General features: G+C 36.0%; 1 protein-coding gene across 3 annotated transcripts; it reads right to left on the bottom strand.

Moving 5' to 3' along the window:
- Positions 1-20,242: 20,242 nt before the first annotated feature.
- Positions 20,243-49,884, bottom strand: LOC145680851 (uncharacterized). 3 transcript variants are annotated; one of them, XM_081751975.1, is made up of 3 exons: positions 49,441-49,884; positions 39,211-39,439; positions 20,243-29,673 (listed from the first exon to the last, which is right to left on the bottom strand). In XM_081751975.1, the coding sequence occupies exons 2-3, from the start codon at positions 39,432-39,434 to the stop codon at positions 27,258-27,260; spliced, it is 2,640 nt and encodes an 879-aa protein (XP_081608101.1). In that variant the 5' UTR covers positions 39,435-39,439; positions 49,441-49,884; the 3' UTR covers positions 20,243-27,257. The 3 variants fall into 3 exon arrangements, with proteins under 3 accessions (XP_081608101.1, XP_081608103.1, XP_081608102.1); XM_081751977.1 differs by lacking the exon at positions 49,441-49,884 and adding an exon at positions 48,922-49,416; XM_081751976.1 differs by lacking the exon at positions 49,441-49,884 and adding an exon at positions 48,960-49,416.
- Between the last annotated feature and the right edge of the window lie 17,852 nt (positions 49,885-67,736).

Here is a 67,736-nt window from a genome sequence, read left to right as displayed (position 1 = left end):
TAAAGCAGAAATATCCGATCTGAACAGGGATGGAGGATATTCAAACAACTCATGTTGTAGGAGAAATCAAACATCAATATTTGGATATCGGATATCGGGTGGACTAGTCGCTGATTAATTTGTGTGGCAGACTCCAGGGACCTTATGCAGAGTCGTTCTGGAGCGTAATTAGTGCAATACTAAAGCGTTCGACTAACATATGTTGCCTGCAGTAGTCAGGCCTTTAGTATGACGCTAATCATACGTCAAAACGACTCTGCATAAGGCGTCTTACTTTTGTCCTACCCCGTTGTAACGTTATGTCTTTGAATGTTTTTGGTTTGACTTTGGTATAGTCTCAACCAGATTAACTTGGGATTCAGGAAGTAGATGTGTCGTAATGATAGTGTCAATAATCCCTTTGCCATTTTCAAAAGCATTGAGAATGTCATGTGAAGTATTTTCCGGGATTACATCTCCTGTTGATATCACTCTCATTGTTGATATCACGAAACAGTTGAAAGCTCACAAGTTGTTCTTTTAATACTGCTATATCAGTGATGTCCCTCTACTCGTTTCTTGTGTTGTTCATTGTGGATGAACGGTGTTTCAATGTCAATGTTACTGCTTCAGACAAATGTCTAAGTTAATTGTAACAAGAGTTCCCATCGCTGTCTGGCATATTCATTGCGAGTAATGTTTATTATGCCATTTGCTGTCTTGCAAATTTGTTGATATGTTCAACAAGGCTTGATCAGTTGCTATCTTTACAAACGGCAGCTTGTTTTTCTTGACACCAAAATGACCATCTGTGAACTCTGCATAAGCTTCTGCGGCAAAGTGTGGCACATCTCGCATGCATGTAAGGTACACTGGACCCCATCTGGTGTATATATATGGTTATGAGCAGCAATCAAAGGCAGCATATTTTCGAAAGCTTCTAAGTGCTTGTGCCAGTTTGCCTCACGTTCAGTTCTTATAAAGCTGAGAAATGAATTTACTTCTTCCAAGTAGGGCAACTAAAATCTAAAAGTTAACTGATTTGCATGCTTATAAAAATTCCTGTAGTTTTGGTACAAATGCTGGAGGATTACATGTTAACTCCTTCAATGTGCTTCTGGCTTGTTCATAATCTCCATTGTTGAAAGATGTAGCAATTCTTAACGCATATTCCTCTATAGCATCATATTCTCATCCTTCACCTAAATTGTTCTACCAATTCACAAATTAATTAATCAATATAGCCAACTAGCTTCAAAGATAAGTTTGTGAGCTCTAATTGCACGGTTATACATTTTACCTTTTATTATATTTGACGATGTGACTTCTGAGAAAATTCTACTTTGAATCCAACAGTTTTCCAGTCCTGAACCATCAAACTGATGTCTTAGAGCTGACAAGTACACCAGAATTATGTGAAATCCACCAAGTATAACTATCACGGTACAGGTTTCTTCTTTATTCGACCATACCAACTCATTTGCTTTAAAGTAAAGAGCCTGATCAAATTCTACAACGTGTGATGCTGACCCAAATGTTATGAAATCAACTTACATCTCATTATAGATGTCCAAATCGTATCATAATTTGAAGCTGGTGCTGGCAGAATTGGACAAAATCCAACGATAGTCATTGGAGTGTCATCTTCTATAGAACATGAAATAAATTACAACGCTTTGGCATTGCACTTTCACCTTCATTGGCCTCACATGTTTCTGTATTATATATATGCATTGTGGATATTTCAATCTTTAATTTTCTATCCACACATGCCAATATTTCAATTAAATTTAAGTATTATATGAATTTTGGATCCGCCATTTTTGACCCAATATGGCGACCAACACACCTACTTGTTACGTTGGCAACAACACTTTTCTAAGTCTTAGATGCAAGGGCTTAGAGAAAACAACTATTGCCGCTTTTGGCAATGAATTTCCTACGGATTTATTTTCTGTGCAACTTTATCAATTTTATTCCCCTACTATAAGTAATAATAATATTTTGTCTTTTTTTTTTTTTTAATTTTATGTCGGAATTGTAGGATGTCGAATAAATCTTGTACCTTAATTTTGGGATGCAGAAAGTGACTAATACTTTCGAATTATCTTTCGTAGAATTTGTGCTGATATACAGATGGTGATCAGAAAAATGGAAACACCTGTAGTTGGCAACACGTCAGATGTATGGGTTGGGAGTGGTGTCGTGGCGCCCGCAGCGCCGGACCGCTGGTGGTGGTGTGTTAGGTCGGTCTCCATACTACGTCAGGCGCAGTGGAACAGCAGTGTCCAGTGGCTGCAGCAGACGGAGGTAGTGTAAAATGGGAGACGTCTCAGATTTTCAAAGAGGGCAAATTGTTGATGCGCGGTTATGTGGAGTGAGTGTGACGGCAGTGGCTACTGTGTTAGGTGTGTCGCGTGGGACAGTGTCGAAAGTGATGACGGCCTACACAACACACGGGAAAACCACATCGGGGAAGCGGAACAGTGGGCGGAAGAAATTCATGAGTGACAGGTCACGCCGGGTATTGTCACGCAGAACCGTCGTGCCACTGCAGAGCAAGTGACGGAGGAAGTCAATCAGCACCTCCCCCACCCTATTTCGACAATCACAGTCCGCCGCGAATTACATGACATGAACTTACGGGGTCGTGTTGCACGGGCCAAACCGCTCATCAGGGACCATAACGCTTTCGCACGCCGCAAATGGTGCCGCGACCATGCAACTTGGACCGTTGAAGACTGGAAACGTGTGATATGGTCGGATGAGTCATCCTTCACCCTATTCCCAACCACGGGCCGTGTTTATGTGTGGAGAACGCCCAAAGAAGCTTATGATCTGCAGTGTCTCCGCCCAACTGTGAAACATGGCGGCGGCTCGGTGATGCTGTGGGCCGCCATATCATGGTTTTCATTGGGTCCTGTGATCACACTTAGCGGGCGAATCACTGCCAACTATTATGTCGCAATTTTAGGAGACCACTTGCATCCTATGGTCCGGATGTTGTTCCCGGACAATGACGCCATCTTCCAGGATGATAATGCACCCATTCACCCAGCTGGCGTTGTTGCAACGTGGTTTGAGGAACATCGGGATGAAGTTCAACACCTCCCCTGGCCCTCCCAATCCCCAGATCTCAAATAATTGAATATCTGTGGTCCGTCTTGGAAACACGACTCCGGCGACGATTTCCACCTCCATCCTCTCTCACAGAACTGGCCGATGTCCTGCACGAGGAATGGTGTAAAATTCCACTTGCTACCATTCACGACCTCTATGCGTCCATCCCACGTCGCATCAAGGCTGTTCTGAAGGCGAAAGGTGGCCCGACACCATATTAATCTGGTAAGTTGCAGTTTCGTTCAGGTGTTTCCATTTTCCTGATCACCATCTGTATAAGATATTATCAAATTTCGTGTCGCCTGCTATAAATAAACCGAAAAAAAATATTTAAGTAAAAACTGTACATTAGGGTGGGTTGAATTCGGGTAACATTTTGGTGGGGTAACGAAACATGGTCAAATTGGTGCTCTGTGGCGTCCTTATAGTGGGAAATAAAAGCATTTTGCATTTAAGTATTGTCTATTGGGGCCAACTTTACTTTGAACAAATGGATTTTATGTCAATTACAGCCAGATATGGAGTACATACTGTATACGCATTCTGAATTGCTGGCTGCAGTAGTATAATGGTACAGATTGCAGACAACGTCAGATCCAGTTACAAACTAAAATCTGTTAAAAGTAATTAATTCCAGATTCGTTTGTAGACCACAACATTAGCTTGCTTTTGTTGTGTTTTCAATTACTACCACAGAGCAGAGTGAAGAGTAAATATTCTCAAATTCTTACATGCTAAAGTAACTGGCAGCACAAACTCTCATACAAAATTAGACTTTATACAGAAGGTATTTCTGTTCTAGAATGTTTTGTTTGTAGTATTGCACCGCGTCGAGAAGAATGGCCGAAGACCCTAGTACAAACAGCGGATACATCTTTGATACTGCGTTCAACATCGACCGAATGACACGGATACTTTGGTAGAATAATTTGTTGATTACGCACCAGAATATAATCGCTTATGTCGTCAAGTAAAGGTGGTGGGAAGATGGGAGTACTCTCCCTATCTATTAGTTCCATGTAGGTAGTAGCATTGAGATTGAATTTTAGCTGCTTTTCATCAAAGCAGCGGACCTGCACACTGCTGGGAGTCTTCTTTCTTGCTTGAAGAATGTGCCGACATGAAAATGTTCTTATGCTTTCCTGTTCATCAGCAGCTAAAGCGAGCAATAGGTTTTCAGGATGGCAAAAATAGGAGTTATTTAAGAGGACGGGGAGAATTATGATCTGGTCCTCAGGAGGGAATTTTTGGTACAGTGATACCATGAAGTAATAATTCTTTGCACCATCTTGACAGTATGGATGAAATATAGAACCATATGGGAGCATAGAAGTTTAGTACGAATCGTACCACTTCCTCTGATGGAGATTCGTCTGAAATGTACCAGGGTATTATAAAATAAGTATCGCTATTCAGGGAACTCTGGAGACGTAACTACTCGACAGAATGCAATCAAACTTGATAGGAGCATATTTGGGAACATGCAGAAACGATTGGTGTAGAAAACAAAATTAGTTCCAATTTTCGCAACCAGACAATTGTGGCGCTGTACAACGCCATGTAAGTGCAGCGTGGAAGAAAAACGACACTAGTGATGCTAAATGATAAGAAAGACTGCAATTACCTCTCCAGGCGCTTACTCACGCCTGCATGTGTTTCAGTGATACCAGTTTAAGGTCCACTACGGGTATATGTACCAGAAGTGAATTGACGGTGATCCGATGTTTCCTTTTTTTTCTTCCCACACACTTTGCCTTGTGTTCAGGGGGTCCCGGGTTCGAATTCCGATGAAGACCCGTGAGTCGGATCCCATGTTACCCTGTAGGTCCCGTCCTTAGAATGCCATCATCATGTCATACGGTACTAGTCATCATGCATTTTCCTTGCTCAGAGACCTTTACGTCAAAGCACAGTGGTAAAAGGTCCTGGACCAGTTGTTCTCTCATCAAGCACACAAATTATTCTACCAAAGTATCCGTGTCATTCGGTCGATGTTGAACGCAATGTCAAAGATGTATCCGCTGTTTGTACTAGTCTTTGGTCATTCTCGATATGGTGCAACACTACAAACCAAACATTCTAGAACAGAAATACCTTCTGTACAGACAAAGTCTAACTTTGTGAGTGTGTGTGTTGCCAGTTGCTTTAGCAAGTAAGAATTTGAGAATATTTACTCTTCAATCTACACTGTTGTAGTAATTGAAAACACAACAAAAGCAAGCTAATGTTGTAATTTACAAACGAATCTGCAATGTATTACTTTTAACATATTTTAGTTTGTAACCGGATAGAGCTCCGTTCTGACGTTGTCTGCAATGTGTACTCCATATCTGGCTGTAATTGACGTAAAATCCATCTGTTCAAAGAAAAGTTGGCCCCAATAGACAGTACTTAAATGCAAAATTATTTTGTTTCCTACTATCAAGACGCCATGGAGCACCAATTTCATCCTGTTTCGTTACCCCACCAAAATGTTACCCGAATTCAATCCACCCTACTGTACATATTTCACAACAAAATCCAGTAATTTATTCTTCTCACACGCGATATAATATAGTTCTTATTAAAAAAAATACGCAATCTCGTATTGCTTGTTATGAAAATGTCATTCAGATATAGAAAACTTAATAATGTTGGCAGTGGATGAGCTTTAATAATAGTTTAACACTAAAAGCGCCAAGCCTCAAAATCAGATGTTTCATTCTGAAGCCAGCAGCGTGCACCGTCCCTCCTTTTTTTTTTTTCTGTCAAAGTTGCACGTTCCTCATGATGCAGTCCCCTAATGTCCAAACAAGTTTTTTCTCTTTTTAAATAAATCTAGTTATTTTTTTTTTCTCCCGTACTATTACTAACGCTTCCTAATTCGTTTTCCGTTCGATCCAGTTAATTCTCCATTTTTCTACAGCCACATTTCGATACCCTCCAGTCTGTTTCTGCTCCATAGAATAATACTTCACACGAAACACTTTTGAGTCTTTTTCCTAGCTCTTTATTAAGATTCAGAAAATAAACTTTTCTTCCTCCTTGTACTTCTTCCGCCATTTCTATCCCAGCTTCTATTTCACAACACCTGAAAACAGTGCAACTTAATCTCCCTCGTGCCTAAGTACTCACCTTTGGTATGGGAAATACGGATTCGATTCTCGGTGGGAATTAATGTGCTTCGGATCCCACGTTAAGCTGTAGACCCAGGTCTCATATAGTCTCGCTGACACTAAACTCAAAATCAAAAGTGCAACTCATCAGATTAATATGGCGCTGGACCATCTTTCACCCTGAGAGTAGCTCTGATACGACGTGGAATGCAGTCAGAGGTTGGGAATGATAGCAAGTGGAATTTTACACAGCTTACAATGCATCTATCAGTTACATGAGAGAAGATGAAAGCGGAAATTGCGCCGGATTCGTGTCTCCAAAACTGACCACAGATGTTCAGTTATGTTCAGGTCCGGGGATTGGGCGGGGCAGGAGCTGTTCAATTTCATCCTGATGTTTTCAAACTAAGCCACAACTCCAGCTGTATGAGTGGATCATCCTGGAATATGACGTCCGGAAACATCTGGTCCCCTAAAACGGAACATAATCACAGGCAGTGACGCGACCGATAAGCGTCAGCACATAGGACCCATCGAAAACTAGGATATTGCGCCCCTCAGCATCACAAAGCCGCCGCCATATTTTACGGTTGGGAGGATATACTGCGGATCATATGCTTCTTTGGGCGTCTGCAATAAAATCAGGTTTGAAATACATAAGCTTTCCGATGACTCATCCAACCATATTGCACGTGTACATTCATCAGTGGTCCATGTTGCATATTCGCGGCACCATTGGCGTCGAGCTAAAGGATTATGATTACTTATAAGCAGTTTGCCCGTGCAACCCAGCCCCTTATGTCCATATTATGTCACGAACTCGCAGCGGAGTATGGTTGTCAGCATACACTGTGAGAGGTACTACTTATGTATCATTTGCATCGCAGTCGCTCTAATCCACTAATGAACTCCACTTTAATGCTCGGCAGGACCTGTTATCGAGGGTTCTCTTCCGACTACTGTTCCTCTTCACTTGTTTTGTAGACCATCTTCTTCCTAGGGATGTACTTGAACCTGAACCCACAAAGTGGGGAGGGATATATATATTTCCTGAAAGCTTGGGTCAAGGTAAGATCAAAACCGGTTACCAAAATTGAGGTTGAGTTGATTTTAGTTTAGCGTCCCTTTCAGCAGCAAGGCTATATGAGACGTGGACCTACTGATTGACGTGGAATTCGAACCACAGGAGCTCCCGCTACCAAAATTGAGGAGGTCTCATGCATTCCGCTTGGGGGCAGCACTTTACTCAATTTATTAAAATCTTTGAATGTGTCCATAAAGTCCGTTGCAACCCCGAAAAATCTGAAACTGTGAGACAGATATGAAAACGGAAAAACATGTCTTTTATCATTTCAAAAGTACAACTTATCAAAGTAAAATAAATTGTCCAGAGTCCAACTCAAAATTTTTAAATGGAAAGAGGGGTGAACTTGCATATCGTATGAAAGTTGATGTTAAATGAAAGATGATAAATCATGTCTCGACTCTCTACGATAAGCCTGTGCAAAATAGCGGTGGGTTAAAATATCAACACAATCTTCATTGCAAAGTCTGTGGACACTGGTATGAATATGAAACGGTGGGATAGGTGTAAAAACAAAAACACGGATATGTCATTATTTCAAAAGTATGATGATTCGAAATAATAATAATAATAAAAAAAATGTTCTAAGGTCTCTCGCAGGATCCCACAGAGGGATCAACTCAAAATGTTGAAATGGAAAAGTTGAGTATCGCACATTGGTCCAGAATCAAATTCTAGGTGGCCAAAATTCATTTCAAATAGCTGGTGGCTAAAAATTGCTACAGAGGGGTTTTCAGGGTTGCTGATTTCAAATCTGGTAAAGTTTTGTTAAAAAATCAAGATGGCGGACAGTTGAAACATTTCCTTCTATCGCTCAAGAGTGAGTTTCGGGGTCGCTGATTTCAAATCTGATAACAGTTTTTTGTTTAAAATTCAAAATGGCGGATTATTCCTAAAATTAACTATATGGCTCCCTGAATATGAGTTAAGGTAATTGAAAATAAATAAATGTTAATGGAAACTGCAACAATAAGTTTTAGAAAGTAAACAAACAATTTGAAGTAAGATAATTTATTCTAAAATGAGATAATAAAGATCACTAAAGAATTTTAATATATATATCACATAAATCATTGTCTATTCAGCTGTCCAAAATATTTTCTTCGTCCTCGTTGTTCATAGTTCTTCACCCTCAGTGCTATCTCCTTCTGTTCTCGTGTCTCTTTCGGCAGCAACAGCAGAGCTTTTACCTCCTCCGGTAGAGTTGTACGCTTATTTCTTGTTGCATTCCTAAGGGTGGTTATTACTGGATCCGAATCCACGAGTAACCGATGAACTAAATCTGTCGTGGTATGCATGCATGAGTCTTTTGTAGTATGATGCATACGAAACTGTTTTTATTTTTTATTGCAAGACTCTTGAGCTTCTTCCGATAACATATCTATTGGAAAGATGGCGCTTTTAATAACTTCTGCTCCGTGCATTAAAATCTTGTGAACGCTAACAGGCATTCTGTACCACCCGTATAGACTGACAAATCTCCTTGCCGTTTTCTCTGTGTATTTAGCGAAGGCTTCTCCATTGATAACCTCTCCACTTGAAATTGCAATCATCATGTTTCCAAATCTTCGAATCAAGTCTTCATCAAATCTTGTTATATCTGAAGACTGTTGAGCATTATGGAAAAAACGTCGGGCAACGTTGCCGGTATTAAAAGTCCCGACTTTTTCTGCTAGCACCTTATCTATGTATAGTCTTGTTTCATTCCTGAATCGGGTCTCAGTTTCCTTTTTGGTCATCTTCATTTCCTGTCGCTGAGTTTCAGTGGCTCCTCTTATTGTCGGAGCTTTTTAAGTTTTTTTTTTTTTTTTTTTTTTTTTTTATACGAAACTTTTAACACTAAATCTAAAAATTTAATCGAACTGTGAAGAGGAGATAAACCATACTCTAAGGTTTCAGGATTAATATTAAACTTTTTTAAATTTTGTAAATCATTCATCTCTTTCGGTGTGCATTTACAAATAGAACATATTTGACTCCCAGTGTTTGTCAACGCATTTATAATTTTTCCGTCTATCATAGTGAAAAGGACCTTATATTGAACTAAAATAGGATTATTTTGGAAATCTACTTACACTTGAAAAGGAACCAAATCATTTACTTCTGCCTACATTTGATTCACTTGGTTTTTAATCACTTCGGCAGTTTCTTTAACATATATAAATTTTATATGACGGCACAACTTTGTTGACGATGGCCTATCATTGATCCAGATGACCTGCTTTTCTTCATTACTTAAAGTACCCTCAAGTTTTAAAGGGGCCATAGAAAATAAAAACAGATTTCCACTTTGCAGACTTGAAGTTTTAGAGTCACCTTCTTCATGTTCATCGTCGATATCCAGTCCTTCATCTTGGTCTTGTGCTGCATCCGGAGTTTCTTCTGTAGTCGTTTTCTCCCCCCTTTTCCTTTAGCCTTTTGTCCCATCGTGTCGTCTGTCAGAGATTTGCCTTTATCGTCTGGCGGGAGTTCATTAGAATGTACATTTTTTGGAGGTACATACATGTATTCGCGGTGTCCTGAGCTACCGTCGCAGCCATATTTTACAGTTAAAACCACTTTCTTTAATTCTAAATGTGGGAGCGCTTCCACTGTTGTCCAGTCTGTTATTTTTATAAACCTTACGGCAGTGTGATATAATAACTTTTGAAGAGGAATTCTGGCTCCATCTAGACTCACTCCAATCCCTTCAGGATAGCAGCAATTTTTTGCTTCCACTATTTTGTTGTACGGAGGGTAAAAGTTTTTCAAATTATGTTCTATGGCCCCTTTTCGTAATGTGATGTAGCTATGCTTTGACAACTTACCATCCATCACCAATGCCAGGGCTTGGTCATCTGTGTATTGAGTCACGTCGGTTGACCTATCCATACTTTGTATGCTCTTCTGATTTTTATAGGTCTCGTAGGCGAACCTTGCAATAGAGATGCAAGGGTTCGGAAAAAAACCGGCTTTTTTGGAAAAAAACTCGGTTTTTTCTGCTTTGCTTTTTTGCTTGGGAAATTTTGGGCTTTTTTGAAAATTCAGAATTTGTTTCGCTTCTCTACAACACAAAAAGTAATTTAATTAGTGGTTGATGCCGATAATAATATAAAACCTCGAAAATAAACCATGAATTTCGAAAAGATATTTCAAACAGTTTTACTTCTCAACATATTTACATTATGAATTCCAAAGGATTAACCAATGTATATAATAAGATTTTTTTAACCTCCTACATACAAAAGTAAGCAGGGTTGGCAAGAGCCATGGTTGTTTTTGAAAATGCCAAAAACCCGTTTTTGGGGGGCAGTTTAAACTAGGCTTTTTTGGTTTAAACCAGGTTTTTTTGGGTTTAGATATTTTGCTCTATGTATTTATATTACATATTGACAGAAATAAGTTTGTTTCGCCTTGGTGTTATTATGCAACAACGGGGTTATGCTGGAAGAGGTCACATAAGCTTAAAGAAGTCCGGTCAGTAAATTTCTTAAATTGAGAAACTCCCGCCCTAGCCATCGGGAAAATCCCGTCATTACTCTAAATGTAAAACAATAACGGAAAAAATCCTGTTATTGCTTTGCATGTAAAATTTAAAGATCAACGTATCATAATCAGTACGCTAAAACTGAGTTATTAAATTACAAATTTAGTGCGTACATATCATTGAAAGTACAATCCAAACTAATGTTGGAAGCTACGTAGGCAATCGATAGATTTTGTCAATTTATATCAGTATATTTAAGCAACCTTGGCTTCTTTATAAAACAACAGGCATTCAGGCATGCAGAAATATACAATTTAGTTTCGTTTCGTATGTTCAGGCTTAACATCCTTACGTAATACCGAGGTTATCAAGGAGAAGACTTTCGCTTAAAGTGACACCCGAACCGCTACTTTGTTTACGCATGAAAGAAAGGTTGTGGTTCGACCGAGAATTGAACATGGGACACCTTGATTAAAAGGTGAAAAGGAAAAAAAACTAATGCAGATGGTTTGATGTATGGAAACGTCACCATGAAGTTCACACGATTCGCATTTTTCGTAACTTTTATTTTTTTCGGCTTAAACCAGTTGTTTATTAAAAAAAAAAAAGAAGAAAAACAGCTGGTGTAAACCAACCAACCCTAAAAGTAAATACTTCTTTTTAAAAAAATACTCAAATAAGTAGCAAAATTCTATGTAGTATTTTTACTTCAAAATATTCCATACCCTCTTTTTGGAACAAAATAAATTAAAATAAAACATAAGAAAAATACTTAGATTTATATGATACACTTAAAGGCTGCACACCTAGAGCTTTTGGTTTTGTATATTCTTGAAATTCTACAGTTTTATATAAGCACCATCACGGTTTATTCAGTCCTCAAGTTTTCTGTATTTTTAACAAGAGGGATTGAACATGAAGGGTGTGTGATAAGAACATGGTAACCCATAATTTTACTATTTTAAGAAATTAGAAATTTTCTGCTGCACAATCCATGTTGAAAGTCGGAAAGCTGATTTTTCACATAAGTCTATACATGAGGGATTAAACGAAGCGGTATGCGTTGCTGCCTATCTGATGCTGCGTAACTCAGCAATTGAAAATTTGTTAGTTACCATGTTCTTGGCTCACACCCTTCATATCATTATGGAACTCTCCCCACCCCACCAACACACACACACAAAAAAGGACAACGGAATGGTGTCCCGACAAAACGTACCACTTGAATTTTCGCGACCAAACGTACCACTTTTGGCGACCTGTCATAAATGACAACCTATCATGGGTTAATTAAAGCATTTCTGATATTTACTCCACGACAAAACGTACCACTTATATAAATTACAACCTGTCATGGACTAATTAAAACATTTCGGATATTTAATCCGCGACAAAACGTACTACTTCATGTTAAGAAACTACTTCCTCATGGATCCTGCTCCCGCCAAGTGAACTTTGTGGTGGACAAACACCGTGTGCGTGGGTTTTCTCGGGGTTCTCCCGTTTCCTCCCACTTTCTTCATTCCACCATTTCATTCATTACTCATCATCACCGTCTCCTTTAGCCTAACCGGCATAACCGTGGGACGTAAGACTTAAAGATTTCATTTCATTTCATTTTTTTACTTCCTCATAAACAGGTAAAACACTACTCAAGATATAGTAGTTTCAGGCCAGTGCTCTGTTGTTTTACGAAGTATTGTTGTCATTGTAAAATGCATATCTACCACAGACCAGTGTCTTTGCGGTTTACTGCTGAAAATTCTGCAGAAGTTGAACCTTGATATTAAGAAGTGTATTTGAAATTCAACCGATGGCTCAAGTAACATGCAAGGACAACATTCGGATTTTTTCAATTCACCTATTATCAGTTACACGTGTGGTTCAGTTGATTTTGAGTTTAACGGCCCTTTTAGCAGCGAGGCTATATGTGACGGGAGATACTGATTTACGGGAAATCCGAAGCACATGAGCTCCCGCCAGGAATCGAACCCAAGTCTCCCACGACAAAGGCGCATACGCTAACCGCTTAACTACTAAGAAACTCAGTTACACGTGTGGTGTTACACTCATATACTCAATCATATCATATGTGATCTGACAAAAAAAAAATTCATTGATTCTCTGTCATTGTTCTGCTGAATGACTGCGATATTTATGCGTGAGTCTTATCAGTGAATGGACATTTGGAAGATCAAATGTTAACAAAGGCGTCTTACAGTTATTGCGGAAACAAGATGGTAGAAAACACACTGTTTTTCAGAAAATGTTTGGTCATTTTTCGAACCCAAAAAGTGCTTTGTATATAGAGTTGACCATAACAACTAAGAAAATTGCTTCTACAGAAAATATCAAACCAAAAGCTAGGTGTAAAGCGAATATAAAAGATCTTCTCAAGTTCAAAACAATTCGGACATCAGAAAAGTTCCTTAAGATATTTCAAGTGACGACCTCTCTGTCAAACTATCTCCAAATAGAGGGTGCTGCTAGTGTAGTCCTATCGGATGCTGCAGCTACTCTGTTCCAACTGAAAGAGTAGAGAGATGATTTTGAATCCGTTAACAATGCAGCATTAAGCTTTGCAGAATGGGCCAATAACAAATTTGAAGACTTAGAACGTGATTTCTTTTTTTCTATTGACCTGTGGACAATTCGCCTTTAGAGATGGACAAAGATTTTTTATGTGAATATGAAGATGAAGCTGCTTCTATCCAATGACCAGGTACTGCATCGAAGCATTCAACGCAATATTGGACATGGTAGTTTTGAGTATTTCTTCAAGATTCAAGAAGCAATGTACTTTATGGATTATTTGGACCCTAGCCGCTTCAACCAAGTAACAGAACTTCCAGACGTGCCTTTCGATAAACTTACATATTTTCTGAAAAACTTCAGTTAAGAAGTTTCCAAGGATACTATAAATGTATTCTCTTGGACTTTTAAAGGACGTGGATATCCTTGGAAGTCAGTCTTGATGACGAGCACAACCGAGGAAAAATGACTGTGCTGATGGTGCAAGTGATTCAGAATTAGGAGAAAATGCATTTGTTTACAAGGAAAGCGAATGCAAAACGTGTTGCAAAATTGTCCAATGTACTGCTTTTTAATTTTACAGAATTGTAATTTGTACAGTAATACTTATCCAGGTTTCCAGCATACAAATTTAAATTTACTTTGCCCGTAACTCAGGTAACATGTGAAAGAAATTTTTCAAAATTGAAATAAACTGAAATACATTAAAAATAGGCTAACGAGTACCATGTCTCAGGAACATTTGAAAGCATTTTGTTGATGTCTATTGAAAAAGATTTATTAAAAATATTTCGAATGCAAAAGTGATAGATACAGTAGCATCAAACACTAGTACACTAAAACATCTGCTAATTTTGTAATATAGTATACGTTCTCCTTGAACTTCATATAATATTTTGAACAATTCAGAATAATATACTGAAGAAAGAATATCAGGTTTTAATTGTCAATTGTTAATACTATTGACTTACTGTAGAAAGAAAACTGTGCAATTGATTTGTGACATTGAGATGCTGGTGGCCCTTGTGGGAGAAAGCGCCCGCGCCCCTCTAATAATGCCTATCCGTCTCTGGTCCAAAGCCTGGATCAAGTGTAATGGAAATCAGCAAATATTCAAATATTGTTATATGCAAGATTCTTGCTGGTCTTGGTCTGGCGAGAATCTTGCAGGCATGGTCTTAGTCTTAGCCTTAGTCCTAGTCTTGGTCTTACATCGGTACTTTTCTCACCACCAATCTGTTCAACTTTTAACCTTATTTTGGCCGATATATATATACTTATATACCGTCCTATCAAGTGGTACGTTTTGTCGCCTGACATTATTTGATAGCTGATTGGAAGACTCTTCGCAAGTAGCCCTCCAGGCAAGTGGTACGTTTTGTCGCTTGTCATTATTTAAAGTGTTTTCAGAAAAACCCTTCACAAGCAGCCCTCAGGGTAAGTGGTACGTTTTGTGGGTGGTACGTTTTGTCGCTAGTACGTTTTGTCGCGTATTCCTACGGAATATATTTAAGTTAAGATAAATACAACTGCACAACAAACATGATTGACTGGAGCTTTTGCGCTTCTATCGAGAAGTCCGGAATTCAACTCAGCATTCGATCATTCTGACAAAACTTTTCTTCATTCCATCTATGAAGTAGAAATAGTGCGTGTACTGTGAGTTGGCTGACTTCATTTCTTATTGTTTTTAAATCGTTATTATTACTAATTACCAGCAGTGACGGTTTTGCGAGGGTTAGGGGGGGGGCGGTCTTTCGGACTGAAGCCTGTTCCCCAAAATTACGGAATGTCTAAAACAAACGAAATATCTATTAGTTATGCCTTTACTCATAAACTTTAAGCTGCCGTCAAATAAAAATTACGAATGTTTAGAAAAACTAAACATTAGTAAGAAAAAAACCTCCCAAAATACTTTTCTAAATCCGCCACTGATTCTCAGTATAAAATGATCTTCAAGGTTGTATCCGGAAGATTATCGCTAAATATATAAACGAAACGAAATACAGTATTAGTTATGCCTGTACTCAAACTTCAAGCTCCTCCCAAATAAAATTAGGAGATTTTAGAAAATGAAACAATCAGAGAAACCCGTCCCAAAGTACGTTTCTAAATCCGCTACTGATTATTTGTATAAATTAGTATTCAAGGTTGTATCCGGAAAATTACTGCTAAATCGTTGCACACCTACAGTATAACAGAAATGTGGAAGTACGGTTAGACGGATATATTGAAAAACGTACGCTTTGACGGATATATAGAAAAACGTAAGTTTAACTTCTGCATTAGAAGCTAGAGTACTAAGCTCTTAGAAATGAAACAGACGACAAACTGAAATGATATCGAGAAGAAAAAAATATCGATAACTCAAAAGTTAAAATAAAGTTAAATAGCCTGTAAAATTGCCCTCAAATACTACATTCTTCATGTTAGCTTTAATTCGTAAAACATGTGCTCCATCCATCTTGATGGTGAATTTTAGAGCGAAATATGGCATTTAGGTCATGGAATTCTTATCTAAGTATAGAATATACTATAAGAAAGCTATTTAGATAGAAAAATCATGAAAATGAAAAAAGCCAAAATTTCCAAAATTCTCGTTTTTTTCCCAAAAAAAGCCGGCTTTTTATGTGCAAAAAACCATCGATTCAAAAAAGCCGGCTTTTTTGCATCTCTACCTTGCAACACATCTTTTAACAAATCGGCGGCTGCTCGCTTTCCCTCGTCTCGTAGGTAAGACAATGACAAAGTAGTCGCCTCTTCCACTGACACACCACCTTCCAATTTTTGTATTTTTCGCCTTTTCGAGCGCTCACTACTTTCCTCGAAACTCTTTGAAGGTCTTCCAGGACACGCTGCAACGTTCGGTTTTATCTCGAATTTTGTTTCTAGCCACTCCGAATGTTTCACTAAAAATTTGTTTCTGCTGTGATCTGCTGCTTTCCAATATTTGTGTAGTGTTGCACAAAAGTTAGCTACCTTTGAAGTTAAAAGTTCGTCGATTACACCTGTGTTCAAATTGTGTATATAGACGACAAGATAATCCCTTGTGGCTCTTGTAGCAGGCACCTGTGGGTTAGTTTGTTTCCTCCACTGCTCAAAAAGTCTTAAAAGTAATAACTTCTTCCCTGATCAATTAAAAAAAAAATAATTGTCACACAGTTATAAACAATAATCATACTAAGTCGATTACATATCATTTTCCTCAACGGTTTTCACCTATAGGCTGCATTATGTCCATTTATCTCACACCGGCGGCAACGAAACCGACTTCACTGTTCTTAATATTGACAAAACAATATGAAAAGGTCGAAATCTTTTGGCAGTAATAGGCACTTTTTTTCTGTCTAATAATTACGAAATGTAAACAAAAACACTATATGTTTACATCACTCTGCCACCCTTTAAAGCAACTTGACAAAAAAGCAAACTGATTACACAAATTATAAGCTCTAGGAACTTATTAACTAAAGGAAATCGCAAAAGGCTTACATTCGACTCGTAAACGACAAGCCACAGTCACAACACCTATGAAAATCATGACTAATCGCGTCATCTGTTGCTCTTTCTTTCAGCGACAGTGGCGCCATCCGGGGAAGAGAAGAAAACTTAAAAATGTACAGAATTATTCAGATATATAATAAAGAAACTCTTCTAGCACAAATTGCGCCTAAGAATTGCATTTCTATTTTTTCGTTTTTGGCCATCTAGAATTTGATTCTGGACCAGTGTGTATCGTATGAAAGCTGATGTTAAGTGAAAGAAGATGAAACAAGTCTCGACTGTTGATACGCCTGTGCAAAATGGCGATAAGTCAAAATGTCAACACAAGCGTCATTGAAAAGTATATGGCCACTCCTTTTAATCTGAAACAGGTCTGTCTCTCAAATCTCTCACAGGTGTTAATTAAAAAAAAAGAAAGAAAAAAAACTAGAATGTATCAACACGCTCACGGTTTCAGATTTTTCGGGGTGGCAATGGACTCTATGGACACACTTCAAGATTTTAATAAAAATGAGTAAAGTGCTGCCGCCAAGCGAAATGCATGAGACCTCCCCAATTTTGGTAACCAGTTTTGATTTTACCTTGACCCAAGCTTTCAGGAAATATACATATCACCCCCACTTTGTGGGTTCAGGTCAAGTACATCCTGGTTAGATACTGTGCCTCACGACAAACCCAACGCACTTGCCACTTTCGTTTGGATAGAGAGGTTGCGCATTTTATACTACCACCATCTGTTCAAATCACTGTCGTTCTATTCCTCACGTAGTAGTATGCCCTAACAAAGCACTACCTTCACCCTCACGCTTCGGTCGCTGCCAACCCAGAGTACATAGATATGATATATGAGTAATGTCACTCCATTCTTACTTACGGGAAATAAAATTAACCAATGAAAAAGCCTGAAACAACCTTTCTACTAATCAAAGCACCTGAAACATATTCCCAGTACCCCCAAAATGGCTGCCCTCACAGACTATAGCAAATTCTCAAATATGTAAACAAAACACCTAAAAATCGAAGAAGATGAAGAAATTCAATTCATTGTGTTCCTTCGAAATTACTTTGTATACATACAAAATGATACAAAGTATTGAATATGTCGACATACAATCTATCAGCGATTACAATATATAAAAATGGTTTTATGTACTTTCATTTAAAATGAAATAAGAAATTTAAAAGAAATGTTTACCATTCTTCGGTTGCATCAGTACATTTACACGCAGAAAAATTTGTATGCATTTTCAAATCTCATAACATGAATCCATCTATAGCATGAGATGAACTTGAAAACTATTGATTTTAATCAAGATAGTTGACATGTTTATATTTTCTATAAAATAAAGATTGTAGTCGTTCAACTTTTTTGCAGCCCCTCGCAGTCGCACGGGTCCACCAGTTTCGCCTTGCTATGATTCGGTTAGATAGCATTCGTGATTTTGGGGGGCCACATAGACACTATTTATCGCAATAATAATAATTTTCTATTCCAAATTGTAAAAGTTGACACACTTTTGTTTTGAAGGTGGCTGACTTGTAATTCAACAAAACCTTACCTAATGTAACGTAAAGTAATTTAACAAAATGTAGTACATTTTGGTACTTTTTTCGATTTTCGTGTTGTCCGGCGATACAGTACGAATGCTCACGAACCAACTTAAAACACAAATCATCTTGTGCTACGGTGTCAATAAAAACAATTAATGTCTCAGACAGGAGCGCAACAGAGGGCCTGGGTAGGCACGTCAGTGACGGTAGGTTTACGCATAAAGGAGGCTAGTGAAAAAAAAAAAAACTTCACATGGCAAAGAACATCCCTTGCGTTACTTCTATAATCGCTTTGTACACTATCTTCACATAGTTCTTCATCATGTCTTGCTCATGGATTATAGAGAGCATACTTTGCATTTCATATTTCTATCTTATTATCCATGTGTGAGAGATCACGACATATTTTAATTATGTTTAGAACCCTGTTGTAAAATCAAGTAATATATTTCCCCTTGATGTTACTAATTTATGCCTTCATAAAACGTGATAGCATCTAGGTGGAAGTCCCTGAAAAGTGTTATGCACAGTGGCGGATCTAGAAGGTAAAACCTGGAGGCAATCAGAAAGCAGACTATGATAGTATATCATAAGTTTACTATAATCTTTCAAAAATATATAAATAATAGCTTACATAATTTCTGCCACTCAAAAACTGGAGGCTATCGTTCCCCGGCCCCGGGCTAGAACCGCCAGTGGTTATGCATCTTTACTAGTATGGTGCTCACCAATTGCGTATAGATTTACAATATGCATGCAAACACATATCACAAAACTGTAAGCATTAAAAGGACTGATTAGTTTGACTACAAACAAGATTTAAATGTATTCGGCTTTAAGGAAGGGCAATGCAGGTGGGCTCGGGACGAGTGGGTCCGTATGGTGAAGGAATGGTGGGTGCGCATAACCCAGGCATTCCGCACAAACCATAGTCACTGCAATAAAAGTTTTACTTCTTCCGTAACAAATTTCAGGTACCTCTTAACTTCTGCTTCAGTTTATTTCGGTGTTTGTAGATGATGTGCGTTATTTCACCCATTATTCACAATTCCAGTCTCTGGTACAATCAGTTACGTAGAGTGCTATGTAAATAATCTAAATATGTGGGGATATTACCTGAGAGGTGTGAATACTGGAGAATTCAGGAGGAAAATGAGATGAGTTAAAACGGAATCGTGTATAAGAAAACAATTTTGCATAGTATGTAAATGCATTGTATTTACTCATGACCTGCAACCACAGAAGCATGGGCGGAGTTATGGGGGACACTGCCCCCAACCTTTTTGACAAAAAATAAAAATGCCACCTACCAATACCTCCGAGACCGAACAAAAGGTCTGCCCCCCAACTTTTTTTTTTTAAACTACTTGTTCCACTTCTCTATGAATTAATACGAGAAGAATGATAAATGGTTTTATGAAATTTCAAACGAAGGAAGGAAAAGATTTCTACATCTTGCACATAGACATATAAAAGACCCCTATCCACAAAATGGCTGCCGTGTCATTACTCGTATAATCCATACACACTGCGCCAACCCACCAAGACATCAGACATGTTTTAATAAATTGATTTTTTATATATATATATATATATATATATATATATATACAGGGACTGATCCAGGATATGATCAAGGGAGGGGCTAAACCATATTTTACCGTTTTATCCAATGTAAAGCAGGATTGAAGCCCACTTTATCCAGTGTATACCTGAGCGTCAAGGAGGGGGGAAGCTATAGCCCCCCTTGAATCCGCCACTATATATATATATATATATATATATATATATATATAAGAGTATTTTTCGTCAATAAGTCTCAAAGTCGAATTTGTCCTTAAGTCACAATTAGTTATATTTTTTTACTGGCAGATCAGGAGATCGCTAATAGACGAAAAACAAATGTTTCGTTTTTTAAATCAATTTATATACAAACTCAACAAAGTACAGAATCACTCAGCACAACCAAAATGTTAAATGTGTATTGCACAACAATCCCAATGTCTGCAAGGTATTTTGCAAAAAGCTTACATATACAAAAAACCGACTAGACATGTTATACCAACTCTGTAAAACTTTTCATTAATGTTTCCAAAGTTACATAAAAAAAAGTAAGATTTTACATTTGTACCAACAATGATAAGTTAACCACAAAACTTATATTAAGTATTTTCAGTAGACTGTACATGTTATGAAACAACTTTATAATCAATACAATTATTCTGGATTAGCTGCTTAAAATCATTATTGAATTACAAAATGTACTATGATGTAAAATTCTAATAAAATACATGTAGTGCATTCTGCAACATGATTCAGAGTAAAGTTACTAAATACACTTTAAATAATAATATTTCTTCAGAATATTTGAAACGAACACATTTTAAATAAATTCACACTATTAAATAAATGAATAGTAGTAAATTTTTATTCAAATCCTACAGAAATTTATGATATATTTTATGAAAACAATGTTTCTTGTGTCTTAATATGATAATGGTAATGATGAAATGTCTATATTGTGTTAAGATACGTCACCACATACTTTAATAGCTAGTGAAACTACTTTTAGAAAACGATTATACGATGATTTTCAAAAATTATTGGCCACGTTAATCTTAATAATTCACTGGAATTACGCACATGTAGAATATGTGAGATCCTCTTTTGATAATATTGGACCCAAAATTCTGAGTAAATAATTTTGGTCGCACCAAATAATTGAGATATTAAAGTTTTTATTTTCTGAAATTCGTGATAAGCGATTATTCCGGTTGGCGAAAGGTATACTATAATCACAGACTATCAATCACATTTTACACAAAATGATTATTTTCACAATAGAAACCGCACCGATCGTGTACGGAAACCATAGAGTAAATATGAATACCAAATGATATACCGCCGCTATTTAAAGATTCACATAACAGTGAAATTTACCAATGAGACACTGTAATTTGAAAATATATATTTAAAAAATGATGAAATTTTAATCATTCTTTATGCAACAAGTTCAAAAAGGCGTATGTTAAGTTCTGAAGGCATTTTCATTGTCTCATTTACAAATACTCCTGAAATCTGCCCACGGATCCCGAAAATCGGTAAATGTAATTAGATATTATCCATGACATAATCAATTCAGCTATTTCATAAACTGAAGGGATACGTGAAAACTACAGCCAAGAAATAGTTATGAAATAAAGCAAGTGAAGAACACAGCTGAATGCTTCTATAAACAAAAAAATAAATAAAAATGCAGCAAAACTTTAAACAAAATCAAAAGAAAAAATATGTTAAGTACAGAAAGAACTCAGCATAGGACAGAAAGAGAGAACTTGCTATTTTACTGTTCTGTTTCTCTCGTTTTACTTTTCACTACAGCACCACAAGTTGAATGAAATTATTCAAGCTAACTGCATCATGTTAAAGTCAAAAGAATTAACGCGAAATTTAGGCCATCAATAATTACACCCAAATAACCCACATTAATTACTAATACTGGAATTTATAAAAGTACTTATGTTATCTCTTAACAATTGCTCATCATCATCATCACCACTATCATTAAAGAGGAAAAATACTAAAATTTTATTGTATTTAACTTCATACTGCTCAAAACAACTCGTTACGCAAATAGAATGACAAATTTGAGATTGTAATAACTTTCATGCAAACTATGACACACAATAAAAAGGTATACCTAAGCTATTTTTGCTAAACACTTCATCAGATCGAGACTGAAAGTAAAGAGCATAAAAATAAGTATGAAACGAGAAGTTTAGTATACCTCGTTTAATGTATACGTGATTATTTACTAGTTCCTGTTTGGTAATTAGTTTCGTATATTTTGTATATATAAGCAGTGAGAAATATTTTGCAGTAAGATTATAATAATCCTACTTCTAAGTTCCGATTTCTGAATCATCCTTGCGCTCCCAAGCTTTCGGCTCTCCTCTGGAATCGTGTTCACGGAGGATAAAAGTAGGCGTTTGCTTTTCTCTGATAAGTCTATTCCTTTCTTAGGATCACGCAGGTGGGACTTAGCATACTGTAATGTTAGTCCGTTACTCCATATGATACCTTTTGATGAAAGCGTATTTTCTGTATTCTATTTTTCGCAATAGATAGGTAGAGCGATTATCTGGACGAGTTAGTTAATGGAATCAATCCAATAACATCTGCGCGGGAAGGAGACTTTAACGGTAGCTATCTGTATCCCATTTTCTACTACTGAAGCAAATGTAGTAGTTACATACAGCGCCGTTAGATGGCATCCTCCAGCGATAGACATCTACCCGGACAAAATTGAAACTTTTGGGTGCATAATCCTTTTTAGTGTCTACCAATATTTACACTTCCTTGATAATTTTATTTTTCTTAGTCCAATTGTCATTGCACGAAAGCGTGGAAGTGCAAAACTTATTCAAGAATTAGCACTTGAAGTAAGAAAGACAGTTGTTAAAATTCCTCAGCTTGTTAGCATTCTGTCTGAATATTATACTACATCAATTATCTTTTCGAGTTCTGCGCCATTTCTAATATAAAAACCCAATGAATTGACTATATTCCACACCAAGACTTGTAATTGACATATATGTTTTCCCCCACAATCTCTATTCAGGTTATTTTCTCTCCGACATTTTTATACTTCATTACTTAAAAAGTACACTGTTTCAAAAGAATAATCAATATTATTTCAATGGACGAAGTGAACCAAGGTTATCAGTATTCGCGTATTTGAAATTTAGATTTAACTATTCTACAGGCTTAAACTGAGAACAAATAAGAGAATATTGACAAATAATTGTGAGAACAAAATGTAAAAGATTGCGATATACTATAGACAGCATATAGCTGATTAACTACTTTTAGCCTACTATATTTTAGACGTTTGAGTGCTTGATAGTTTATTTTTGTCAATCTTGCTGCAGTTATTTATTTTTGGTTTAACATTTCTTAAACGCTGCCCGAAATACGCGATTTAAGAAATCTATTGTCAATTGTATTTGTTCTTTACTTCTCCCTTGAATCCACAACGGAACCGCAATTTCGTCTTCGATTCTGAATCAAAACTTTCACAGTTGCTAAACATGCTATGTTACAGTATTATCATTTTAGAAGAAAATATTCAACCACAAAACATGAAAATTTTACGAAAATATGAGTGTAAATGCCGTTCTATTTTCTTCAACATATCATATACCTATAGTTCCCTTAATAAGTTAGCTTCATTCATGTATTATCGTCAGCAGCACACTTGTTTGCAATCGAGTGATTTTATTCATTACATGTACTAGAAAAGGTAAACTCTTGGATTTCTACAAAATAATATGTCGGTATGTTTCACACTATAACAAAACCTGTACAATACCAGACCAAATATTACATACATTAAGTCATGTTAAACACTGCTATCGACCCTAATGTAGATAGCAAACCTATTGTAGTAGTAAACCTAGCAATTTTCAATTTACTTTTTTTTTTTTTTAACGAAAAATATGCGCGTAAGAACAATGTGTATTCCGCAAAATACTTCTCACTGCTTAATTTAAATTTTAAAAAAAAATACAGGTAGATTTGTTTGGTGTTGGTGAAATTAATTCAAGTACCGTAGATACAAACATAATATCAATATGGGAAACTAACATCATATACAAGATATCTGCTATTAAATCAAAACAAACGATGCAACAATCTAAAAAATATAACAATAATAAATAAATATTCAGATTTTTCTTTCTAGACCTTATATACACATATATTATTAAAAAAATTAATACGTCACACACAAAAGAAGCTGAGTGACCACTTTGTAACATTCAACTATAAAATTAGCAGTAAAATATGACTAGTTGTTAGAAGAGAAAACAATAAAAATACCATGAAAAAACCACATGTAAAAAAAGTTCCCTCTTTCATTAAAATATTTGGTTACGTTTAAGACAGATCTTTGGGTGCCGAAATTTAAATTACACATTAAAGCATTGCTATCTTTGCCTGTTAACTTTGGATAAATTCTTATTATTTTTTAAAACAAAAGTCAATGGTAAAGGGGAAATGCTTGTTTTTTTAAAGCCATCTCTTTTTAAACCCCACCTTCCCTTGGTTAAATCTTTGGTTAAACGAAAAAAAAAAATCAAAATCAAAATTCATCATATATATATACAAATATTACAACACACGTTTTCTTATATACAAACAATGTCATGTCACTAAATTGGACTACATAAATACATATAAAAAGTTTTTACATTTCATTTTTGTAGTGTCAGTGTATACGATACTTTGAGAACTTCATCTAAAATAATAGTACTTTCCATTGTGCATTAGACTGACCCAGAGATCAGGGAGATACATCCTCAAATAATCATCGTAAACTATTGCTATTGGCAAGATAAAATCACTTATATTAAACTTGTTGGCACATAATAAAATATCTACTTTGTGTTTTAAGGATCTTTGTATTATCAGGCTTTGGTTTACAAAGGAAGTTTTGTTTATGATCTAAGGCACTTTTTACGATAAGAAAGAAGACACGATACATGAATTCCAATAACAAATCATTTCTATATTAACATTACTATAAAAGATATCGTTGTCAATGGCAAATCAGTGTTATATTAACCTACAGTAATATAAAAATACAAGCTATTTCAGCATTGTTCTTATCTACACTTCTCTAGCGATGATCCACACATACTGATTTCACAATTGATTGTACAACCATTACAAATTCAATAATATTAGATTTACGTGTGCACTGCGTATCAGCAATCAGGTCATCATTCTCCATATCATAGCAATTTCACGCAGAGGTACACTTTCGAATATTTTCTAAATCTTAAAAATAACAACCACATCATATCTAATGAGAAAATCCACAATTATCTTCCTGCATGTGAAAATGTAGAATTATATATATATACCAAAATAAGACCGTTCTAATTCAAAGTAAGTTTTAAATTGTTATCAATATTTAATATTGAATAAATGTAATTTGTATATATATATTACAGAACGGTTTTCTCTACAACAATTAATATTATGCACACTGAAATAACGCTGTAAGTCCTAAAAATAGAAACGATAATGAAACTTCTCTAGATACAACTAGTTTTTTTTGCTTATCCGTAAAACTGAAGGTTTAAAGTTACGAAAGTCTTATTCTGCGGGTATGATATTTATATATATATCGGGTTATCAAACTCGCGTCTATGCTCAGCGGTAGGGCCCGGTAAAAATATGACGATGTAGAAACAGAGAAATTACCACTGTTTGGCGTGCAATAGGGGTAAAGTGTGTCTGTTATGTAACTATTATTCTTAATATGGCAAAATAATCTGTCGCACTATGACCTGCTAAGATTTTAATAAGTCTACACTTTAATTTTAGATATATCCGTCAATCACTAAACCGCGAATATTCATATAAAAGTACGTTATGTTGAACAACTACTGGCGCACATAGCATATAACATCTATCTCAATCTGTGTTGTTCATTACCAATGTATAAAACAAATATTGGTAATCAATAGTCCTACCCTACTGGTAATACAAAATGATACGTTGTATTTTATTGGGCAATATAAAATGACTGTGTTAACGTTAAGAACTTTCGACCATGACATTACATAATTCAACTAAAAATTGCACCATTTGTTTCAAGTTTGTTGAGAAACATAAATATAAATAGGAAAGTTCCTTAAATTTTCAGCATATTAACATTAAATATATTGTCTTAATTTAATAGAATCCAACACTTCACCACATCTTAAGAATGTATTAATACCAATAACTAATTAAATTTCAACTCAAGATCATTTTCAAGTAATTAATATTTCGGGACTTAAAAACACACATGTCTTATGCATTAAAAATTAAATCATACTTTCAGAGCTAATTTACGTCATATAATTATCTTAAAAAAAAAAAAAAAAAAAAAAAAAAAAAAAAAAAAAAAAAACACCGTAATGTAGTAAAATTATTTATACATCGGAATGAATGGTGTTCAACTTCTGTCTATAAATATAGCTAGTCATGAAAAACGAAAATTTCGAACTCCCTATTTCTTGAGTTCGAAATTATTCGAACATTCTTTGTATAATGCTTACCACCTATCGCCGTTTCTGTACAAAAATACACTTTAAAAATAAATTTTCTTTAAAAACATTTAACTACATATTTGGAAAAAATAAATGCATCATGTACATAGATTATATTTGAGAATTTTAGGCACGACATTCAACGAAAATATTCATCTAAAAATATCTTTTTGTTTCTAATTCTAACGGAAAAGGTATGATAATCATTAAGTATAAACTCGTTCCAGTCTGTCTACACATTTTGTAGTAGTCTGCACATGGATTTAAAGCAAAATTTACACTTTTGTTTGTTTTCTTTGAATGTTGTGTTTTGAAATGACTGTTCAGAACTTTAATAGTTGTAAGGTACCTTATCATCCAACACTCAAATTCGTAGTTGCAAAATGCCTTAAATCTTTGTACAGACCTACAGGAAACAGTGAGATTTATTTTCTAAGTTCGAATTGCATTAAAATTAAAATATACTCTAAATTACGTATTTATAACGAAAGTATAACCAAAGCCTGCAATACTCATTTTTTTTTTCTTTCTTTTATAAATGGCACTCCAATTAAAAACTAATGATAATAGTTTCATTGGCAAGATTATCATGAGAGAAATGTTTAAAGCCCTGCTATCACAATCTTCTTGCATGTTCAAATTAAAAACTATAGAAAGTTTCGTCCAATATTAACTGCGAACACAACTGAGCGTAACCTCTATTTTAAAATAATGAGTAGGTTATTAAAATGTAAAATTAATCGATTTTGTCTAATGATATAGGAACACTGTGTTCACTACATTGTATGAAAACAATAAACTTACAATTTGACCATCTCGTGGTTTCACGTTGACGCTTGAGTATTTGAGTCTCCATCAGCATGAGGTGAAGGAGTTAAACTTGTATCAGAACCAGAAATTTCCTGGATATTTCCAGGAAGGTAATCCTTCCAACTGCGAAATAAGTAGCGAGTAAATTTTCGGAGCTGCCGGAACTTGCAATATGTAGCACCTTCTGCAGACTCAAGTTGCTGAGTTTGAATTAAAAAACCTTTTTCCTTAAATGTCTGTTCAAGCTTCTCTCTCATGATAGATTTACGAGTTCTTCTTTTCTTCTTGGGCTTTTTCTCCATGTCGCCTCTTTCACCACTGCTCCCAACACACGCAGGTTTCCAAAGCACACTACTCGCTTGCGAAGAATCACAATCATATTTACTTACACTTTGTTCAGGCGGAATCACGAGCCGAATAGCTTCTTTCTTCTCATGACTTTGAACACAATTCGGATCCTCTTTAATGTCAGTTGATGCACTGGCACCACTGACAGTTATCTTTTCTGAATTCCCACCGCTAGAACTTAATTGTAATGCTTCGCGAGGGAAAAATTCATATCCTCGCATCGACTTATCACCTGTTCCACTATAATACCTGAAATTTCCTCCAGCATCAACCGATAACATTTTTTTCTCTTCCAAAGATGGTTTAGCTCCTCCTGTAAATTTAAATTTACAAATGCTCACTTCCGTTGGGGTCTCTGCTGGAGGAATAAAAATGGCTGAACGTTTACGTTTAATAGGCACAGTACTTTTCTTTTGCGATAGATCTATCTTACCTTCTGCTGGTTTTGGTGCGATATTTGGTAATATTTTAACACCATTTCTCTTATTTGTTTGAGGCTTTGGAAGACTACTCACTGGAAGTACATTTGAGGATGACGTCGCAGGGGCACTACTACTACCACTACTACAAGGTGGTTGTACACCTAAATTGCCAAGCCTCGCAAACTGTTCTGGTACAGGGGATGGCACGGATGTTAATGGCGTTCCTAATTTTTGGTAATAAAGAAAATGAGATTGCAAAGCCATTGGATGTACGAATACACCAGCACTGGGCCAGTATACATAACCTCCTGCAACAGGAGATCCCAAGCCATAAGAAGATCCAGTGCTGCAGTCTGGGGATGATGCTTTACTTTTTGGATTATTTTCACTCTTGTTCACAATTTCCAACTTTGGCACGCTAGGAAACTTTCCCTGAGATTCAGTAACAACCTCTTCCTCTTCTAGATCACTTGACGGTTCGACTTTGATCACAACATTATTTGATTCTACGTTTGTGTCGCTTTTACCTTTTCTCTCTACGTCTCGTATACACAGATTTAACGGTTCTTCCTGTTCTACATTCACGAAATTATTCCAGACACCCTCACTATGAGATGGAGGGCGTTCATGATTTTGTAGATTAGAGAAATACAACAACTGCTTTTCTAGCAAACTACTTTTATCGTCCACTGTGACTTCAGAGAAATTATTAGTATTTGGCATATCCTTTGATTCTTCAACTTTGGTAGCATTTAGTGCCATTTTAATTGAGAGACTAGATGGAAGAGAAGAGATTCGAGTTGTGTCGGAATTGCTGTCTGTGTTGTCTATTCTTTTAGGAAAAACTGTTCCGTAATTCTTGTAAATCAAATGACAGATATCTGCCTTCTTTGGCTTTCTCCCTCGTCTTGGTTTAGAGTCCAATGTGATCTCTCCCATATAGGGCAAATTATTGTACATTTTATCTATGACGCTTGGATCAGGTCCAATATTACAACCATTACTGGAAGACATTATCACAGTAGATCTCTTTTCGTCGGAGCTGCTACTCGTACTACTAGATTGAAAGCTCTTGTTAATAAGCTCTACAGAAGGCACACAAAGTGAACTTTGTAAATACGTTGAACTTAACGGAATACTAAGGGAACTCCCGGTTGTGGAACAAACTGTCCGATCATCACAAACAGAATATTCTGACATCTTACTGACTGGCGGGGAACACGTCTCAGGTGTCTTTTTTGAAGAAACATTTGGTAAGACTGCAGACACGCAGTCGCGTGAACCATCAACGCCTCTTGCATGGAGCATATTTCCAATTGCAAGTTTCCCAATTTCTGTAGTGCAGGTTATGTTTAACGAAGAATCGTTAACAGTGACTTCACTGCCACATTTCTTCTCTTGTAGAAACTGTGCCACTCTCCTAGAACCTTTCCCACCCCTTGGTTTAGGATTTCCAATACTAGAAGAAGCACTCTTTGGATTATCTATACTCGAGTCTTTGTTCCTGAAAATTGATGTAACTGAAGATGTGATGTCTGTGCTTGACGATGATTTCTGAGATGCTGCCTCCTGTGCCATGGCTGCTTCGTAATGATCCAAGTATTCCGGAGGCAAAGCCTGATGATGGAACTTGAGTTTCCACTTTGCCTTCCTTCGCCCTCTAAAATAAAACATGCAGAAAATCACAACTGTTACAAAATCCTTATAACTGTCTAATTAGCGATATATTCCAACAACTTACTCGAAATATACATTTAAAAAAAATGTCTTTAGAAGAGAAAAATTCATTTCAATATTTAATAATAATTACTATTGAACTATGATCGTCAAAAAGTAATCATTTACATCCCGGAAATAAATCTGCATGCTGGAATAACTTGGTATTCTAATCCAATCGAGATTTCACCGTATTTACAAGAAATAACCTTAATACCAATATTTTCAATATATACATAAATAGTTCTGTGATGCTAACATTTTTAAAAATCTGCTTTTGCTACACATGATGCTCCAAAGTAATAATTGCATGTAGGTACTATAAGCACAACGCGTTGATCACTCGTGCAACACCCTATGTGAAATCTTAACATTGAATCGTTTATATCCTGTAATCTCATGGTGTGTAGAAGATACACTTTTGAAAGAAAATTTACTTAAAATGTTATTCTTATGTAATATTTTATCAGGAATTTAGTTAATTAACAGAAACTATGAACCATGCGCAATGATAACTGCTCACGGCACGAATATTTCAGGGAAAAAAATTAAAATTCCGTCTTAATGGTATTCCTAGATTCTTATTGGTCCTTTCCCCCGTTACAGGTGACCCTTGACAACATATTAGTAAGAATAGTGAGAAAACTAAACTAATTATATTCTAATGAAGGAGTATATGGACAACTCCGGAAATGAATTCGCATTCTTTTAATTATAAACCGAACGTACGAACACTCAATGCGAGCACTATTTAAGTGGGAAATATATTTCAGCATAGGAATAATTTAAAGCATATAAACATAAATTGAGATTTATTTATTAAATTACTTCGACGGATAAGTATTAAAAAAATAAAACTGTTACTTTCACCCTTCTGAATTCAGTAATAATAAAGTGCCTCTGAGATCATATGCAATAAAGTAGATCAGGGTTGGCTGGTTTAAACCAAGGTGGTTTAAACCATGGTTTAAACCAAGGTTTAAACCAGCTGGTTTTTTCAAAAAAACCAACTGGTTTAAACCAAAAAACAAAAAATGTTCGTAAAAGTGTAAGTGTTTGTAAAATCTTGATGAACACACATTTGTGGGTTATCACGTTTCACTCCCGTATATTATTCGTATTATATTCAGACCTAAATTCCCTATTCATTACTCAAAAATATTATACTACAAAAGCAACTTTTTTTTAATAAGTTTATAAACGTTTATTTTGTGATTTTTTTGTAGTTATTATTGTTATGTAATTGCAATCGAAGAAAAATTCTAAATATTGTTTCGTTTCAATGTTTACTATTGATAAAATACATCGAAAATGTCGTACTTTTTGTGTGTGGGGGGGGGAGGTCATACAGACCTCACGAGAGGCATTTAGTGAAATAAGTATCTTTGGTATCTATTTATGTATAAATGAGTCTGAGCCAAAGTGGACTCAAATAATTCGTATCTTTATTCACTTTTCTTATTGATATGCAGATTAAGTCGGTGTATTTCTTTAATTTGGACCAATAAAAGTCGTTATTAACTAACTTGAACTAAATTAGTTCTTCTGTACTCCGTAGTACTTTGAAATTGTTCATGTGTAATTCTGTGTAATGGTTTCAGTTGTGCAACTGTTTATCTTTTTGTCCTTCTGAAATGACTCTTGACAGAGATCAGTACAACGTTTTTTTTTATCAGGATTCCTTCGTGTGTGAGTCGGCAGACTTTTCGCACTTGTGGCCAATTAGTCCTGGTTCCGAGTTCAAATGGAGGACAATTTCCCTCGGATGTAACTCGAGAAGCGGTTTTTATTCCGCTTTAAGCTTATGTGACCCCTTCCAGCATAACTCGGTTGTCGCATAATAACATCAAGGCGAAACAAACTTATTTCTGTCCATATATGATATGAATATATAGAGCAAATTATTTAAACCATAAAAACCTGGTTTAAACCAAAAAAACCTGGTTTAAACCAAAAAAACCGGTTTATTTGGTTTTTTTTAATAAAAACCATGGTTTTTGCCAACCCTGAAGTAGATACAGATTGGACTCAATGTTACTTCAGATTGCAAAGCTGTAGAAAACAAAAGTATATTTAAAAGAAGTCTATATCTGGTTATTTATGACAATAAAACCCAAGCCACGTAGCACAAAATACTTAACACTTGGGTAGCATCTGACTTGGACTTTACAATTAGAAGGTTAAAACAACAAAGTACTGCCAAAATAAATAAAAAATGACGCGCATATAATAAATAATTTAGTCATTAGACTTTAGGAATGGTGGATGTTACTTTTAATATGTTTTAGATTTGACAGTTTATAATGAACAAGTTTAACGCAATATGAATAACGAAAATTGGTGTAAATAAATAAATACTATAAAATGCCCATATCTTTAATTTATATCGATAATATTTAAAATTTGTTTGATACTTTCAGCTTAACTTTATATAATGATGTCTAGTGAAAACAAAGTATCTTCAGACACTAATTACTAATAATTCAACAATAGGTTATTCAAAATTTCTATTGGCAAAGTATTAGCGCAGCATTACTTCTACCAGATGAAATCTTTCTAGTTTCACTACCTGTTTTCATTCTTATGTTACCCGCAAGAAAGGCTTCACGAGGGACCGAAAGCTTGGCAAAAAGAATTTCCGTATTCACAATCACTACATGTGAAATGATTAGTACAATCAAATGGTACCAACAGTGCCAAAGAAAATGGAATACCTTTTACTACTTAAATAATGTCAGACTTGACTGGATAATCGTGAAACAGGGTGTCTACTGAGTTTAATTTTCAAAATTCCAGTATATTTCCAGTATCCACGGTGTAGCAATTAAATAACGAGACTGCCCACCTCCTGTCGCGCAGGGTCGTGGGGGGTGAGGTAGCTAATAATGTGTTGCTGATCTTGAACCTTCATGAGCAGCCACTGTTTGTTTCATGATTCTGAAAGCTTTTCTTTTCTTTGCAGGCGTGCATGAAGAGGACAGTGTTCTGTAGTAGTGCCGGAATCATGGTGAACAGTAAAACTGAGCAGCGCATTAAGATCAAATTTCTGGTGAAATTAAAAAAACACCGACGGAATGTTGTGTAATGTTAAAAGAGGTGTATAGTGATAATGCTATGTCACGTGCCCGAGTTTTCGAATAGCACAAACGATTTTCAGAAGGTAGGGAGGAGGCTGAAGATGATGAACGACCTGGCCGCCCTTTGAGTTCAAGAACGGACAAAAGTGTTCACAAAATTAATGAACTTGTGCGGAAAGACAGACATCTGAGCACTCGGATGATCGCATACATGACGAACATTAACAAAGAGACAATAAGACAAATTTTGCATGACAATTTAAACATGACAAAAGTTTGTGCAAAAATTGTCCCGAAAAACCTCTTTCAGGAACAAAAAGACATTCGAAAGACTATTTGCTGTGACGTCATAGAACGACTCAGAGCAGGGCCAGACTTGCTAACACGTGTCATCACATGTGTTGAAACATGGATTTTCCAGTATGACCCCGAGACTAAGCGTCAATCCATCCACATCGCCAAGAATGAAAAAAGCACGAATGAGCAAGTCGAAAGTGAAGGCAATGCTCATCGTCTTTTCGATATCAGGGGTATCATCATGACTGAATGGTTGCCTCAGGATCAAACGCTGAATCAGACCTACTACAAAGAAGTTCTAATCAAGCTGAGGGAAAGAATAAGGAAGAAGAGACCGGATTTGTGGAAGGACGATGCATGGATCCTCCTACCCATAATGCCCTTTCTGTGAAGCAGTTTTTAGCAGCCAAGCGCATTCCTGTGCTCAACCATCCTCTGTATTCCCCAGACCTGGCTCCCTGTGACTTTTATCTATTCCCAAATGTGAAAAGTGCATTGAAGGGAACACATTTTCAGTCTGTGGAAGAGGTGAAACGAAAAACGGCAGAGTTGTTGAACAGGGTGACATCTGATGACTTACAGCATTGCTTTGAACAATGGAAGGCACGTATGCAGCGCTGTAAAGATAGGGGAGGGGAGTATAATGAAGGGGATAACAGTCAATTGCAAATTTCTTTGCAATACATCACATTTATGACACTAGTCTTGTTATTTAATTGCCACGCCTTATTCAGTATAACTATCAGCAAAATTCCAATACCTAATACAATTAAAAAAAAAAAAAAAAAAAAGTTCTTTAGCAATAATCACTCTTGATGATTTCAAAGGTTTGTACAGTAATTGTTTTACCATCAAAAACATTTTTAATAAATTTAGTTAGCCCTGATTTTTTTTTAATACAAATGATTTTTTTAACGTTTTTTAAAGGGCCTCCCAACTCCCCTCACAGCCCTCCACTCCACCCATTGCTTTAAATGTCTAATTACAAAATGTATACAACTCTTTGGAAAAATTCACAATGTCAATGGATACAAAATTGTTTCTAAGACTATTAAAACAATTACAAAAAAGCATTAATAAATTACCAGTTTTATGATTTTTCCAGTATGTGTATCAAAATGCCAGTATATTCATAGTATTTCCATTATCAAAATTAAATTCCAGTATAATTCAAGTATTTCCAGTATCAGTAGACACCCAGTTAAAGATACTTTTTCCAGATTTTTCAGAACAAGTATTGTTATAATACACCAATATTATGGCTGAAAAACACGATCGATGATTGCAGATAGTTATAAACACACTATCTTCTCTATTGTACAAACTCTCAGATAAATAAAAATGATCTCGACTGCTTTACCTATCTTCTAAGTTTTAAAAAAGTTGCAGTAAGCAGAAATCATTTAAGAACTTTTAAGGAAAATTTCCTCCCAATGGCGAATCATTTCCAGCTGAAAGCCAAATGTCCATTTCACAATCCGTTTCTATATCCTAACCAAACTCTGAGTAAGTTGAACGTCCCTCGATTATGCCTATAGGCTGAGAGAGATGATGATTAAAGCAAGTGAATGATTATGAACGAATTGGTGGAATGAAAAAGTGAGAGAAACGAATACCTCGAGTAAACCCACGGGCATCATGATGTTTACCACAAACTTACTTGGCCGGGGATCGAACCAAGAACACCACGCACCAGAGGGAAGAGCCACCGTGCCCCAATTCGTTATGAAGAGTTTGAAGTGAATGACTATTCGTAAAGTATAAAAGATGTTTCTCGTTTAAAGCATAATAACCTAACATCAGTTTAAATATACATTATGTGGTGTATAATCTTTTAAAATTGACTTTTTTATTTTACTAAAAATTCGACCGCTAAATGTGATATTCAACTGGGTGCTTATAGGACCGACCAATATCATGTTCTGGTGAACCTCTCCGGAACACGTAGATGCAAACCTCGAAAGAAAGTTTATTTACTAATTGCAGCGGAGTTAGGCATACACCATATCACTATCGTTCGTTGGCTCCGTGAAATCAGTTTAGTTGAAAAAGTTGGACTCGTGGGTGTCACATGAGTTGATCCGGCCAGCAAATACCACCGTGTGGAGATGTCCAGTTCTCTGAGTGTATGGAATAACCGGCAAGATTTCCTGCATCGGATTATCACTTCTGATGAAACGGTCACGATAGTGATCAACGAAACCATTCCTCGACCTGCAGGGTTGTTGCTAGTGTGATGGTCTATGGCTGGGGTAATCCATCATATGCTTTTTGCCGAGTTCAACGTGGATTCTTACAGTTACTCCACGAAATGCACAGCAAACTGGTCCACAAATATCCACAATGATCGAAGAAAAATGTCCTAGTGTCGTAAATATAAGCCAATGTGTTAAAGGATGGTGCAGACTTTCCATGGATTGCAGTATGAAATTCTTCCTCACCCACAGTATTCTTGTGATGCCTTCCCCACTATCACCTCTTCTAGCATCTACATCACTTCGTGACAAGCAAAAAATTCTCTGAAGACCGGGCAGTGCAACGTGTGGTGAGGATTTCTGCTCATTGTCGACTCCAGACTTCTTTTGTCTTGGAATCCAATCATTGGCTGAGCGATGACAAAATGTGTGGCTGCGGCCGGAGATTTCTTCGAGTAACTGACTTGTTTTTCTTTAATCATCAATTGACATTTCAAACACACCAATCCAATACGTACACAACAATAGAATTGTTTTCATTTTAGCAAGAAAATTTTCATTTTGAGCGCAAGTAATCTAAACAAATCGTCGCATAATATTATTAAATATTTCAGAAAACGGTAATTAAGGCAGTACATTTTTACACTATTGTTCACGAGTATACTTAATTTAGGCCCGGCAACATTAATACGCCCAATCACGTACAATGTATTATGTATGTATTATTGAAAGAATCGCGTTGCATTGCATTACTTTATCTGTTCTGGGTAACACATTCATTAAATCTTTTCTTTGTAATTTAGTACCACAATCCTTTTTTTTTTAATTCGAAAATTTTGTGTTGTAACATATACAAGGTAAAACAAGAGCTTATAATAAGTATACTAAAGTAAATAGTATGCTCAATAATAATGAATCTATTGTATATAAATATTAGGTTGTCTAAAGAGTATCGAGCTTTTGAAACTCACAATTGATTTGGAAAAAAAAAGAAAGTATTATGAAACCACATATTCATAATTTTGTTCAATGACATGCCATTTTTCCGGTAACGCCATAGTCCCGTTACTTCTGTGGTTTCTTTTCAAAAAATTATGACATGTGGTTTTGACAAACCTCTTTCCAAACAAAGTAAACACCATTCAGGGAGTAATGTAGACAAACAATAGGCTCATAGTATCAGGTGTGAGCTACACGGTGGATCCATTACTAAAACAGCCAAGATTGTTAAAGATGTACGCACTCTGCTGTTGTCAGAGTAAAAAAACGACACCTTTTCTGCTGGCTAGTTCCGGCCTTTTCTTTTCAATTTCTAGGCGTACTCGCTCTTCGACCATTATCTTTTTCGCACATTATCATCGTAGGTTATCCACCATTCATCACAACTGAATCAACTGACGCAGAAACAGCTTGAGTTCGTTACGCATAGCATATGCGTCTTTATCGAAATAAAATCGTAAAATGTAGCGCACTTTTGAGAAAAATTTATTTCACGACGCAATACATTGTCTGATTATAAGAATTCCATCACTTTTTGCACAGCTAGCAGCTTCAACTATCAGCTGACAAATGACGTTAAGCCTGATCCACTGCGATTAGTACACCCTGGGACTTGGAACATAATATGTGCAAAACGCTTACATTACTTTTTAGACTACCTGATATAGAGACAGTAGTAACTTTTATGCCACACAAGCTGACTTAAGGTTGCAATCACGTTAACTGCAGTAAATTCACCACAAGCCCTTTCCTACCATACACTAAGCATTTAGAATGTAAATCAAACTCATCTGTTTATTGTTAACTTTTGTGGCTGATAAACTCGGTTGCTGCATAAAAATAAATAAATAAGGCGAGTAATTCATACAGTAATGTGTTTTTGCATACAGTAACTTACTGAAATTTCTGAGAATTATAGAGCTGCAATAATCGGGTGTGCCGATGGTAAGTCACGACAGGTTTTTCACGGGTGATAAGACATCCCGAATGGTTTTGTTATTTGGAGCAACCAGAGTTGATCGAAAGAGCAATCAACACTGTGAGAGCATTAACAGAGACGAAAACCGTACTGACACAAAACAACGTCATTCAAGAACAACACTGATATTGTATATTTTCTTTTTTATTCTTCTTTTTGTCACTTAGAGACTGATACAGAGAAAGACAAAGTATTGAAGTCCTACTTATACTTTAGTCAATACATGCTGAAATGTTGCAATTTTGTTTACTGTTGTTGACTGAAGGAAGTTTCGTCTCTTTTGATATCTGTGTTGCTGCGTGAAGAGTGTTCCCTACAAAATGGGCCAAAACGAGTTATCATCCGAGGCATGTTAGAAAATAAAGAGTTACTGCGGGGAACAGAGAGTTGAATCCAATTCCATTCCTGAACCTAACTTTGGTATATGTATTTAAAAAAAAAAAAAAAAAAATCCAAAGACAATAATTATTTAATCCCATTTTTCTGAAAACTATGATTTTAGACAACACTTTTTACGTAGCAAATCTAGATCTATGATTTCACAAGTGTCAAGTGCACTTGCTATTAGACAGGTATTAACTGTGGTTTCTGAACTACACAGTTAAGAAGGAAGACTTTTGTACAGCACACTGTTCAAAAGAACATTACCATTTTTAATCCTTGTACTTAGCCATATATTGTTCCGTAAATCAGAGGGAAGTTCAAAATGTAAGTGATTGATCAGCATTGTTCATTCATATCGTACTGATGATAATAAAGGGAATTCGTCGAAACCATCTGCAACATTAATTCATTCAAAGGACGCCAAAGTTTAGGTTGTTTAACTATTTAATATGATCCACGTTATTGTTAAGAAATAAAGGAAGGCCTACCCATTTCTTAATATTATCATTTATTTTGGTACTGCTTTTTCAAGCGATGTTTCAACCTTATTATTTTTTTCCTTTCTTTCTTCCAGGTATTAATACTGTTATCTTTTTTACTCTCCGATATTTAATCCGAAAAGTTCATTTCAGTTGTTCTACCATTGTCACTGGAACACAAAATTAAGGCTCTGTGAAAGAAATTCTTCCCTAGCTTTCGTTTTATTTGAGTATGCTTGATTTGGGAGCCTACTGTATGTGTGTATTGGGAGCCTACTGTATCTTTGCAATGTACCTTTGTACAGAATTTGTTTAAGGCCCTGGAAATTTATACTGCTGATTTTGTTACTTTGATGTTAGAATTTATGGAGCTGGGTGCAAGTTTCGAGTATCATCCCTACATAGATATACCGATCATCACGAATCGGTAATATTTTATGTATTACAATAATGGATATTTTAAAATTTCGGTTTCAAAGTGATTCAGCACTGTGTTTGCTAAAAATCGGGATAAAGGGTTTCCCATAACTAATTCGACAAACTTTTGTACTCGACGAAATTCTATTTATTAGTGAATCATTTCGACCAGCGCTGTAACCTTTACCTACACCATGTCTGTAGGTTGTCTAATAAAACTTCTGTTATATGTACTCTATAATCCATCAGCCTGTTTATACATTTTTCCAAAAATTGGAAAACTATGTTTTGCAAGCAGCATTCTCAGAAATTCGTCGTTTAAATTGTTTTCTAGTAAATCCATAACACGGTACAGGATATTTAAAATTCAAAAATACACAAATTGTCACTAGTATGTACTACCAAAATGCTCCCAACAGAATAATAAGTATTATTTGTGGGCAGTTTTACTCTTGAATTACATGAGTTGGATGCAGCATTTTCAGTCTCATCTTTAGTGTGTTACAAATTGACAGAAAGATTCAAGTTTGTTATTCTAAATTAACATATTTTATATTATTATAAAATGCTACAGGTCATGAAAATGAATTTATCAAACTGTTACCCTATCCACATAAAAGTTGACGATCACAGCGCAATAACTACAAATCTTACCTGGTAGAACTTCGTATATTCTTCGATGGATTCTTTTCTTTGTTATTTTGTACAGTACGCAATTCTTTGGTAGATTCATCTGGAGAATCTTGCAATGGCCGTACATCTGAATTTCTTTGTTGCTTCTCAAGTGAAACCTCCTCAACCAGAGGCTCATCTTCTTTCACAGTCATTTTGTAATCTATGTGCAACCCACCCTCATCTTCACTCTCTTCTGTTTGCATAATTCCTGTGAACGAAAACAATAAATTAAAATTATATATGCAAAAGTATACTTATCATTCGCAATCAGCTCATCATACTATTACACTGCATCACATCACAAACAATCGATTTCGCTTTCACTCACAGATTGAAATGTAGTATTAAATGCGATTACTCCAGATTGAAACTAAAAATGCTACATATGGAATGGAAGCATATTAAAATAGACTAATTATTCTACTTGTTACAATGGCATTCCTAGTTTTACCTCCTACAAATATTCCCTGCAGACTAAAGAAGATGGATGATATGGAAAACGAATGATCAGTGGTGGTGAGAATGTACGATTAAACATGGAATTCCACAAAATTTTACCACAAAAATCCTGGGATCGAATGAGGAGCCCCTCGCACCAGAGATGAGTGCTCCATTACTGAGCCATCCCGACTACATAAATTTTATATATATGGCGAGTTTTAAACTTCAGACATCTCTGTAATTTCTAAGCTAATAGAAAAAAGTTGAAATTTTATATAAGCAAATAACAACACGAGGAAATCATTTGACATAACCTGCAATGACAACTAGCACTGCATCAGATAATTATATATTTAAAATTTACGTATTACTTATTTTGCGTCATAGAAATACGATCATCCACATTTTGTATGCCTCTACAACACTATTAACGTAACAGACGGACTGGGTAATGGGCTTCTAAAGTACTTATGTGATGGGTACTATAACCATGATATGAAACATTTCAAATAAATGGGAATGAAGTTACAAGGGATTAAAAATTTAATTTTTTTTTTCGCTTTATTTCGAAACAAAATTCTGAGATAAGTATGACACCCTGTATTTATGTAATTTCCAACACACGAAGAAATCAACTTGCTGTTTACAGCAACTTGATATCTTAATTCACTCCAGAGATAGGATAAATATTGCTAAACTTCATAACGCTACTTCAAATTATGTGATGTGAGAACTTGTAATTATAAGTATTAAAAGCTATTGCTGTAATGCAATAAAATCAAGGGAAAACAACAACCATTTTAAACATTTTTGACAAATAGAAATTTTAAGCATCGTTGCAAATTCTTCCAATCTCAGGAAACGGTTTAGATATACTACTGAAAACCATATAAGTGCTTATTTAATATTTTCTAAATAAAGCCTTTCGAGAAAAAGTCAAAATTTTAACCCCTTGTAACTTCATTCCCATTTATTCAAAATATGTTATATCATGATCGTGGAAATGTAAGGTCTTTATTCCTGCATAATACCCAATTATGTATACAGATGTGAAAATTATTACTTTACCTTAAGCGCATTGGATATGCCGATCATTTAGATGTCTTACTTATCTGCTAACATCTTCCAGGGCCAAAATATGTTAAAGTGTCTACCCGAGGTGCTTAATTTTACGTTTTATATTTAATCTTCTACTTTCCTTCAAAGATTTATAAAATTTACTATTGCCAAAAGCACTTATCATAATATTTTATTAAGATTTCAGTAACTGGATAGATCTGGAAGTTAAGTGCTTTGGTAGGTGTCAAGTTTATAAATCTTTGAAAGAAAGATGACTAAATATGTAAAATTAAGCACCTCGATTAAAACATTTTAAGCTACTTTGGCCCTGGGAAAAAAATGTCACGAGGTAGGTAAAAGATCAAAATGATCGACATATAATAAAATTCAAGCATACATAAGGTAAAGTATTATTACTTAAAAAAAAAAAAAAAATCATTAAGGCACTTTGGATGTGCAATGCCACGTCCGTTTCAGTTGTATTGTTAATGTGGCACAGGCTTCCGAATTCGGAAGTTAGTGATATTGTAGTGTCCTTAGTTTGCAACAATAATAATACCCCTAGTATTTATTTGTTTTCACGTATAGATTTGAAATATGTAATAATCTGATGTAATGCTACCTGAAAAATATAACTACATCGGATTGGAAACACCGTTCAACTACTGGTATGCAGAGTATGTCAAATGTCGCTCATCTTTTAGTTTAGAAGTTACACGGTTGTCTCAAGGTACAATATTCGCCTGTATAGCTGAAAAGAAATTAGAATACTGGTTTCTTAGTCTTCTCCAAATATCCGAGGTATTCAAGTTTGGCCTGGAATTTTCTTTTTAATAACTTCGCTATAAAATAAACGTCTACTATTAGTATGCGTGTTTTCGGCACCACTGAAATAATAAAAATTTCTTCACTTATTGTCGCTGCTATGCCAACATCCACACTTTAGAAAAAGAGTGAGTCCGTACAATAGTGAATAATAAAATCCCTACGCACTAAAAATATGAATAGCAGTAGAATTCACCAGAGAATTAAAGCACATTTTCGTAAGTCTTGCCTATCAAGTTCACCAATGTTTCAGAAATCTAAGATCTCGATCTTACACTTACGCAGTTTATTGTCTTGGCATTATCTTATCCATAAAATACTTTCAAACATTTAAAATACTTCGTAATTCTTTCATAAAATAATTTGATTCATACTCTTTCTGCAATCATTGATTCAATTAATTGCGATCAGAAACATACTTTCGCACACCGCTAACTTCAGAACTATTTAAGAATAATATTTATTTATAGAAGTTATAAAATGCATATTTAATATCTTACAGGAGAAAACTATACACAACTTGCATCCTGGAAATAAATATTAAACAAGCTGTTTCAACGCATCACTGGTCCTTTTATAAGTGTATCTCCTTCCGCTACACTAGCAAGAAAAACTAAGGTTGCTACCTATCCCGAATACGTATCACATCCCGAATTTTTAGAAAATTTTCAGTTTTCCAAATGACGCGTAAGAGGAACCATAATATGGTGGGGCACCAAATTATTTATAACAAAAACACAAAATATGGGACAAATTCTTACGGAGAGTTGTAAATTTTGGCCCACAATGTGTACACTCGCAGAAATAGATATTTTCCTTTTGGCGTAAGCATATCTGCTGAAAATAGTATATCTCCTCTTGGCAACACCGTTCGACTGTGGAGTTTACTTTCTTCCCTCTCTCTCTCTCTCACTTGCCCACGACACAAACCATGCACAAGCTTCGAACACAAACAAGCAGAAGGCCAAGAAGTGAAAACAGTTTTTAAGAGCGAGTAGTTATTTCTTTAAAATCATGTTTCAAGACTTCTGCCTGAGAACACTACATAAAGTGCTACTCAAACTGAAGTGCGAAGGAAAGAAAAAACAGCTTTAATGAATAATTAGTGGAATAAGAATGTGAGAGAAAACGAGAGTACCCGAGAAACCCCATGGACATAATGTTATCCACCACAAACTTACTTGATCGGTAATCGAACCTGGAACCCCACGCACCAGAGGTACATGCTCTACCACTGAGTCACCGTGACCCCCAAAAGAAAGAAAGGTGGGATCTCTATCAATAGAACTCAATGTTCTAAAATTTCGAATTACATTCTTGTTGAGTGATAACTATTACAATTAACCGTTGCGAGTGCACATAAATGACTGTCTATACATGAGACCGTAGATCTGCTTTACTGTTCTTAAAATAATTCTGTTTGCATTGTAGACGTTGCGTTTGTATTTTACTACCAGTATTCGCCTTAAGTGAATAAGAAAGACAGAAAATATAGAGGAAAGCAAATCAAAGTTTTCAACGAGGATTGTTTTCAGAAGTATCAAAATACGAAACTCTTAAAGCATCCATCTCTTCCATCATGTAAGAAAAGAGTAGCTTTATTGCTTGCTAACATTCGTTAAGTATACAAAAGGTACACACAGCTCGTTACATATAGCCTAGCTAGAAGACCAAAACCAAACTTCACAAGCCCTAACCAATATTGACAAACGTATTTTGAGATAGAAAATATCTATTCCTTCAATTGTACCTATGACTACTGAGATATCGAAATGGTTTTATCGATAATTTTTTCATATTAGCAGCAGTCTGCCAATGACGATTTTCTCTGATTGGTTCAATAGTTCACAACTTCTCTTTCGTATGTTTTTGGTTTAGTTTGCATTAAAGAATATATGTATTTCTACCTATTATTCATAATAACCTATCCCGTGTAAAAATATGGGTATAAGTAACTGGTGATCAGCATATGTTTGATAAGCGTGTTCCGCTTTAAGCTCCGCAAAAGACCAGGCAGGTGGTAGATGCTGCCCATAAGTGAAAACCACCTTACATACGTAGTTATCTCTTAAGTAAATTCAATCCACACTTTTTAAAATCCATTAACTGCATGGTGGATCAGCGATAGGGGGTTACTTCTAGTGTGTCGAGTCCCTGGTTCGATAAGTAAGGTATGTGATTTAAAAGTTTTTTAAAAAAAAGAAAAAAATCTTTCAAACTCTTATCTATGATTTTAAAATAATGTCACTCAAATGGTCGATAATATTTGAAATCTTAAACAATGCTTTCAAACACCTATAAATTAAGATTCATATTGGAGCCCGTGTAAAAATTAAGTGTTACAAAGAACGGACATCCGAATCAAACCTACTCCAATCGATAAACATAACAAAGATATGTTCATGCACAAAAAAATTAGGTGCCATGGACAACGGAGTAAGCCTATGTGGCCCATTAACCCTGTTAGTATAAAGAAAATCGTAGACTCACAGTGAAATAGCTATTGCATCAACACTTCTTGGAAAGTCATGGTTTATAGTTCACTCTCTTTGGCATGAAACAAGCTTTCCAGAGGTGCTATGTATTGGGGCCCATAATGTACTTGAACAAGGAAAATTGGAAGAATGTCGGGAAAATTCCCTCCAGAAATCTCTCCCATCAAATTTGGACCCCTCTGGAGTGGCCCTGGGTAAAAGCACACAATCCAAATGTGTCTCAAAAAATACTATATGGGATAAGAGATGTGTGTACCAAGTTTTGCATTGACAGACAGAATAGATATGAGGCAAAAGCTTGCATACCAATACACGCTTTCCACTCATACCTATTCTGTCTATCAATATAAAATTTGGTACATACACTCCTCATCACCTATAGTATTTTTCGAGATACATTTGGATTTTGTGCTTTTACCCAGGACCACTCCAGAGGGGTCCAAATTTGATTGGAGGGATTTCTGGAGGGAATTTTCCCGACATTCTCCGAATTTTTCCTGTTCAAGTACATTATAGGCCTCAATACATTGTACCTGTGGAAAGCTTACTGAAAATATGAATAAAGCATGACTTTCCAATGAACAGTATTGATGCAATAGCTATTTCACTGAGAGTTTACGATGTTCTTTATACTAACACGGTTAATGGGCCCCAGGGATTTACTCCGTTGTCCATGGCACCTAATTTTTTGTGCATAAACATATCTTTGTTATGTTTATCAAATGGACTAGTTTGATTCGTATGTCCAGATGACAGGTTCATGTCCGTTCTTTGCTAGTTTGCAATAATACTGAAATCACAAAACAACTCATCAAGTGGTTATATGTGCAGCACTAATCGTATAATATGTTGTTACGTTTTCGTGTATCAACGACCAATGTATATTCATTGTGTTACACAAGTTCGTAAATAAAAAATAAATCGCTTAAAAGAAGAGCACAAAACAGGAACGGCCGTTCCTTAGCCTATTACGAAATCTGAGATCTGTTATGATCAAACAATTTCCAGAATAATAAGCAATTTAACGAATAGGTGTAATGCAGCGGCAATTAACAGACAGTACATCACGTATCACATCTTACGTATGCAATCGTCAATGTGCTCGTTACGATATTTTAAACTACAGTTTTCTTCAAATTACTTAGACTTATTTATTTATTTATTTCATGGTGTTTCTACGGATAAGAACGATACCCGTAATGTGAATCAATATAAAGATTCTTTAATGGACACGTACCGATGATGATGACAAGGATTCGTTGAAACGTATATGGAAAAATTAATAATTCGGGTGCTTAAGCGAGTTCAAATATTAAACCTACCTTTTATTTAAGTACTAGAGTGTTTGTCTTAGATCATATTGTAGTTACACTCACACATCAAGAAATAGGTAAATGTTATTCACTTGATTAGGGTTTATCGTTGCATTTAAATCATATGAGCACCAAATCATGTGTATTTTCACTTTAGATAACTCATGGTGAAATTATCCGAATTTGCGAATTTTTATGAAATTTTCTAATCTATCATAATACTATTTGAGGAGCTGAAGTAACTATAGGTTCTTACAAAGACATCATGTATTATTATTAGATAACTATGAAAAATAGTCGAAGTAACTGTAACCTACAATTCAAATATTTTTATATCCTCAGTTTGACTTGAATGAAGTAAAAGTTGCACGATTTCGCATAATACCGCTTATTTAGATCAGACATTATTTGTGCCAGAGCTTAGAAATGTAACAATGAAAGACCCTTCCGCTCTCTCGATTTCAGTCCCGATGAAGCGGCAACCATTTTGTAGGTATCTCTTCTTCTATGCTATCAATAAATAACTTTATGCGTGACATCATGAGTATGTGTGTCGACTGAGCATATTAGAAAGACAGAGAAGATCGAAAGAAACTTAGAAAGGACGCCTCATGCCTGAAATTGAATTTTTCAGTTTAAACCAAGCTTACATAGTTATCTGTTGCCCTTTAGACTATGGGAGACGGATGATTAAGGTAAGTGAAGATGATGGAAAAACTGGTAGAATCAAAAAACTGGGAGCACTCCAGAAAATCCACAAACACGACGTTGTCCACCACAAATTACTTGGCCGGGGATGGAACCAGTGATCCCATGCACCAAAGGTAAGCGCTTTGCCACTATGTCGCCGCGCCTCACTGGCCAGATGCCTGAATAGCTTAGTGTCAAAGTATCTCAAAAGTATAGCTTCCTATGCTTCCTCCAGCTAACTAATACAAAATATATAAAATAAAAATACTATAGTCCGCATCATCCGAATTGGCGTGTGGGATCAGCCAATAAGCTCGCAGTGCCGTATTACTAAACCTTCAACGAGGAATCTAATCATTCATAATTGTCCACTAATACGAACAAAATCAATTATGAATGATTAGATTTTCCCTTTAGTGTTTAGTAACAAGGCACTGCGAGCTTATTGGCTGATGCCACACGCCAATTCGGATGACGCATATTATAACAAAAAGCTGCGGTTTTTAATACTTGATTTCCCTGGTCGAAAAGTATGTTCTTAATATACGCCATTATCGCTTTCATCCACCAGTCAAGACACTGGTGGAAGACATGCGTATATTTCTTTAAATACACTTATATTGAAATTTTAGCATCTAAAGCATTCTGTTATAGATCACAACATCAATAAGATGATTTAAACATATGCAAACAACTTAACTTGCTTTATGTAAAATAATTAAACAGTATTAAAAAGGTTTTATAATTACAGTTTAAGAAGAAACATTTAATAGTTTCCAACTGATATGAAAACAAAAAGGGGGGGGGGGAGAAATTCAACACAGACAATTCTTAATCTACTTAAAAACTGGATCAACACAATAAATGTATTGATCGAGAGTTTACATTTAAAATTTAAAATGTTAAAATTATACAGAGAGAGAGAAAGAAAGAAACTATTTCTTAGTTAAATATAGAATTAAAAATCATACCAATCACTGGAGGTAGTCATTCGTCTAACTCCTCTCGGCATGATCAATCAACTAGTCATGATTTTTTCGATTCCGGTAGAATTCATTCTTTGATGATTTTAGCACGTCTTAATTAGAAGTACAGACTACAATAGCTTATCGTTGAACAGGTTTGCTTCATTTATCTTCCCCTACTTCTTGTTTCAAACAGCAAATTTCCGAAACTTTTTATTTTTTTAATATTACGAAGTCTACACGTCAACATTCACATACACATGAAGTAACTCAAGACCTACTTCCATACCAAGTTTGGTCAAAACTGGGAGAGTTCTGTGGATTCTGTACAAGGATGGAATTTAGCACCTCTCTGAAATCCATCGACGACTCCGGATCTGGTATTGTGACTTACGTAAGTCGTAGTAAACGACCCTGTTTATGCGTACACACACCACCGCTGCCGCGCCTGGTCCCTACGGCCTCACTCCGTCGCTGCTGCCCTGACTCGGTTAAACAGCATTCGTGCTTTTTAGTGGCCACCTAGCATAAGTTGGTTCGTGTATACATCAGTGTTTATGCACTCCACACTATATTTGTACTCATCACAGTTCACGAGTCACTAACAAGTGATTTGGGGGAGAAACAAACTAATACACTCGAACAATATATTAGGCATATAGGCTATATACGTTATACAATGATGTTTCCTCGTTTAAAAGTTCACGTACACTGACTAAACATTTAAACAGCCAATTGAGTGTAATTCAATGCGATGGCAGCAGAAATTTCGAAATTTTACAGGAGAGATTTAGCACTCCATGAAATGTATAAGAAATGAATTTTTCACTGGAAATTAACTGAAAATTATAATAGCGCAATACAAACACGGAAAACAGACGCTGTAAGAGTAGCGCTGTTAGTAAATCAGGAGCCATTTTTACAGAAACTGTTCCAAATGTAGAAACACCTTCGAAAGCAAGATTTACTGTACCACATTACATATAAAGAATTAAAAGGAATGTTTCTCAAGCCCTCATCGCTATACCTAGGCCCTTCCTAATTTCATACTGAACTCGGTCCGCATAAACATGTGTTCAGGATATAATACTCGTGAAAGACAGTTACTTAAAGTGGTACTTGGCCCTCGACTTCCTAACCCTCTGTACTATCCTCCTGTTAACTCAGGCTCCCACTTTTCCCTCTAAGCTGCGATACTAATATCCTCCTGCAAATACACCTAGTAATACTAGGAACTTGCTTACAGAATAAGAGTATTCTGAAATTATTTCATGCAAGAAATCGTATTGAAGTACCCTACTGCTACTTTGTACATGGCAGCCAATATATTCATACGTCCTATATTTATACGGCTACTTTGTGTCTATTACATTTTCGTCCCTCATTTGCACGTCCATTTCACCCTTAACACAATCACGGAAAATTTATTATTGTAAGCACAAATGATGTTATGCATTCGAAAAGAAAACCCAAATGACTATGACGGATTTAATAAGTTACCGACCTTCATTCGAAATTTTCCTTTCCTCGACGATTTAAACATTACGGTGATTGAATATGTACAGTGCAAGTAGGAATTATTGCACTAGCAGTTCTCAGTGCTGTCTAGTTCATAAAGATCAGTAGTTATGTGGTATCATGACAGATAACACACACATCAACTCTTCTTGAAAGTTAATGCAATAATTTCCTGTTATACACTGTCCATGCTTAGAATAAATAAATAAAAACATTATTTAGTCACACAGTTAAACACACTTCATGCAATTGCTATGATTTAATTTGTTATTATTATTAACATGTGCCGCATTCTTCGTAGTCATATCCCACACCTACACTCGTTTGTTTATAGGGGACAAGCACCAATTCAATCCGACACATGAAATGTGTAGCAATAACTACCTGTAAATAGGAGATAATTTCATGAAAGAGTTGTTCACCTTTGAGTAATTGATTTCCTGGGTTTCGACATAAAATGTGTCATTTTGTCCTTCCTTAGTCACGCAAATTGTCAAGGTCAGATAAATTAGTATTACGCTCACAAATAAGACCAACTTCTAATGTCGGTCGCGTACTTTCGTTCTCTTCTCCACAGCACTGTAAATTCTTCTTCACTAAACATCAGCGCACCATTCTTTTCCGAATACAGCATGTCTATATTAAGATTTTCAGAAACTAAACCTTAACTTATCTAGAGCAATTCTAATTTTGGCTAAACATTGCCTCCTACGAAATCCGAGATTGGTTTCAAATTCATGTCCTTATTTGGTAGTGGGTTGTTTTCCTAAAATTACACATCATACCACTTTCAACAAAGCGTTCCCCAAACATCTAACACTACGCTAACATTTCTATGTATCATGTTTCCGTACAATACTGATACGACAACTTATTTGCAAATTATTACAGCTAAATCCTTACCATATGCAAGACCCTCTCCATTTTCCTGCCATTGGATAACTCGCACTCAAGAAAGACTCTCCTTATTTTGTATGCAGTTGTGTTCCTAGCGAAGCTAGAAAAATCCTGTCTGCTCGTGAAACTCGTTCCAAGTATATGTTTCCCTTGCAAGCACATCAAACTGCGTTATCTTTTGTTGCCTGTATAATCGGTGGATCTTTTTGAGCGTCAGTGTTTAGTAACCAAACAGTTGTCTGCTTGAAAGAGAGAACTAGTAGCAGACGGCGTGGGGATTATTGGGTGGAGTGTACTCTGTGGAGGTTTTCGCGTAGGTGACAAAATAAAAGGAAAAAATGCTAGCAACAAGTTGTTTCCCAACCAAAACCTACTCTGTAAATTAAGAGCTGGAATAGCAAGGAGGAGGGATGTGTTGACATACAATCTCTTTTCAATGCAGAATAATTAGTTAATTGAAATTAATGCATTAAAGAAAAGTTTAATCATTTCCCTGATTTTTTAAACACTAAGCGGTAATTTCTATATGAACAGCTAAACATGATACTCTCTTTTAAACGGAAATTTATTAAACAGATAGTTACACACTTCCAATTATAATTTTGGAGTTACAAGTGTGACCGAAACTTTTTATGCTGCAACGTTTGCATCAGTATTTTTTTTTTTTTTTTTTTAATATTCGACCTAAATGATCTATTTAACAGATAAATCTAGTTAGATCCCCGGCTAAGTAACTTTGTGACAGACATCATCGTGTCCGCTTTGATTTTCTCGGGGTGCTTTCGTTTCCTCCCTATTTTCATTCCACCATTTCTTCCATCATTAATTCATTTGCTTAATCATCTGTGTTCCTTAGCCTAAAGAACACAATCGTGGAACGTTAAACTGAAAGATTTCATTTTATTTCGTTTACTAATACCCATCGTTTTCCAATACCATATTAATACCCACTAATAACCTAATTACTTATCACCCCTTTTTTCCCCTCATCTCCTTAAAACGGGAATTTTAAGAACGCTGGGACACGTATTCGGTTTTTATTGTTAATGGAGAATTTATCTACCGAGTTTCATCTTCGTAACTTCACGAGCTCATTTTTTACTTATTTTTTGCAAGATATTCAGTTTTCTTTTCATAAATTTCTGCCCCCCGAAAAAGAGTTTCTCGAGCGAATACCTAGGTAATCGAAGAATGGTATCGAAATTTGGGTCTTCGGGTGACCTCTTTCTATACAAAAAGCAGATGACAGTCGTCACCCGCTTTATTTTTGTTATTGTTAAAGATGATATGTATGTATGTCTATGTATCTATGGACTAGGGGTGAAAGTGGATCTGAAAAAGTAAGGGAACGCTTGTCATCACGTTATCTCCCGTGCCTTTCCGTATCTCCCGTATCTTTCCAATTTTCAATTTAGGGGGGCGCGGTGGCTCAGTGGTAGAGCGTTCACCTTCGGTGCTTGGGGTCCCTGTTCGATCCCAGCTCGCGCCGTGTGGACTTTGTGGTGGACAAACACCGTGCTCGTGGGTTTTCTCGGGGTTCTCCCGTTTCCTCCCACTTTCTTCATTCCACCATTTCATTCATTTCTCATCATCACCGTCTCCTTTAGCCTAACCGGCATAATCGTGGGACGTGAAATTAAAGATTTCATTTCATTTCATTTTTCAATTTTCAATTTTCTGCACATTTCTACTTCTGTTGTTTCTAAGAATGTCCTATCTGTACGGAACCCCCATTACTTCTTCGTTCTGTGGGCTTACATAACAGGAGATGATAAATACCCGGACAATGGAACAAAGAGATTCGTCTTCCTTTATATATATATCCAGATTCTGAGTTAATACTCGATAAGGATGGGTGTTTACAGCTGTTAATATCAGATGATTGCTTCTTCAGTAAGGTAAATAAAAAAAAAGAATGATTACTAATTTGATTAAAATAAAATGACTTGAATATAGATTGAGGATGTTCAATTCTGCCCCGCTTTTATTATTATTATTATTATTATTATTATTATTATTATTATTATTATTATTATTATTATTATTATTATTAAAATATTGAAAATATGAAAAAAAACAGTAAAATTTTCCTGTGTAATTATATAGTAGTTACAAAATAATATTTAGTGAAGTAATGTGTTGTCGATACTTTTCCTATGAGTAGGCCTAAAGAACACGAGAGCAAATAAATTGTGATATCGTTATCTTACTTGTTAGACGAGAACTGAACAAGAATGAAGACAATCTAAAAAATAACGACTAGTTTACTCTCCAATTTTTCGTACTTCCTGGAATATTACGCAGAGAAATCTCAATATAATTCTTTGAGAACTAACTTTTGGTGGAGAGAGAGTGAAAGGAAACCGACTCGCACCGCAATTAACATTGCTCGATATATATTTCTTTTTTTTTTTTTTAAGCCCATTGGTTTATGTGCCGAATTATTATAATACTTGTTTTATCTTTAACCTACAATGGTTCAACCGGAGATTTGCCTCCAACGAAACCATTTTCTCACAACTCAAAAAAAAAAAAAAAAACTTCAAATGTATATAAATTGTATATACAGTATATATATTGATTACTTACTATAACATTTCACGACTTGGAAAAAATGAATTATAAGATTTCTTGCTTTCAGAAATAGGCCCGTGGGGCCTATTTCTCAAAACAACAAGACTTGTGCTTTATAAAAGTCGTAAAATATCATAAAGTAGAATTCTAGAATAATAGCAAAGTCATTTCTAAATACAGGGTCCGCGAAAAGACCTAATGTATTTGGAGAAGGCGCTGTGTGAGCTGTGTTAGGGATACGGAGTTGGAGGGGGTATCGATCGATAGCGGTATACGTCCCATTTTCAGTAGTCGCGATAGCGTGATGCGGTGAGCATCGTGCATTTGTTGTAGAAGAGTATATTCGTAATGGTGGTTCTGTGATTACAACTCAGCGAACATTTCCCACTCGGTTCGGACTTGGCCGACATGATTCTGTTCCGAGGTCGGACAGGCGATTTTTTCGCAATGCAAAACCTATTGCTCTGAAGTTTGATACGCAAACTTGAACAGTTTTTCTATCCGGAACAGAATCCGAATGCTGTCTTTTCGCGTACTTTATTATTTACCTTCGACCATACTTCTAACTTATACACAACAATACAATCTCTTCTAAAATAATGTTGTAACTAAATTAAATTATAAAGTAAGTTTTTCTCTCGATTTTCAGTTTTTTTTTTTTTTTTTTTCTTTTTGACAATTCCTCATTTTGTCTCATTACACTTTCAAATAACACTTCCCAAGTGTAACGCTCCGATTTTGATAAAATTTGGCAGGTACATACTACACATGAAATAAACGAATACATGCTTTTTTTTTTTCTTTTCTGCGGAAAAACGGTTTTAGAAGACAAAAACACCCACCCCAAAATTGTGAAACTTGACGCCCGAAAGGCAAAAAGAAGTGGACCAAAGTGAACGAAATTGTGCACAGATATTGTAGACGCAAAATGATTGAATACGTGTTTCGTATTTATCCAAAAAAAAAAAAACGTGGGGCATGGACCCCTCCAAAACTTTGATAACGAAATATCAAAAGTGCTAATAACAGTATGTCAGATGTGTGTAAAGAACATGAAGACTTGCAACGAAACTTTGTGTAGGGACAATAAAAAAAAAAAACGAATACTTTTTTTATTTTCTGCGGAAAAACTGTTTCGGGGGCAAAAGCCCCTATCCAAAATTTTGGAATTTAACGCCCGAAAGGCAAGAAGAAGTGGAGCGAAGTGAACGAAATTGTGCACAAATATTGTACACACAAAATGGGGGAATACACTGAGAAAAATCCATTATCCGGACAGCGGTATATTGTACAAATACAAGGATTCGTTATGTTTACTAAGGAAATCTGTACGGAGCGTACTTTATCCATATACTACAGAGGTACTGCCTTTTACCCGCTTAGATGTTACATCATGTCGCTGCAGGATGTCTGACATCTAACAATTTTCCGTATTTTACATACGTATACGTATGTTAAATACTTCAGCTATACGTTATATACGTCCATCTGTGTGTAAGATCCAGCCCGCCTATAGACACTCTTTCTTTCGCCATGGCTGACGTCATTGAACTACCGTCTTTTGCTTGCGAAACGAGGTTGTTTACAAACGGAACAGAAGAGAGGAAGGAAACAAAAGCCTGGGTAAGTACAATAGTTAACTATTACTTTAGTTAAATATTCCATTAATTATATATTCTTTTAGTGTAACTTGCTTTAATATAGTACTAAGTAAGTAATATAGTTTATGACTACAATTCTTACTATTGTAACTCGTAAATGATTGAGGAGAATGGAATGGGTGAATCTGAATTTTGAAAAAACTTTGAATATTAATGTTTTGAAACATATTATGTTTGAAGGTAGCAAAATGAATGTTATCTGTTTATTCATTCCATTTTATATGTGATGATTTATTACTTGGTGCAGATTTACTACAGGACTGCTTAACATAATTGCTAATAAACCGTTTTCAGCGCGGAAATTTCCTTGTGTAGTGAAGATTTAGGATTTAGATTTCTGGGCTTTCGGCATCAATGGCCTTGTTACCCCATATGAGGGATGACTTTCCTCGGCGAGTACACTATCCGGGGAAAGGAAGGGAAGAAAGGATTGGGGAAGGAAGAAAACGGCCTGGGACCTATATGTTAGGTACCACTCCGGCATTTGCCTGCTGTGAATGAGGAAAACCCAAGGAAACCTCATTCAGGATGGCTGGACTTAAAATCTTTTGATACTTTTTCGACCGAGTTCTCCCCCGGGATCGAACCCGGAACCGTTCGCACCGAAGGCGAGAGCGCTAGCGACTACCCTACGCGGGGCCACTTGTGTAGTCTAGAAAACTCATTTTTACTAGGATATTTGCAATTTTTTTTTTTTTTTTTTTTTGCTTTTAGTTTAACGCCCCATGATTGTACATCAATGTAAGAGAGAAGGTGACAATGAGATACATGATAATGGTGGAATCAAGAAAATGTAAGGAAACTGGAAAGTCTTAAGAATAACCACACCTACAGTGTTCACCAAAAGGCTATTTGTCGGGAGCAGGAATCGAACCAGGGACCTAACGCGTCAGAGGTAAGCGCTCTACTACAAAGCTTTCTTTTGTTTAAAGAACTTGTTTACATTGAAATATATATATTTTACGAAGATACTGACATATTTTACAGCCTCACTGAAATTTAAAAAAAAAGTAGTCAGGGAGAGTTTACTTGTCAGATTTTTATTTTTTAATTTAATTTATTTTTATTTTTATTTATTTTTGCTTTGTTATGTTCCCTAGTTAATTAATGTTTGGGTTACTGAAAATTAAAACCTTTTTAGTATTATTGTTATGTCATCACTTTGGAACCAAAAAAGTTAGATTTTTTTTCTTGTGTTTTCATATAGGAAGTTGGTAAGTTTGTGCCTTAGCATTGGTTTGGTTTCTAGAACGTAATTGAAGGTCATGTTGAGTTGAGTCTTGGCGGGTTTAGAGTTCGTGAAGTGTCAGGCACTGCTTGTGCCCCTGTCTTCTGTCTGTGATGTTTCCTGGCTTTGGGCTGTGAGGTATTTATGTTGAGGAGTACCAACGCAGGCCGCGTGATATACAGGTAGCTACAACACAGCTTCAACAGCTACGAGTGCCAGGTGTTTGAATTTCATCTTTCGTTACGGCGTGACTAATGCAGTATAGTACTAGGTTCAAATTCTATGGGTGGTAAAAATGGTCGTGGTGTGGTAAGAAATACAACGTAATTGTTATTAGTTTATTAGTGTTTCTTCATAGTATAGTTTCACTATTTCTAGAAGGAATTAAGTATTAACGAAGTAATAAATAAGCAAAAGCACACTTTGATTGGCGTTAACTATTTCTCATACTCCATTGAGAATGTTTTGATCCTCAGTTGCGCAAACATCCAGTGTGCGTTTTTTTGTTTGCTTACACTGCCTTATAGATGAGCTCCCTCGTGGCTAAGTGGTTAGTGAACACGCCTTTGGCGTGGGACACCCGGGTTCGATTCCCGGCCGGGAGCCGCGGTGGCTCAGTGGTAGAAGGTTCACCTCTGGTGCTTGGGGTCCCGGGTTCGATCCCAGCCCCGCCAAGTGAACCTTGTGGTGGACAAACACCGTGCTTGTGGGTTTTCTCGGGGTTCTCCCGTTTCCTCCCACTTTCTTCATTCCACTATTTAATTCATTACTCATCACCGTCTCCATTAGCCTAACCGGCATAACCGTAGGACATAAAACTCAAAGATTTCATTTCATTTTTTCGATTCCCGGCCGGAGCTTATGTGGTTCGGATTCCACGTTAATCTGTAGGTCCACGTCTCATACAGCCTTGCTGCTGAAAGGAACGTTAAAATCAAATCAGCACTGTTTTACAGATGCAATTGTTCGATTCCGAGTTCGAATGAAGCTTTTTACGGGCAGGGGGCGACTTTTATATATACAATCCAAGGATTTTAGTTATTAGTCAGTGATGCAATATATAGACCTATATATATTACAAAATTGAAAGTGACTATGTTTGTGACTCTTAATCTCTTAAGAGCTGCGGTGGCTCAGTGGTAGAGCGTTCACCTCCGGTACTTGGGGTCCCGGGTTCGATCCCAGCCCCGTCAAATGAACTTTGTGATGGACAAACACCTTGTGCGTGGGTTTCCTCGGGGTTCTCCCGTTTCCTTCCACTTTCTTCATTCCACCATTTCATTCATTGCTTATCATCAGCGTCTCCTTTAGCCTAACCGGCATAACTGTGGGACGTAAAACTCAAAGGTTTCATTTCATTTTTTCTTAATCTCTTTGGAATCTTGTACTTAGGTTCACAGCGGAAGCGACGAAATAACTCGACTCATCCATTGTAGCTCTCTTCGCAACCAGTTTCCAAAATGTTGGCAATAAGTTTGCGAAACGGGATATGACGACTCCAATTTTGGGTGAAAAGTCGCTATAAAAAATAATAGAGAAATTCATTGTCTATAAGCATTGTTTTAAAGTTGTAGATGTAAACTAAACAATATGTTCTACTCACTGGCGCAAATCCGTGGGGGGGGGGATGACGGATACATGTCCCCTCCAATCTTGGAACTGAGGGGGACTTCTCCCCAATAATCCGATTTGAAATGTGTTTTTGGGAGAAATTTGATTATTTTTGTCCGATTGCTACAAAGGAACGTGAGATAAAATAGATGTCCCCCAGAATAAGCCTCAAATCTGCAGCCTCCCAACGCTGAAGACAACTCTTATCCTCCACAACATTGTTTTTCAACTTCATAAGTATTTTGGACATCGCCAAAAAAAGTATGGTAACGGTCTTACCCCCCCCCCCCCCCCCCCAATGCTGAAGACAGATTTGCGCCGCTGGTTCTACTCACATCTTTGTAAATAGGGCGCAACCAATCCTTTAATTCAGGGATCATGTCAGGTTGTTTCGGGTACTTTTGTTCATATTGTGGTCAAAATAGTTCCGAAATAATTAACACTACAGTACTTACGTTAAGCAATTTTTTTGTAAAAGAAAAAGTGCAGAATAATTAAAAGACCCCAAAGGACAAATATAACAAACATCTTCTTCGCCTTTATTCACGCAATCTATAGCTAATCTTGTTGCTATCGGTAATGATGTATTACGTGTGTTTCTCAACGGAAACTCTGCGAACTAAAGGACATCAAGTTTGTAGTTGATCTTCGTTAGAGGGCAAGGGTAACATAACAATGCAGGATTGTGGGGCAGTGAGTATGCTGTATTTCCAAACTCTTCATCAGTTGCGCTGATTAAAACAAACAAACAGAAAAAAAGAACGTAAAAACTGTTTTGAACTAATAATGCTTCTCTACAGATGAACATTTTGTTTGGAGCAAAAAGTCGCTAAATGTGTAAGTAGGTAAATCGTCATTTAAAAATCACCCAAAAAGTCTCCAATCGGAAAAAAATATTTTTTGTCGCTATCGTAGGGCGACCATACGTCCCGTTTTGACCGGGACAGTCCCGTTTTAGTGGCGTGTCCCGGCCGTCCCGTCAGTAGATGGAAAAAGTAGTATTCGTCCCGTTCTATGTAAATGAAAGAAGTAAATAACAAACCCAGTATCTTTACTCCTTTTAAAAGTATTAATAATTAATAATAACAAAGAGGCAAAAATTGAACTGAAATTCCCTATATTAAACATACTTTATAGTTCGCAGTACTGCTCGAAAGGCAGCAGAGGTTTTAGCAGTTGGTTGTGTGTTGAACAAATTTCAACGTGTCTTTCCTTTTTCATAAGTACCCGCTCTGTAACAAAGAGAGAGAGGAGGAAATCTGATATCAAGGCACTGATAAGAACAAAGGTAGATCTAAAAGTCTAGGGTTGCAAGAACCTGTCCCGTTTTTAACTGAAAATTTTATGGTCAACCTACGCTATCGTTGAGGTCGAATTCCCCTTATTTAGCGACTTTACCCAAAATTGGCAACATTGACCCCCACCGAACAAGACCCCGTTATCTTTAGCCTAGCCAGCATAATAGTGGGACGTAAAACTTAAAGATTTCATTTCGAATAACACTCCCAGAAACCTATTGTTATACCATTCCCAAAACACCCTTTTGTACAGTTCTCCCTATTCGAAAAAAAAATTGTAAATAGCAGTGTTCATACATAAATATGGAACTCAATTTCCCTGAATTTTCCAGGTTTTCCAGGTATTAATTTTTCAATTTCCAGGTCTAGTGGAAGAAACTAATAGTACGAGAACACATAAATTTTAAGAATACTATATTTATATATTTGAGAATGGCCACCCTTCTCCCCAATGAACGATTGCAATTAAATATTGAGTCACAAGAAAATAAATAATTAAAATAAATAAAATTTAAGTTGAAAAATATAAAGTTGAGAAACCTACTAAGGGAATTATATAATACTTTTGTTCCATACTTGAATACATTCAAAATATACAAAAATATTGGCTTGGGGAAGAAAAAAGGGCCCGCGAGATTTTAACTGATTCTTATAGTACTCGACAACAGAAATAAATTACTGAAAGAATTTTCAAAATCGGCGCAGGTAAACATGCAGAAAATCACATTTTCATGTACCGGTTCAAAATGGGGAAGAAAAGACGACCGCGAGATTTTAATTGATTCTTGTACACGACGAGAGAAATCGATTAGTGAAGGAATTTTCAAAATCGGCGCAGGCAAACATGGAGAAAATGGCATTTTCATGTACCGGTTCAAAATGGGGAAGGAAAAAGGTTCCGCGAGATTTTAACTGATTCTTGTAGTACTCGTCGAGAGAAATCGATTAGTGAAGGAATTTTCAAAATTGACGCAGGCAAACATAGAGAAAATCTCATTTTCATGTTCCGGTTCAAAGTGGGGAAGAAAAAAAGGCCGCAAGATTTTAACTGATTCTTGTAATACTCGACGAGAGAAATCGACTAGTGAAGGAATTGTCAAAATCGGCGCAGGCAAGCATGAAGAATATCGCATTTTCATGTACCAGTTCAAAATGGGGAAGAAAAAAGGGCCCGCGAGATTTTAACTGTTTCTTGTAGTACTCGACGAGAGAAATCGATTAGTGAAGGAATTTTCAAAATCGGCGCAGGCAAACATGGAGAAAATGGCATTTTCATGTACCGGTTCAAAATGGGGAAGGAAAAAGGTTCCGCGAGATTTTAACTGATTCTTGTAGTACTCGTCGAGAGAAATCGATTAGTGAAGGAATTTTCAAAATCGGCGCAGGCAAACATAGAGAAAATCTCGTTTTTATGTTCCGGTTCAAAATGGGGAATGAAAAAGAACCGCGAGATTTTAACTGATTCTTGTAGTACTCGACGAGAGAAATTGACTAGTGAAGAATTGTCAAAATCGGCGCAGGCAAGCATGAAGAAAATCGCATTTTCGTGTATCAGTTCAAAATGGGGAAGAAAAAAGGGCCCGCGAGATTTTAACTGTTTCTTGTAGTACTCGACGAGAGAAATCGATTAGTGAAGGAATTTTCAAAATCGGCGCAGGCAAACATGGAGAAAATGGCATTTTCATGTACCGGTTCAAAATGGGGAAGGAAAAAGGTTCCGCGAGTTTGAACCGCTACGATGTATGTTCACGAGTGTCCCCGTCTTCTCAAATTTAGTTAATTACTGTGACACTGAAACATGTGACACAGAGTCACATTGTGGATGACTGCAATCGGCAACCACTGCACATATACTCCTCCCGCCCCACAGTTTGATTATTTCGATCCATTCCTCACGTGCTAACGGCATGGTTCAACATCTGCAAGAAAGAGGTAAATGTAACGTTCAATTGGCAATAGCTTTTCACCAAATTAAGCTGCATGAAATCTGATTGCATATTTGACATACTGAGAAAATTCTAGTCCGTGGCCATATGTATCACATATCCCATCAATTCATAAAAATTTTGAACACAAAATTACGGTCGTCCGTGTGACGTACTCCCAAAAGGCCTAATGTGTATCACCCACCTCACATTCAATGAAACCACATCCGTGTAGAATTTAGAAAGGAACTTCTTATGATGTATACAGGATGTCTCAAACGTTCCCTGACATAGGATAACTCTGTTATTATCAGAGTTACAACAAAATGTAAGAGGAAAAACATCTCGAAATATGACGTTTTCAATCTAAAGTGAACACTTTTTAAAAAAAAAACGGACGAGATGTTTGTGCTGTATACTCTTTATGCACCCATTTTTAAATGAAAATGCAACGTTGTCATTTACCTGGACCCACAACATAAGTGAATGAAGTTACTGTTTGAAACGGGGGCTGGCCATCGACATGTTAGCGTAAAAGACAGTAACTTCACTCACTTACGTTGTGGGTCCAGGTAAATGGCAATGTTGCATTTTCATTTCACATTGGACGCATAGCGAGTGTACAGCGCAAACGGGTCATCCGATTTTAAAAATTCCTTCACTTTAGAATGAAAACATTATATTTGGAGACGCTTTCCAAAGTAGTATAATTTAGTTTGTTTAAATTTACAATTTAATACAAGTAGATTCGGATTTATATGCGTAGGATTTTGTATGCATCTAACTAATGAATTCTTTATTTTCATGCTTAACTTAGTGACTTGGCTTTGGACTGCAACTGATTATTGTAACCCATTATTGCTTGCGAAGAAACAAGATATCCGAATCTTCATTTGGAGAAATCAAACGTCTATTGGAAAGCTGGGGATTACAATCATTAATTTCTACATTTCAAGGTGCGTAAATTATATATTCTGTGTTTGTTGTTAAATTACTATTACTATTATTGGGTTTAGAATCAATCAAGCACTTCATGATATTTTATGGGGATCAAGATGGGTGCCGGATAGATAAGTATTTGAGCGTCAGGTTCTTATTTCTTTTCAATTTAATATTTAATCAATGATTATTTTTCTCCCTCATTATTCCACCAAATCGTATTCCAAGATCATATATCCTTTTTTGATCAATATATCCATATTTTTGATCTCTTTCATATTTCTATATTTTCGATTTTTGATATTGTTTATATTTCGATATTGCTGTATTTTTCGATATTTCGAACAAGTTTCGATAGTTTGTCAATATCGATTATCTATATCTAAATTCGGATATCCCAAAGCCCTATCGAACCCCCTCCGAAATGAAGTTTTTGGCTATGGACCTGATTAGGGATGCGCACGAGACAAGACGAGACAGAATTTTTGTTACGAAATTCGAGACGAGATAGAGCTCTTCCAATAGAAACGGATCCAGTTTTCGAGACGAGACATAACTTTCGCGGCACCTTTTCGAGAGGAGACAATCTCAAATCTTTTCTCTTGCGCATCCCTACACTTGATCATGAGGTATCAAAAAAAAAAAAAAGTTAATGAGAAATACCGGTAACATGTAAATACAATATAGGTAGCTAAAACATTTTTGTTTTCATTCTTCAGTAATGCATTATTATTAATCTCAGGGGGGCGCGGTGGCTCAGTGGTAGAGTGTTAACCTCCGGTGTTTGGGGTCCCTGGTTCGATCCCAACTCGCGCCGTGTGGACTTTGTAGTGGACAAACACCGTGCTCGTGGGTTTTCTCGGGGTTCTCCCGTTTCCTCCCACTTTCTTCATTCCACCATTTCACTCATTTCTCATTATCTCCGTCTCCTGTAGCCTAACCGGCATAATCGTGGGACGTTAAACTTAAAGATTTCATTTTTTATTAATCTCTGTATTTTATAGTGTATTCTCAAGCTTAAGGTGATGTATAATTAAATTTTGAATTCAGTTAACTTATTTTGTTTCTCAGATTGTTTTTAAAATGTATGTACAAACGTTTATTTTCATTCTTGAGAGTTTAAAGTGACGTATAGTTATTAAACATAGTATTTATTATTGTACTCTTAACGTGGAAGTGATATACAGTTAACTTTTGAATTCAGTTAACATTTTTCTCTCTGAAATTGCTTTAAAAAGTATGTAAAAACGTTTTTATTTTATTTCTTGAGTGCTAAAAGTGATGCAAAGTTATTAAGCTTACTACTTTATATTGTATTCTTAACCCTAAACTGATACACAGTGCGTTTTTGAATAAATTATGTCAAGTTATTTGAGTGACGAACACTGGTAGAAAATCCTGACTACTACTGGAACATTTTGATTTTAAGGTGACGACTACTGGTGCAAGGATTTTAAAATATTGTTTTTCCTCCAACGGCTACTCCTTTTTTAATTCTAACTACATGGTCATTATAGGAAGGATCAGTGAGTCTTTCCAACTATGGTACAGCTCCGACAGATTCACGATGCTCAGAGAAGAGACAAAATAGTATGTTTTCAACCTTAAAGTGAGAACCACTGGCGTTTTTACCCTGCTATGCAAAAGTAAGTGAGTACTCCAATGGAGTTCCAATGCGGTACTTAATTTCTGCGTTTTAGATATATGGAAATACATGTCTCTAAAATGTAAAGAACTGATTTTTTCTTTTTTTTTACTGAAAACTGCAACTCGGTAAGCCTTATGGATACCGAGGTATGGGAAAATAAACTATAGGTATGTGGGGCTTGCATACTTGACGCTACAATTCGGAAATTGAATTAAAATATGACTAACGGCTATCAAGATGTTGTCAAATAAAGGGAGGACCAACACAGTTAAGGGGTTTTCGTGTTAGATGCTAAAATTTCCGAAATCGGTCATGGAAAGTTAATAAACACCAGTAGCAATTTCATCTTAAAGTAATTAGATATCTTCATGGAGTGTTAGAACATCATGGAGTCTACCAAAATTAAATTTTAAAAGCTTTTGAAAATATAATCTGACATTTGTAAACAGTATTTGAAATATGTGTTTACCCAAAACTTCCAGCTAGTACATCTAACATCTGGAGAAACACTGTGAAATAAAAGCGTACGAGATCTTGAAATTTCGGAAACAATTATTGGTGGCAACAAAATTAAATAAGATGGTACTTCTATGGGTTAAATGAGTACCTCAGGACAATTTCGATCGAAAGATTAGTTCAGTCCTAGGTTTTCTTCAGGCAATTCCAAGGGTTCATCGAGCTGTGCAAAAGAATGAAAATTCGCTGTCAATATCTAAGATAGTAACCAAGATATAAGGAATTATATATTTTATGACGTAAAAATAGAGATCTTTACGGATTTGTACTTTTGGCTCTTTCCTATAAGAAAAAAATTCAGAAAACTACTGTATATACCTTAATAGACAATTCAGTGGGCGGGGACACAGTAGCTTAGTGGTAGGGTATTTAACTAATCTTTTTTTGCAGAAACTATTGGAGTATTCACTTAACCTGTAGAGATACGATCATACTTAACTCCCTATTTAATTTTAAAATTAAATAAAAGGAAATATTTCAGTGTAGCGACCCACGATTATGCATTTTAGTCTCAGGGAGATTATGATTAAAGCAAGTGAATGTTGTTGACAGAATTGATGGAATGCAAAGGTGGGAGGAAAGAGAGTACCCCGAGAAAACCCACGAATACGATGTGCACTACAAACTGACTTGACCGTGGATCGAACCAAGAACCCAATACACTAGAGGTAAGCACTCTACCCCTAAGCCATCGTGCCCTCGCCCATTTAATTGTCTATTAAGGTATATACGGTTGTTTTCTGAAATTTCTTCTTCTTACAGCAAATACTCAAAAGTACAAATCCATGTGGGTCTCTATTTTTACGACGTCATAAAATGCATAATTCCTTATATCTCGCTTGCTATATTAGATATTGACAAAAAATGTTCACTTTATTTCAGAGCCCGATGAACGCTTGGAATTGTCCAAAGAAAATTTAGAGCTGAATTAATCTTTCGATCGAAATTGTACTGACGAGTCTGAGGTACTCACTTAACCCATAAAAGTACCATCTTATTTAACTTTTGTTAGGATCAATAATTGTTTTCTGAAATTTCAAGATCTAATACGCTTTTATTGTATGGTGTCTCTCTAGCTGCTAGATGTACTAGCTGGAACTTTTAGGTAAATACATATTTCTAATACTCTTTACAAATGTCAAAATATATTTTACAAAACTTTTAAAATTTAATCTTGGTAGACCCCATGATGTTCTTAAACTCCATGGAAATACCTAATTATTTTAAGATGAAATTGCTACTGATGCTTATTAACTTTACATGACCGGTTTCGGAAATTTTACCACCTAACACGAAAACCCCATAACTATATGGATCCTCCCTTTATTTGACAATATCTTGATAGTCATATTTTAATTAATTTTCTAAATTGTACTGTCTAATATGCAAGCTCCATGTACCTATGGTGTCGCTTTTTATTTCACCATATTTCGGTAACTGTTAGGCGTACCGACTTGCGGTTTCGGTAAACACACACCTCTAACGTTCTTTAAAACGTTATTAAGACATATTTTAGAATATTTAGAAATGAGAGTTCTGGGAATATCATGGTACCCGAAAACCCCCATCAGGGCGTGTGTGTAGTGTATTTAATTGAAACTACTTTTGAGGTTGTTGTAAGCCCTCGTAATTACGTTTCCGAAACTGAACCATCTAGTACGCAAACTCCACAGTTCTGTAGTGTCGCTCTTTATTTTCCCATATCTCGATATCCATAAGGCTTACCGAGTTGAGGTTTTCGGTAAACAGATGTCAGTTCCTTACATTTTAGAGACATATATTTTCATATATCTAAAAAATACAGACATTAGGTACCCCATGGTAGCCCGAACACCATTGAGGTACCCACTTACTTTTGAATGGTAATACATTTTGAGTTGTTGTTCAGCATCAATAAACACTTCATAGTTTTTCTACGTGCAACCCAAAAGTCCATACCTGACCTAACAGATTTTGTCCATTTAATCTCAAAAATGTTAAGATACTTTGTATTGTTAAGTACAACCAAATTAAGCACACTGAATATAACATTTTAAATATTTTCTGATTTTTGTTGCAGGTATTTCGTGCATCAAACCAGGATTCCGCTTGAAAGACAGTCAAAAGAAGCAGTGTAGGTTGTGGCTAAAAGTACGCCCTTTCTGAAGACAGACTCAGTTGTACTTACATTATTTTGTACGAATATATAACCCTAATAAAGATACTGTACTACAAATTATTTCTTTCTTCCATAAATTATAATAAAATATTATCTCTGTTTAAAGAAAATGATTGTTAATGTTAAGTCATTTTAATTCTTTTTCTCTGTAATAAGAACATTATCCCTCGCAATATTTTTTATCTTTGTGCTATTGCGATTGGATGAAGTAAAATTCTATACGAAGCACTATTATTTCAGACATGCATTAATAACTAATGTATTGTTCTGTATGTAAGACAATGTGTATACTGAACATGTCTAGCGAAGGTGGTGTTTTAATACAGAATCTATAACTCAGCTTTTCAGTAGTCAACTTTATTGGGAATCCGAAGAAAGAAGTAAAAAAAAAAAAAATGTTGGACTTACCAGCGCGTGTGTGTTCGAATTCTGGACTAATCCAAATTATCCAGAGAAATCATTATATATTTCTTTGTTGCTATTTCAGATGTATCCTTTATCCAAGTCGTGTGAAACGGAGACTTCATACATCGCTATACTTTGTATGAACTATGTTCCGTATTTACTTAATCACTTTGTAACTTTCTCTAGTGTTGACAAGGCCGCAGGTGTCAATCGAATAGTTTAGTGTTTCACTCATGTCACCTTGTGACTAAGGTACGTCCTGTCGGTATATATATATGGTACTGGGTTCAAGTAGCGATAAAATACATTTTTAGCATTAAACAAATGCAAAAGTCTACACGAAATGAGATACCGTGATCTCTGACTTACGGATAACACCAAGCAACTAATGGTACTGAGTGTGATTGAGTTTACTAATTACTATTTGGCTAAAATCAGTGTTCCTTTATCTATAGTTCTTTTCGTGCTTTGAATTGCAAAGTTTAAAATAACCGTTTTAAATTATTGTGTATATATATCTTCCGAGTAATTCTGAGAATCATTGCTCTTTCTTTAAGCAATGTATGAGACTGTTAAATTGCTCTTTCCTTAAAATGTTGCACTAAGAAGGATGCATCCAGAAAAGTCCAAATTTGCAGAATGTCTATAGCAGGGAAGAATAAATATGTTTAGTCGATGGCTGCACAACGCCTCCGCTGTCACACAGCGAATACAGCGGACGTTTAAGAGTATTCTGCACTTACTATTAGGTATCGGCCTGGGAACTTTGGCGCATCTACCCAGTCTCCTTCTTGGTGTTGCATTTTTAATGACGAGTACTGAGTAGGAATCATATTGTAAGCGAATACGTTTCCGGCTGACACCACACTTTTAATTATTGCGACATTAAAAAAAAAAAAAAAAAAAAAAAAGACATACCTGTTAATTAAAATGTACAGAGAAGTTATTTCTGGACAATTCTATTCAGGCCTCTTGTGGTAACAACTGCACTTTAGTAGAAGATACTATTAAGGAAAAGAATGAGGTAAAATAATCTTTATATCGTACAAGCAATGGATGATAAATGATTGTACGTAAATCTTGTTTGAGTTTGAATATAGGATTGTATAAGGCTGTGCATTTTGCATTATTATTGAAGTGCTGCAACTAACTAACTGCAAACCATATGATAAATTCTTACAGTAATATATCACATATTGATTTACTCTGTATGGAAACGAAAATAGTTTAATATATGGTTAACCTCCTTTGTGCCAGGGGCGGATCCAGAGGGGGGCGATCGGGGCGATCGCCCCCCCCCCCCACAAGAGGAAACTTTCTTATTTTATATATAAATAAACCCATCCATAACAAGTTTGGAGCTCTTAAAAGTAGCAGTATTACCGCCGACCGCCCCCCCCCCAGAAGTCCGTCCTGGATCCGCCCCTGCTTTGTGCCCATAATTTTAAAATTAACGCTTGTGTCACTTTTCAACACTTGATTTTGCAGTAGCTTTCCAACGAATTAGCAGGAAGCCCAAACTTATAGGACACCCTGCAGGTAAATACATTTCTTTGGACAGTTTCACTGCTCCAAACTAAGATTTGAAAAGTGTAGTATTGTTAATTTTATTATTATTGGCACAAAGGAGATCAACCATATTTTAAGCTATTTTTGTTTTCATACAGAGTAAAACAATATTTGACAACATTACAGTAAGAATGTATCATGCACTTTGCAGTATGTTGCAGCACTTTAATAATGGTGCACTATACGTACACTCTAGATCCTGCATATGTCCGATCCATACATTACAAGAAGGCAATACGTATTCGATACAGGTAAAATCTGTATATTTCATATGGACAACCTATTAGCTATATACATCCAATCTATACATTACATATGGCCAACCTGTACACGACATACGTATAATCTATATGCTGCATGCAGACAGTCTGTAAGCTACATATATGCACTCTGTATGGTGCATACGGATATTCTGTATGCTGTATCTGGACAAGCTGTGTGCGACATAAGGAAAATCTGTATCATACATACGTACAATACGTATACTGTATCTAGTCGTACGTATGGGGCACAAGTACAATATAGATGCTGTCTCGGGGTTGAACGCAAGAAACATACGTACAGAACGTATATTGCATACTTCTTGAAATCATGCTCCGTCCTGATAGTCAGTGTATGTCGTCATTATTAACCCACATGCTACATACGACCCTGACGTCACAAAGCTAGATATTACCTCCGTATATACTTGTTACTGCAGATAACGTCACACGAATGACGTCATTGCACTTGTGCAGACAGTACGTATAATACATACTTTTTCAGCTATA

This window comes from Thermobia domestica, chromosome 3 (genome assembly GCF_964235325.1).
Source record: "Thermobia domestica chromosome 3, izTheDome1.hap1.1, whole genome shotgun sequence".
Classification (NCBI taxonomy): Eukaryota; Metazoa; Arthropoda; class Insecta; order Zygentoma; family Lepismatidae; genus Thermobia; species Thermobia domestica.
Note: the sequence above shows the minus strand (reverse complement) of the source record. Positions and strands in the feature narration are given on the sequence as shown.

What these genes read in the sequence shown, in the direction of transcription:
- LOC145680851 (XM_081751975.1), bottom strand. Translation starts at nt 39,434, where the DNA reads ATGCAAACAGAAGAGAGTGAAGATGAGGGTGGGTTGCACATAGATTAC. An exon ending in AATATACGAAGTTCTACCAG is followed by an intron (nt 29,674 to 39,210) that starts GTAAGATTTGTA and finishes GTTTTATTTTAG; the next exon opens with AGGGCGAAGGAAGGCAAAGT.